This window comes from Notolepis coatsorum (assembly GCF_963971535.1).
Source record: "Notolepis coatsorum genome assembly, chromosome: 3".
NCBI classification, from domain to species: domain Eukaryota; kingdom Metazoa; phylum Chordata; class Actinopteri; order Aulopiformes; family Paralepididae; genus Notolepis; species Notolepis coatsorum.
Genome location: NC_140167.1, coordinates 45,151,627 through 45,210,763, shown reverse-complemented (window position 1 = coordinate 45,210,763; position 59,137 = coordinate 45,151,627). Strand labels below are relative to the sequence as shown.

Genomic DNA, 59,137 nt, shown 5'->3' with positions numbered 1-59,137 from the left:
GCTGCATCCCGAGGCCCCTAGGTGAACGTCAGGTGCCGTTCGTCGGGGGGGGATACTGTAACGTTCGGGAGACTATCATCCTTAGGATTGTATCCCACTGTCTACCTGGGTCACTCCTGTTGTTTTGGTTCACCTTGTATGTCACCACTGATTGCTGTCATCACTAATTGTCTGTCACACCTGGGTGCTGTCATTGGCTGTCAGACTGCTGTCACTTATTGACAGCGTGGAATGTTGAGTATGTGACCTATTTAACATTTGCTCTATTCCTTGTTCTTTGCTAGAGCTTCACCTAATCCTACGGACGTACCTACAGCTGGACAAGCACAGACCTATTGTCTTCTCCCTGTTTATAGTGTATGCTTTTCCCTGTTAATAAACAGTACAGCTGTTTTGGAATAGTAAAACATTCTCCATCTCGTTCTTCTTCTCGACAACTTGGAAGTCACTTACCCGTTCGTAACAGGTTGTGCTTCATCGTTGAGTAGAGGTACGAATCTGTTATCCAAAACATAACGAGGAGAAAATGTGCGCAAAATCTCTTTTGCTTGCTGTATTGACGATGGCTCCGGGAGCTCAGGAATTTGCGACCGCTCATGGCCGTGCCGGATATAGCTGTGTTGTGATCGTGGTATTCACTGACCTTTGGGAAGTATTTTGACATGTACATGGGTACCTTGGTCGTGTAGTGTATCTTGTAGACCAGGCCCATTGCAAGTTGCTGTACTCTGTCGTCTACTCTAAGCCATCCTAGGTTGTCAAAGTGGGCAGGGGTGAGGTGGGTTCTAGGAGTAAGGTCAAGCAGTAGTCTGACCAGTTTGTTTTGAGATGTTTGTAATTTTGTTTTTAGCGCCTTTGAGGTGCTTTGGTACCATGAGGTGCAAGCATAGTCGTAGTACCCTTGAATGAGTGCTCCTGCCAGAGTCTTCAGGGTATTCTTGTTTACCAGAGGGAGATCCGGTACAAGAATCGAGTTCGTTGGTTGACTTTTTTTATTACATTGGATGCCATTTTGTCACAGGAGAGATTAGCCTCTAGGTCGGATGGAACCCAGGTAGGTAATTTCATCTTTCCTTGTGACAATATTGTCACCCACTGTAACTGAGAAGCCGTCGGTCTTGCTGAGTTTGTTATTTGAACCGAAGAGAATGGACTCTGTTTTGCCCATGTGTAATGAATGTTATCAGCGAGCCATATGCAGATTTTGCCTAGTTCCGAGCTGAGGGTTTTTTCAACCTATAACTTGTTCTTGTCAAAGACCAGCAGGGCTGAGTCGTCCGCAAACAGGAACAAGTTGCAGTCACAAGCTGACGACATGTAATTTGCATAAATTAGGAACAGTAGCGGTCCTAGTATGCTTCCTTGTGGAACACCACAGCTCACTGTGAGGGGGGGGATAGGGTACCGTTTACCTCCACCATCTGTTCCCTCCCCTCAAGGTAGGATTGCATCGAGCTCACTGATAGACTATCAAAACCAATTGCTTTTAGCTTGTCAATCAGAATGGAGTGATTGACAGTGTCGAAGGCCTTTTGTAGGTCCAGCATGACCATGCCGCAGTATTTGCCCGCATCCACCTCTTGTTTGATGTGGTCGTTCAAATAGAGAAGGCATGTGTCAGTGGAGTGGGATGTTCTGAAGCCAGATTGGAATTCGTAGATTAGATTTCTTTCCGCTAGGTACTTTTCGACCTGTTCGTAGACTATTTTTTCCATTACTTTCGAGATGGAGGTGAGAATAGAAACAGGGCGGTAGTTGCCTGGGTCTAATTTGCTGCCCTTTTTGTGCAGAGGGGTCACCCTCGCATCTTTGAAGTCTTTGGGGACGTGTCCCTGTTTTATGGAGAGGTTTATTATGTGTGTGATGACTGGGGTGATGGCGGCTGCTGAGTCTCTGAGGAATTTGGAGGGGATGTTGTCATGGCCAGTGGCCTTGTTAGGTTGGAGGGCGCTCAGTTTTTTGAGTACCTCATCTGTTGTTACCATTTTCAGCTTGAAGTCGTCCTTGCGGACCCCTAGGTTTTTGTAGTAAGCTACTATGTGTTCTACCCCATAATGCCCTGAGTGGGAGGGTAGTTTGTTTACCAGTGTTGTGGCTATGTTTGTGAAGAAATTTTTTAAGTAATTGGCTACATCCAGCTTGTCTGTGAGGAGCGTGTTGTCCGTTTTTATGTTTATGTTTGAGAATCTGGTTTTAAGTGTTTTACTGCAGCCTAGTTGATTATTGAGTAATTTCCAAAGTTCACGTGGTTTGTTTTTGTTTTCCTCAGTTTTGTCAGTGATGAAATTCTTTTTTGCAGTTTTGATCATGGAGTTTATGTCGTTTCTTAGTCTGTTTCTTTCCAGTTTGAGTTCAGTCACGTGGGCTTGGAGTTCACTGCTCGTGCTTTTGGTAAGCTTTGCCTGACTTTTACGAAACTCAGAGCATTTTTTGTCTCTGGTTTTCATAGCGGCCAGTATTTCGGAGTGCATACACGGCTCAGCGCGATTTTAATAATCAATTGATTATTTTAGCACCCTGTGTCTACCAGAAAGCAATTGACAAACATTATACTGTCAATATCTCCAGGTTAGACACACCACAGGAGAGAGGAAAAGTAGAATTTATGGCTAAATAGTTTAGAACAAAAAAGACAATGGGGAAGTTAGCTTTTTTTTTTTTTTATATATATATATATATATATATATATATATATTCATGTGACCAAATGGTATATAGAGGCGATAGTGTTCAGGTGCTCTAGTTAGGTCGTAAAGTCAGATGCAAGGCTGTAGATTCAGCCAGATTATTCAACCTTTCTGTCTTGATGCAGGTGGTTTGAGTGATTGTTAGCAATCCCAGCACGTCAACATTATCATATTTCTGATGAGGCCTCATGATACTATCCGAATGTTGTAATGTTCCTTTTAACGGCTCAGTTTTCCGTTTCGGAAGCTCATGAATACTTAAATCTGGGTTCTTCATCCTGTTGGCAGACAATCCCACCCACAGGAGATTTGAGGTATTTTTCTGTCGTTTGCTAGCTGACCGACATGACAAGGAGGCACATAATACAAAGTCAATGGAGAGCGATGGAATGTTTTCCCCTCTCGTGTGGGCGGCACCTACTTGCATTCTGTAGCTTCCTTTCCTACTTTTAGATTTAGGTTCTGTCGTTTGGTTGCTTATGAAATATTTAGGATTTATATACATTATATACACTAATTTACACTATTTATATACTCAAACCATAGCATGCACCCCCTGAAAAGTGCAGTTTGCGTTAAGTGCTGGACAGCCTGATTATTTTCGCATGAGTTCATTTTTAATCGATTCAGCTAAAATGAATCGACTTTCGAGTTTTTGTGTGGGTTAGGTGTGAATGAGAAGTCTGCCTCGTTTCCGGGAATTCAACTCAAGCTAAAAAAAAAATCTATTTCCAAGCTTTCTGGTTTGGAACTCATGCGTGAGCCAGGGTTCCATTAGATCTGACCAGTATGGTGACTCTGTACGTAATACGTATACATATCAAACTTCAATCAATCAGTCAATCAAAACTTTATTTCAGGCGCAGGGTCCAGATAAAAGACAGGCAATAACATAGAATAAATTACACACAAAAGCACAATAGAATATTGTGAATTAAAAGATAATAAATATATATATATGTCTTACAAAGAGACAACTGTACCAATGCTTCCACAGCCGGGATTGGTAGCATGTATTAACCTTATTGTTTGATAAAACCTAGATGATTTAGTTTTCAGAGTCATTAAGCCGGCAAATACATTTATACATATTATTTCTTAAAACAGCTTGGAAAGTAGTATCTCCTGCAGCATAAACATCTGACTTGCACTACACCATCTAGATCTCTTAAGTAATATTCTCATGGCATCATTATAAGCTACTTGGAGTCTCTGTAAGCTTGCTTTTTTGTAGTTTGACCACAAGTGTGTAATATAGAGTGGTGGTGTACAATATGCTCTGAACAGAGACATCTTCACTCCATCTGTACACATACTAAACTTAACCGTGAGAATGTTTGCTTGTGCATACATCATGCAACATTGCCTGTAAATATCATCATCTGTCATCATTTGTTCTGTAATAAAACAGAAGTTCAACTTTATTTGTCCCTGAAGGGCAATTAGTTGTGCAGCATAAACTGCAACATAAAAACAAACATGAAATCACATTAGTAAGAGTAACACAAACTCAGCAACACTGCATCAATGAACTGATACTTTTTGCAAGGGTAAGGTTGACTGTCATACAAATAATCAACCATCTACATACTGTAACTTTTTCAGTGCATGTTTTTATTTACATTGTGACAACAGCCTATTTGTGAGCTCCCGCACAGACGTGATGGAATTCAAGTTCAAGTTTTTATTGATCACATAGGCAGGCTACACACTAGGCTAGGCTACATGGCACTGACATTCATTGTTCTTTTATGCTCTCGTATTATTGTTATCTAGCTATTGTCAAGAAAGGAAGTACATTATTTTCAATTGTGGGTTAGGAATATGGAATATGTATTCCGTCTCCATACATAAATTCCTGCACCAGAATGAAGTAAATTAAGTCTTTGTAACAAAAGGAAAATCCTGGTGGGGGACCCCCAGACCCCCCACTTAAAAGGTGGCCTGACTGGGGGCGGGCTATATTTCACACTATATTTCCCAGCCTGAATAATTTCCCCAGTCCGGCCCTGCTTATGTGAGTTGGCAATGGACAACAACATTGTGTCTCTGTGTGTGTGTGTGTGTGTGTGTGTGTGTGTGTGTGTGTGTGTGTGTGTGTGTGTGTGTGTGTGTGGGTGAGAGTGAGAGAGAGAATGAAGTACAATTGCTTGATGTGTGTGTGTGAGAGAGAGAGTGTTTGGATGAAATACTGTACAGTTGTTATTTTGTTCATAATGTTCTCATTTGCTGTGTGATAATGATGGTGCTATTCCCAAACCAGCGGGTGTGGTTACCAGTCTATGTTTCCGTTTGATCACACCGCCATTGTCTCTGTTGTTGTCGTCGCGTTGAATCTCCGGTGGCCAGTTTTGGCAAAAAGTGTTGTTAAACCCGTCTTTCAGGCCGGAGTTTAAGTCTATCAGTGACTGGCGATCATATTTCGTCCATGCCAGCATAGTTTCTATAAAAAAAAGTACAAAAAATAAACACAATAACAAAAAGTACGCACAATTGTCGCGGAGCTGACCAGATGGCGACTAGCCTTGACCGCACTATCATCCAAGTTTAAGAGCAGTCTTAAACTACCCCAAGTAGGTTGTACGGTAAAAGTAGGTTTGACGTTGGTGTTCATTGAACTATTGGCATTGGTGACACGTGACGAGCTGTTGTTTCAATAGCACCTTGTAATAGTATTTAAACTACTGTTTAAGCCTTTGGCTAAAAGAGGAATAGTTAAGCTATTTCCCCCCTCTCTCCCTCTCTCTCCCTCCCTCTCTCCCACTCCTCTCACCCTCCATCCCTCTATCTTCCTCTATCTTTCTTCTCCCCCCCCCTCTAGCTACCTATCCTCTCGCCCCCTCGTTTAAAGGTGTGATCTTACACTGAGTTTTCCGAAAAGCTCACACGTGCACGTGTAGAGCGAATGTTTGGTATTACAGTAAAGAGAAGTGTGAATATGTCGCTTATGATTTAAGTGAATATCTGAACAACCATTGATATTGAACCCAAGAGGCATATGTAAATGCTATTAAGTGAATATCTGAACAACCATTGATATTGAACCCAAAGGAGGAGTATGTGAAAATAATAGAAATTAATACTTTGGTAACTATTGACACTGAAGCAGACTAAGAAATGTGCAATTGATGATGTAAATATGATGATTTTTGCATAAATGAAGTTGAATTGAGTGTTTATGACAATAAAACTCTCAGAGGAGTCTTGGAGTTAAACTGAGCAACACGTGTCTTCATTCCTCTTGATCACTATCCTATACTTTCAGGGAGTGAATGCTGACCGGCTGCGAACATGATTTGTTCCGGTACCCAGTAGCCCATTGGGACCGGTAACATCAGCATGACCAACCTCTCATATACTGATGATCCTCCTCTACCATGTCAGCATGACCAACCTCTCCATATACTGATGATCCTCCTCTACCAGCATGACCAACCTCTATATACTGATGATCCTCCTCTACCAGCATGACCAACCTCTCTATATACTGATGATCCTCCTATAACCATGTCAGCATGACCAACCTCTCTATATACTGATGATCCTCCTCTACCATGTCAGCATGACCAACCTCTCATATACTGATGATCCTCCTCTACCATGTCAGCATGACCAACCTCTCTATATACTGATGATCCTCTACCAGCATGGCCAACCTCTATACTGATGATCCTCATCTACCATGTCAGCATGACCAACCTCTCATATACTGATGATCCTCCTCTACCATGTCAGCATGACCAACCTCTCTATATACTGATGATCCTCCTCTACCAGCATGACCAACCTCTCCATATACTGATGATCCTCCTCTACCATGTCAGCATGACCAACCTCTCTATATACTGATGATCCTCCTCTACCAGCATGACCAACCTCTCTATATACTGATGATTCTCCTCTACCATGTCAGCATGACCAACCTCTCTATATACTGATGATCCTCCTCTACCAGCATGACCAACCTCTCCATATACTGATGATCCTCCTCTACCATGTCAGCATGACCAACCTCTCTATATACTGATGATCCTCCTCTACCAGCATGACCAACCTCTCTATATACCGATGATCCTCCTCTACCATGGCAGCATGACCAACCTCTCTATATACTGATGAGTGATGATCCTCCTCTACCAGCATGACCAACCTCTATATACTGATGATCATCCTCTACCAGCATGACTAACTTCTCTATATACTGATGATCCTCCTCTACCAGCATGACCAACCTCTCCATATACTGATGATCCTCCTCTACCATGTCAGCATGACCAACCTCTCTATATACTGATGATCCTCCTCTACCAGCATGACCAACCTCTCTATATACTGATGATCCTCCTCTACCATGTCAGCATGACCAACCTCTCATATACTGATGACTCTCCTCTACCAGCATGACCAACCTCTATATATACTGATGATCCTCCTCTACCAGCATGACCAACCTCTCTATATACTGATGATCCTCCTCTACCAGCATGACCAACCTCTCTATATACTGATGATCCTCCTCTACCAGCATGACTAACCTCTCTATATACTGGTGATCCTCCTACCAGCATGACCAACCTTTCTATATACTGGTGATCCTCCTCTACCAGCATGACCAACCTCTCCATATACTGATGATCCTCCTCTACCATGTCAGCATGACCAACCTCTATCCTCCTCTACCATGTCAGCATGACCAACCTTTATATACTGGTGATCCTCCTCTACCATGTCAGCATGACCAACCTCTATATACTGATGATCCACCTCCACCATGCCAGCAGGATCAACCTCTCCATATACCTCGACCACGGCACTGGCATGCATCGCAAGCTGATAAATCTGTCTGAACTGGCTGAGTCTCTGGGCCCTGAGTACTGCAGCACTCTGCTGGGATACTATGTATTTTATGGAATTCAAGTTCAAGTTTTTATTGATCACATAGGCAGGCTACACACTAGGCTAGGCTACATGGCACTGACATTCATTGTTCTTGTATGCTCTCGTATTATTGTTATCTAGCTATTGTCAAGAAAGGAAGTACATTATTTTCAATTGTGGGTTAGGAATATGGGATATGTATTCCGTCTCCATACATAAATTCCTGCACCAGAATGAAGTAAATTAAGTCTTTGTAACAAAAAGAAAATCCTGGTGGGGGACCCCCAGACCCCCCACTTAAAAGGTGGCCTGACTGGGGGCGGGCTATATTTCACACTATATTTCCCAGCCTGAATAATTTCCCCAGTCCGGCCCTGCTTATGTGAGTTGGCAATGGACAACAACATTGTGTTTCTGTGTGTGTGTGTGTGTGTGTGTGTGTGTGTGTGTGTGTGGGTGGGTGAGAGTGAGAGAGAGAATGAAGTACAATTGCTTGATGTGTGTGTGTGTGAGAGAGAGAGTGTTTGGATGAAATACTGTACAGTTGTTATTTTGTTCATAATGTTCTCATTTGCTGTGTGATAATGATGGTGCTATTCTCAAACCAGGAGGTGTGGTTACCAGTCTATGTTTCCGTTTGATCACACCGCCATTGTCTCTGTTGTTGTCGTCGCGTTGAATCTCCGGTGGCCAGTTTTGGCAAAAAGTGTTGTTAAACCCGTCTTTCAGGCCGGAGTTTAAGTCTATCAGTGACTGGCGATCATATTTCGTCCATGCCAGCGTAGTTTCTATAAAAAAAAGTAAAAAAAAAAAAACAATAACTAAAAGTATGCACAATTGTCGCGGAGCTGACCAGATGGCGACTAGCCTTGACCGCACTATCATCCAAGTTTAAGAGCAGTCTTAAACTACCCCAAGTAGGTTGTACGGTAAAAGTAGGTTTGACGTTGGTGTTCATTGAACTATTGGCATTGGTGACACGTGACGACCTGTTGTTTCAATAGCACCTTGTAATAGTATTTAAACGACTGTTAAGCCTTTGGCTAAAAGAGGAATAGTTAAGCTATTTCCCCCCTCTCTCCCTCTCTCCCACTCCTCTCACCCTCCATCCCTCTATCTTTCTTCTCCCCCCCCCTCTAGCTACCTATCCTCTCGCCCCCTCGTTTAAAGGTGTGATCTTACACTGAGTTTTCCGAAAAGCTCACACGTGCACGTGTAGAGCGAATGTTTGGTATTACAGTAAAGAGAAGTGTGAATATGTCGCTTATGATTTAAGTGAATATCTGAACAACCATTGATATTGAACCCAAGAGGCATATGTAAATGATTTAAGTGAATATCTGAACAACCATTGATATTGAACCCAAAGGAGGAGTATGTGAAAATAATAGAAATGAATACTTTGGTAACTATTGACACTGAAGCAGACTAAGAAATGTGCAATTGATGATGTAAATATGATGATTTTTGCATAAATGAAGTTGAATTGAGAGTTTATGACAATAAAACTCTCAGAGGAGTCTTGGAGTTAAACTGAGCAACACGTGTCTTCATTCCTCTTGATCACTATCCTATACTTTCAGGGAGTGAATGCTGACCGGCTGCGAACATGATTTGTTCCGGTACCCAGTAGCCCATTGGGACCGGTAACATCAGCATGACCAACCTCTCATATACTGATGATCCTCCTCTACCATGTCAGCATGACCAACCTCTCCATATACTGATGATCCTCCTCTACCAGCAGGACCAACCTCTCCATATACTGATGATCCTCCTCTACCATGTCAGCATGACCAACCTCTCTATATACTGATGATCCTCCTCTACCATGTCAGCATGACCAACCTCTCTATATACTGATGATCCTCCTCTACCAGCATGACCAACCTCTCCATATACTGATGATCCTCCTGTACCAGCATGACCAACCTCTCTATATACTGATGATCCTCCGATAACCATGTCAGCATGACCAACCTCTCTATATACTGATGATCTTCCTCTACCATGTCAGCATGACCAACCTCTCATATACTGATGATCCTCCTCTACCATGTCAGCATGACCAACCTCTCAAATACTGATGATCCTCCTCTACCAGCATGGCCAACCTCTATACTGATGATCCTCATCTACCATGTCAGCATGACCAACCTCTCATATACTGATGATCCTCCTCTACCATGTCAGCATGACCAACCTCTCTATATACTGATGAGTGATGATCCTCCTCTACCAGCATGACCAACCTCTCCATATACTGATGATCCTCCTCTACCATGTCAGCATGACCAACCTCTCTATATACTGATGATCCTCCTCTACCAGCATGACCAACCTCTCTATATACTGATGATTCTCCTCTACCATGTCAGCATGACCAACCTCTCTATATACTGATGATCCTCCTCTACCAGCAGGACCAACCTCTCCATATACTGATGATCCTCCTCTACCATGTCAGCATGACCAACCTCTCTATATACTGATGATCCTCCTCTACCAGCATGACCAACCTCTCATATACTGATGATCCTCCTCTACCAGCATGACTAACCTCTATATACTGATGATCCTCCTCTACCAGCATGACCAACCTCTCCATATACTGATGATCCTCCTCTACCATGTCAGCATGACCAACCTCTCATATACTGATGACTCTCCTCTACCAGCATGACCAACCTCTATATATACTGATGATCCTCCTCTACCAGCATGACCAACCTCTCTATATACTGATGATCCTCCTCTACCAGCATGACCAACCTCTCTATATACTGATGATCCTCCTCTACCATGTCAGCATGACCAACCTCTCATATACTGATGACTCTCCTCTACCAGCATGACCAACCTCTATATACTGATGATCCTCCTCTACCAGCATGACCAACCTCTCTATATACTGATGATCCTCCTCTACCAGCATGACTAACCTCTCTATATACTGGTGATCCTCCTACCAGCATGACCAACCTTTCTATATACTGGTGATCCTCCTCTACCAGCATGACCAACCTCTCCATATACTGATGATCCTCCTCTACCATGTCAGCATGACCAACCTCTATCCTCCTCTACCATGTCAGCATGACCAACCTCTCTACTGATGATCCTCCTCTACCATGTCAGCATGACCAACCTCTATATACTGATGATCCACCTCTACCATGCCAGCAGGATCAACCTCTCCATATACCTCGACCACGGCACTGGCATGCATCGCAAGCTGATAAATGTGTCTGAACTGGCTGAGTCTCTGGGCCCTGAGTACTGCAGCACTCTGCTGGGATACTATGTATTTTCTGGGGAAGACTGTACCAGCGCCTTCAAAGGCAAGGGAAAGGTGAATCCCTTGAAGAAGTTGCAGAAGAACCCTAAGTTCCATAAGGCTTTCAGTCAGCTTGGTGCATTATGGCTGGTGACAGATGAGCTCCAACAGGAGATGGAGTCCTTCACTTGCATTATGTATGGCCATGGTCGGATGAAATCAGTTGATGCTGTGCGGGCCAAGATGTTGCAGAAAATGGTGGGTCTTGATAAAGTCCTGGATGCAAAATCCAAAGTAGACCTTGAACGCCTGCCTCCTCCCAAGGTCTGTCTCATCCCACATGTACAGCGAGCCAACTTCAGAGTTGCCTGCTACAAAAGAGCAGACCAGCCAATATTTGAGATGCCCAAACCCTATGATCAGGATATGGGCTGGGAGAAGATGATGGATGAACCTGTCTGGACGATTGGACCCATCCTCCCTCCTTCTCTTGTTGAGGTACTGGCCCAGAAAGCGGAGTCAGAAGAGCAAGAAGCTCTTAATAAGGAGGCAGATTATGCAAAACATAAAGTGGATGAGGAGGATGGAGAGTACAAGTGTGATGAGGATGGAGATTGGAGAGATATACTTTGACGATCTCTTTGATGATGATTAGTAGTAGTTTAGGTTTTAATGTTGTGCCAACAGAGAAGATGTACTGTAATAGTACTTTGTTTGAACCTTAACAAAACATATATCACTGGATTTCAAATTGTATAGGAAAATGTGTTAATTTGTCAAATTAGTCTTTTCACATTAGTCTTCCACTTTTGGCCTTGTTTACACAAAATCTACAATATTTAGGGCATAACAGCATGATACAATCTTTATTAACATTGTATTTCCAATATTAACCTCAAATTGATCTCATCTGATGGACTACATTTGAGTAAAGTGAGAAAATAGAGATGTGGTCTAAACATTTTCAGCTTTTTTCGCATTTTCTTGTCCTAAAATAGAATCAAGATGTGTTTGAATCTTAAAATTAACAATTCTGGGCAGTCAGGTGGCGTAGCGGAGATTGTGCTCGTCACCAATGCAAGAGGCTGCGGTCTCGACTCCCGGAGAGTCAGCATTGCCTTGGCTCAGGCTGATCGCTATACTAACTCGTTTGGCTGAGTTAGGGGGAGGGGAGCCGTGGGTGGGTCCTGGGCGTTGTGGACAGCGACCCCTACAGTTCGGTCGGGGCGCCTGCTCAGCGAAGGTAGGATCTGGTGAGAGGTAGTGCGGCCTCCCACACGTTACACTCTCCCAGTGAGAATCTGCGCGGCCAGGCTGGCTGCCGGCTGGCTGCACATGCATCGGAGGAAAGCATGTGACAGTCTCCGGCCTCTTGGACCAACAGTAGGGGAAAGTGCGCAACAACCAGGAAGGGGGTTGGGAATTGGCATAACGACTAACAGTGGGATGGGAGAAAAATCGGAAAAAGAAGGAGGGGGAAAAAAGATAATAATAATAAAAAAAAATTATTAATTCTACTGAATTCCTTGGGTCAATATTGTTTAAGGAAATGTTTTAATTTGTCTCTATATGTTTATAACTTCAAAATTTATGCTGTTTTCTTTTTCAGGTTTTTGTTCAGGATAGGTGTAATAAAGGGTTAAAAATAAACCCCATGGGACATTATTTCAACCTGTTACCTGTTCAAATCTTAAAATAGACACTTCAAGGATTAAGAAAAAACAGATGGCGAAAAAAAAAATCCAGACAATGCAGGTGGACCTATGTTTCCATCTAGACTATATGCTTCACATCCTTACAATTAACATACACATAGTTGCATCTCTAAGTAGATGAATATTACCTAAGGATTTGGCAGTATGAACATAATAGGCTACGATGTCTTCCTTTGTGAGTGTCGATACTATTTCCATTTCTAAATAGCACAGATAGATGTTAAACATGTATTGCCATAGTAACAGGTGATCAGTTGTTGCTGCCCTGTGCAGAATGCCCATACACCCCAATGAAGCATGTGCATCAGCTGTACCAATACAACGATCCAGCCATGATGTATAGTGTGCCAGGCCTCACTAATGTAAGTATAGCTATCATTAGGCAAAAGCTTTGTTTGACAATGTAAAATTATTATCTTGACATAACTGAGCCATGTGATTGTGGCAAATGAGTTCCTGTCGGAGATATCCGCATTAATATCCCCAATGACATATACACTAGAAGAAGTATTATCATTCATATCACCAATGACATAATTATACACTAGAAGTATTATCATTCATATCTCCAATAACATATACACTGACTAGAAGTATTATCATTCATATCCCCAATGACATAAACACTAGAAGTATTATCATGCATATCCCCAATGACATATACACTAGAATAAGTACAGTATTATCATTCATATCTCCAATGACATATACACTAGACGTATTATCATTCATATCCCCAATGACATACACACTAGAAATAGTATTATCATTCATATCCCCAATGACATAATTATACACTAGAAGTATTATCATTCATATCCCCAATGACATCTACACTAGAAGTATTATCATTCATACTGTATCCACAATGACATACACTAGAAGTATTATCATTCATATCCGCAATGATATACACTAGAAATATTATTCATATCCCCAATGACATATACATTAGAAGTATTATCATTCATATCCCCAATGACATATACAGTAGAATAAGTATTACCATTCATATCCCCAATGACATATACACTAGAAGTATCATCATTCATATCCCAAATGACATATACACTAGAAGTATTATCATTCATATCCCTGACATACACTAGAAGTATTATTATTCATATCCCCAATGACATATACACTAGAAGTATTATCATTCATATCCCCACCCCAATGACATACACTAGAAGTATTAGCATTCATATCAACAATAACATATACAGTACACTAGAACAAGTATTATCATTCATATCCCCAATGACATACACTAGAAGTATTATTCATATCTCCAATGACATACACTAGAAGTATATCATTCATATCCCCAATGACATATACACTAGAAGCATTGTCTTGAATGAAGGAATTGATTATGGCCAAGCCTACATATACTCATCATCTCGACAGCATTCGTAGGGTGTACACACATTTAGGATAATCAACTCTATTCATTATAACTTAAGTAAACTGTATTGGATAATGAATTCCTTTAATCATCGAGTAAACGTTATTGCAACACCAAGCCTAACCACATTTATCAGTGAGTAAAGCTTGGTATCCTACCTGACTATTCCCATGCCAAGGTCAGCTGTAGATTCCCCAACCCCATGGAAGTTATCATTGAGAGTTCAGCTTCTACAAGTCTTGCTTTGCTAAAAATGTCTCTTGCATGATTTGTTCATTCATATTTGTCCGGCACCAGTTTGCAAACTGTCCAGTATGTCCTCCATGATGCTATAACTGTCAAATGAAATGAATGTGTGCAAAAGATTTGTAAGATTGTGTAAAATAAATGATTTTTTGTATACGGTATACTCTGTATATCCTGCACAGCAGTCATTCTCTCCACCCCTGCAAATGTATATTGTTACCTTTTATGATCATTTGCCCTGCTGCACAATACCTCACACTTCCTTGTATTTTCCTTTTAATTGCAACTCCTAATTACTATATTCAATGAATGAATGAATTTCATATATGTAGTATGCATAATAATTAGGAATGCTTTGTTTTTGCACCAAGCCAAATTGTTTGTATATGGATATTTTTTCTCTTGGAAAATTAAAGTGATTGCGACACTTTAAATTGTGCTGTTGGGAGAGGAAGAAAGGAGATTTATTTTACATGAACACTCTTTAACTCTGCAGTGCATGTTTGTATGTGTGTGTGCATGTTAGGGGCAGTTTACCCAAAATTCAAACACACCCAGGGGGCTAGATCCACAAAGAATGGATTGCACGGAGCAAGTTGCACCCTTACTTACAATTCATTATGAATTGAAAATGGGGGACCCTGATGTAAACTAGACGAAAATCTTTCTCTGGTCTGCATCCCCATAACAATTGTGTGTATTGAGCCGTACTGTATTGTACCCATTCTGCAATCTGTTAATAAAACTTTCATTCAATCAATCAATCTGCATGGTGATTGATTGAATGAGTGCCATCTATCCATCCAGATAGTTTTGGAGATGTCTGCCGTCACTCCAATACAATGGAGCTGAATAGCACTCGGTTTGTGATGCTCAAACCATCAAATACAAATGTCACTTTCCAGAAGAAATGCCTTTATCCATAAATAATGACCTGGTTGTGAGCAGTTTGATGTAGGAGCAATTTTCTACACCTAATAATAATAATGAATGGGGTGTATACTTTGGTAGAAAATAATTCCTAAATTAAACTATTCACAAGGTCTTGAGTTTTTCCCAAATTTCCTTTTTTGGTGTTTCGAGCGGAGCGCCACAAATCGAGTGCCATTCAGCTCCTTCGTATTGGAATGGTGGCAGACATCTCCAGATCTAGGCAAATCACACTGAAACTATCTGGATGGATAGATAGCAAACCAGGACATTTTATATTGTTTGGAAGGGGGGGGGGGGGGGTGAACTGCGCCCTTAAGTTTTATATCTCCCTCACTTTATACGATTCAGACAGTGTTTCTTTTTGTATCCACTTTTTCTCCTATTTTCAATTTTTCTCCCATCCCAATTTCGTATAGCCAATTCTCCCCTCCCCTGTCTTGAACGTTGCTAGACTATGCCCCCCACTGGTCGGTTGTAGTGAGGATAGAAGCCTTGCATCACATGTCCCCTCCGGTACACGAGGCGGCAGCCTGTCGCATCTTTTCACCAGACAGCGCAGACTCTCAGTGGTGAGGTGTAACGCGTGGGAGGCTCACGCTGCCCCCGATACTTCCTGTCTCTGCTGTGCAGGCGTCACCCAACAGACCTGTAGGAGTCGCTGTCCACAACGTCCAATCCCCACCCATCGACTTTCCACCCGCTGACTCTGCCAAATGAGCCAGTACGACGGCCGGCACAAGTCGCCGGCAATGCTGAGACTGGGATTCGATACCGGAGTCTCTTGCATTGGTGACGAGCGCAATCTCTGCTACGCCACCCAGCCGCCTAGACCAGTGTTTCTTCAACTGTGGCTAGGGACCCAAAACAGGTCATGGCCTGTCTCCTGTAAATAGCATTAGCCTGGGCCTGTTAAGACCAATCGACCCATTAGACAAACTTTTTGTCAGAGGGAAGCAAGTTGTGATTGGAGGATCAATAAAAGAGGGCGAGGCCCAAGATCGGTCAATTTACTTGATTTTTAAAAAATTTCAAGAACCTGTGCCCTAGACAATAACCAAAAAGCCTGATGATAAGCTTAGCAATAAGAAACCATACAATAAGATACCATACAAAGTTCAAGTATTACAAAAGAATCTGGTTACATTTTATTGAACACTTTGTGGAAGACATGTAAATATTACAGATAGGCCTACTAGTGTTTAAAAAGGATGAAATAAATACAAACAGAACTTTAAATCCCATAGGGATATATAAAAACATTTTTCCTTAAAATTCATCATTTAACAAAAAAAGAAAAAAAGAAAATTCTGTACTAAGCATCATAAATACAAACATGTTTCTAAAATCTATGTTCTATAGATTACCTGGTTATTATAACTAACATACATAATTAAAATCCTCCAAGACATAATACGTACAAAATAGGCCATTTCATCATTAACTGTGACCAGAACTGTTAACCGTTGGGAATCTGATGCAATCTGATGCACTATCAACATACCAGCACTATCAACATGTGCTTCTGCAGCATGTTAGTTACTCAAATCCTTATCAACATACCATTCTGCAGCATGTTACTTCTCAAATCCTGAGTGAGAACAAGTTGAAAATAAAAAGAGGCTAGGATCCACTATAAAGCCACTTTTTAATGATGACTATGGGTCGCATCTCTTGTAGTTGCTTTAGCAAAAGGTCAGCACCGTCTGAAATGTTTTTGTCCATTACAATCTTAACGTTGCCAACTGACTTGACATAGAGGGGGTTTCTGAAGTCTACAATAATTTCACAGTCACTGAATTCATGGGGTGTTTTATTCTTGCCAGAGGTTTTCTGCTTATGAACGTGTTGCCTTTTGAATGGCAACTCAGCAGCACTGGATCCTTCGCTCAATTTCCGCTTGGAAGTGTGTGTCGACTCTGAGGTCTCCAGAAACGTAAGCAAAGAATCCTCTAGGCCTAAAGGCTTGAAAGAGCCTGGGGTGACCCCCTCCTCGCACGGCTCTGGAGCCGCAGGGGTACCAGGATTTGAGTTCTCCCTCGAACTGCTAACAGTCAAACGATTTCTAAGAGTCTGCATTCTTTCCGAACAGGCCGGTGTCGGATGCACAGGTTTTCTGGGACGGCCCATCCTCTTCCGTCCCTCGGTCTCTGTGGAAGCTTGGGATTCCGAGTTTTCTGGGGATTCCGAGTTATCTGGGGATTCCAAGTTATCTGGGGATTCCGAGTTATCTGGGAATTCCGAGTTATCTGGGAATTCCGAGTCATCTGGGAATTCCGAGTTATCTGGGAATTCCGAGTTATCTGGGGATTCCGGGTTTTCAACATTAGACAATTTGCCGTCGTCTTGGGCCATCGTGTCTGATGAGTCCTCCACCTGATCGTTGGACTTATAACCCTCCGTGTTGTTCTCTTCCGGATCAGTCTCTTCAGATGAGGAACTCGATGACATGCCCTCCGATTTGTTTGCATCTTTGAACCTAGAGCGTGAATACTTTTTACAGAATATGAACAGACTCCTCTGGTCTTCAATGTATCTCTCCGCGAGGCCATGCGTGGTGTAATGTTTGAAAATGTTCCTCTCGGCCCGTTCCACTGCGTCACAGCCTATAATCATGCAAGGGTATTGCAAGGAGGATTTCTTGGTGCACATGGCAGACGCCTCTTCGTGGGTTTTCAGGGTGGGCTTTCCGAAACTTGTCCAATGTTCAAGTGATTTTCCGTCTTTCTTCTTGGCGTTTTTCTTCTTCACTTTGAATTTGCTTTCAACACTCTCCTTCTCATTGATCGGCCCGATAAACAGCCCCGCCACTTTGGACCGTCTACCATCGCTGTTTTTAGGATCGTACACATATTCGTGCTTTTTAATCAGGTGACGGAGGAGGTTCGACTTTGTGGTGTACACACGGTCGCATGACTCAAACTCGCACCGGAAAGTCGTATCCACCGTCCCGCTCTCGGAGATGGCGATTTCCTTGTGAAAGTTCTTTATGTGCTCGATGTACATGTCCACGGAATCGAAGGGGAGGGAGCACTCCGACTGGTCACACTGGAAAGTCCCTACGTTCATGGTGGCCATCATGGCGGTCGCTTTATCGCGAGTGAACTTGTGTAGCAGAAGGTAATGCTGCACCAACCTAGTGATTCCCATGAATATCCGTGAACAGTCTTTCACTTGACAGCGGACCTCGTCGTCTGTGCCTATGCTCTCTTGTCCACTTGTCTCACATTTATCTTCAGCATCACTTTCCCTTTTGCTTTGGGGCAGGGCCGCCTGATGCATGGCCCTGTAATGGAGGATCAGGTTTTGCTGAATGGTGAAAGCAGCGGTGCATCCCTCGTGTACACAGCGATATGGTCTATAAGGACTGAAGGCATTGTCAGGGTCACACATTTTGAGTCCGAACTTTTTCTGAGGTTTTTCCCTCCTCGGGAGTTCATCCTTTGTTGGTGTATTTTTTGAACTGCTGGGTTTCTCTGAGGAGGACGAAACAGGCTGGCTGGATGCTGGTTCTGTCACACTGCTCAAAGATGACATCTCAGATTTTCCTTGTTGCTCTGACATTGTGTCAACCAAACCATGTTTATCCTTCAATTCCAGACAGTGGTTTACTTGAGCGTTTCCGTGTTCTGGATGTTCTTCAGGCATAGACGGTGATGCCAGTTCACAGAGGGACCTGTCGCTCAAATAGTTTTGAGGTGATGGCAGCTTTGTAACAGTTGATATTTGATATGTAGAGCTGTCATCTACCCCATCTCCCGCTGTGTCGACATCAGAAGCCCTTTCCTCGTCATCCGTTTGATATTCAATTGCGATGTCGTGAGGTTCCTGTTTTATGGCAGGTAATGCAATTGAGGATCTGGTCATACGGCTAGTATTTGCCTCAGTCATTGCGCGAGTGCTATACAACGCATTATCTTTCTGAAGTCTGAACACACGCCTATTACGAGCATTGATTTTTAGCTTCTGCATTTCCGGCTTGGATAATCGGTGGACTTTCTCATAATGAATTCTCAAGCCTGTAGTTCTGGTAAAGGTTTTAGGGCAAATCTGACAAGGGTATGGAGACAATTTGACTGGGGTTCTCTTCAGCTCCTCTATCATCTCATTGGAGAAATCGTGCATTCTGCTCAGGTGTTTGAATAATGCTTCTTTCGTCATGAACGAATACTCACAATCATCCTGTTCACACTTAAAAGGTTTGCAGAGCAGAGACCTTTCCCTTTTCTCTTTTCTCTTACTTTTCTCACAGTCAGAGATAGCATCATTATTATGACTGGTGTTTTGCTCCAAGGAAATACTTTTCAGCATCTTCTCCTGTGCAGCCTCAATCAAATCCAGCCTTTGAAAGGCTTTTGAAATTTCCATTAGGTGATCCTCTTGATATGGTCCAGTGACAGCTGCATTAGCCACCCCTGCAGCCTTCTCTGGCAAATTGCAATTTGACACAGATGCATAAGCGGCTTGGTTTTCAGTCCGACCAGAGTAAGAATCAGCTGAAATCATTGTATGCTGGGGTTCCTGCTTCATCACGAACCCTGTCAGGGTGGGCAAGTTGGTTTCCTGCGAGAAATCACCATTTGACACGTTAAACATTGCCCCGTTAGGATCAAGGACAGGGTCATTGAGAAAGTCGAGGAATGACATCGGCAGATCAGCGGTCAGGTCAATTTCATCTACCGGCTTGCACTGCGAGCGTTTGGACAGGTGACCTCCGAGAGATTTGGTGCTCGAGAACTCTCTGAAGCATCTCCTGCAAATTACTTTGCCATCCTTTATGATGGCCGGCCATTTGGTCCTCTTGCTCAGCCTGTTGCGTTTTCCTTTCTGGGTCTCCGCCTCTCCATTCTTCTCACTTGGTGGGTTAGGCTCGCATTCCGCGTGAACGCTGTCCTCATCGTTAGGTAAGTCGGTGGGAGCGACACTGTGCGGACTGAGTATGCCATCCACAGAGCTGTCCATTTGATCATAAGCAGGTGCCACATCATCCGTTTTGGTGATTTCTGCTTTTACAGCAACCTGGGCTTCTGGGCTCAGGCATTTCATCACGTCATCCACCGGTGATCTTTCAGTAAGACTAGTCGATGCACTCTCACCATATGGAGTATGGTAACTTCCTTCAGGAAGGCTTCCAACCATTGACATGCTGCTGCCATTACCCACTTGGCCTGGCATACTGGCACTGCTTTTTCGGACTATACGAGTCCCGTGTCCACCGACTTCTGGATTCATTAGTCCATACTGATGTCCTCCGTTGTGCATTTGTCCCCCGTTGTCAAGCATCAGAGAACTGGACACGTACTGAGACATCAAACTGGAATCTGAGGGACCACGTGACATTGCGCCACCATGTACAGCTGCCTCTCTGTCTCTCTCTGATGGGGGAGAGGTTATGGTTTGATACGAGTCTGACTGCCAGGGAGGGAAGGTCCTGGGAGGATAGTCATTCATTTGAAAGGCATCTGGATAGCAGTTGTTCATGGGGGGTGAGGACCACGCCTGGGACATGTCTGACTGCAACAGTCCCGCAGAATTGGCTGGGCTTCCCCATGACGGGTATAACGTGGGGTTCACCATTGGAGTGATAGGCACTGGATCCATGGAGCCAGGATAACATGGAGCAGGTGAGTCTGAACATCCCACTGGATAATCCATCTGCTGTATCCCAGTTTTATTGCATAGTGGTGACAACTGATTTGATGGCCTGTTCCTTTGGTTCTGCAAGTGACTGGGCGAAGGTTTCCTCATAGTCGAGATCTTTTTCGCTGTAATCTTGGCCACTTTGCTGTATTTTTTTGCCAGTTTCCAGTCCTCGAAAATTTCAGGGTGCTGTTTCTTAACGTGCCTGGAGAGACTTTTGTTTGTGCTGTACGCACGTGTACATTCCTTGAAGGGGCAGCCATGCAAGTTATCATCGTTGGCAGGTCCAGCGGGGGAGCTAGATGGATACCCTTGTAGGGAATAAGGGTCTTCCGTCTTGATCTGTGATGGAGGAATAATCTGTGGTGATGCTTCCTGAAATGCACAACCTAGTCCATTATCAGGTTCTTGTCTCAACTGACCTTCCACAGGAGTAGTCGCGGTAGGAGCAGGACATACTGGAGGATTCTCACTTTGTGCAGCCGCATTATGTTGCTGGGGCGGAACCTCGGGTGCTGGTTTCATATTTTCTGATGCTGGTGTGTTGTTTGTCAGTGGAGTATAACAAGCCTCTGGGTCTTTTGCTGCAGAGTTTGCCACAGAATTGAGCATGCTTTCAATTGAATGTTTCACTCTCACAGGCCCGGGTCCCTTAGGAACCGGTGGGGATCTAGATGACGGGGATCTAGATGGCGGTGTGCTTGGCATCAATGCTTCCTTCATGTATGCCTCTGTATTAATCCGCTCAAGGCGAACAACAGCAGAACATTCCCCCTTCCTGGGGGTGCTCTGGGACAAGGGTTGACCTTTAGGGGAAGTGGTGGGGCTCTCATTTGCAGGACAAGCAGGAGGGTTCTCGTTTGTAGGACAAGCAGCAGGGTTCTCGTTTGTAGGGCAAGTGGGAGGGTTCTCTTTTGTAGCGCAAGCAGGAGGGTTCTCTTTTGTAGGGCAAGCAGGAGGGTTCTCATTTGTAGGGCAAGCAGGAGGGTTCTCTTTTGTAGGGCAAGCAGGAGGGTTCTCTTTTGTAGGGCAAGCAGGAGGGTTCTCGTTTGAGGTGACCACATTTTTTACTGTGTCATTTGTACCATGATTCTCCTGGTGCAACATAAACTGGGGTTGTGAGTAGAAGATCTTCCCACAGTTATCCACTTGGCAGGTGTATGTGAGGTAATGCTGGGCCTCATGATCATACAACAGGTAGGCCTCGCTGAAAATGTTCCCGCAATTAGGAAACATACACTGTGCCCTAAATTCTGAATGTGTTTTCCTATGCATGAGCAGTTCAGAATTGGAGTTGAAGTTGGCCATGCAATCCAGTTGTATGCAGATGTATGGCTTGGCGCCACAGTGCATTTGCAAATGGTCGTTCAGATGTTTGACGTTAACAAACTGCCGTCTGCAATACTGGCACACCACCTTCTGCTTTTGTATCTCTAGAAAGCGTATCGCTTCCTCGTCATCTTTGTGGGATCTTACATGAGCCATTAGGTTACGGAAAAACTTGAAAGCCTTCGAACAGTTTCTAACGGGACAGAAACAATCTTGGCTGATTTGCGTATCGGGTGTAGCTTGTTCCAATTTAACAGGTCTAATGTTGACCGGTGTGGATGTATCGGCGCCGGTATGGTTGCCGTTGGGAGACTCGATTTTAACCGAGCTGATGTTCATCTTGAAGTTTTTCAACGGGCTTTTCGGGGACTGGAGTGGCTTGTTAACCTTCTTAGCAGCTTTCATTGCGGCGAGTCTCTCTTTGCAAGACTGCTTTACATGGGATGCTACATGTGGCTCTAGAACATCCTTGCTTTCGAAACTGTCGGCACAAATTGGACACAGGTACACGCCGTCTTTAAAATGCTTCTGAGCGTGACGAACGATCCTATGCCCTAGGAACTCCTTGTCGCACAAAACACAATACTGCATGTAAGCTCGCCAATTTCTGAATCTAGCGGACACAAATCCTTGCTCCCTCAGTTTCTTAGCCTCTCTGTTTTTCTCCCTTTCATCGGTGATTTCATTCAGTTCATTCGTAGTGTTTAGCAGGAAGTCTTCGAGGTCTTTGTACTCGGGTGGCTTCTCCAGAGCGCCTTCCTCATCCTGTTCATCAGTGTCATTTAGCGTGTCGATAGACGACACGATAGCTGCCTCCTCACCCATCAATGCCAAGCAGTGGCGCTTCAAAGTTCTCCAGTCCCAGAACTCTGGGTCAAAAGGCCACTGTGTCTTCAAGGCCAGCAGTAACTCGCAACGTAACGAATTGGGCACGGGCGGACTCTCCTCCTCCCCGGGCTTTTGATCTGGTTCGTTGTACAACGACTCCACGGCGTAGTACGCGTCAACGGTAGGCTGGAGGAGGAACTCGGTCAGTTGGCATGCGCGCTTAACCTCTAGATCGGTCGGCAAGAGGCAGTAAATGGTTTTGCAAATGGTCGACTTGCTGTCCGTGTGGTCGCTGGAGGTCATTTTCAGAGCCTGGATGCACATTTCAGCGCAAACTGGAAGCCCCACCTCTCCTACCTGAGGAAATAGTAAAAACATGATGTGAATGACGAGGACAGAAAACAGACAAAACATCCTTTTGTGTGTCAATGTTGCTGTGATTTGTGTGCAAACGGAGTGGTTTGTTAAACTTTTGTAGAATGTGTGATTTTGAGAGTTGTTTAAAAGTCTTTAAAAAAGATAAATCTATATGTATTTATTACCTCATTCTGTATCACTTTGATGAGGAAGAGAACGTGGCACACACTACTGGAGAGAAGAGCCATCTTTTTACTCTGGCAAAGAAATGCGTCATTTGACGACTCCAAGCGCATCAGAAGCTTACTCCAGAACAGTGTAAGTTCCCTGTGTAAAGAAAGAAAGAGATAAAAACCCAAACAATGAACATCTGAGATATAAAGAAAATAATAATAATAGATTGAAAACAGAGACGACTATTGTATAATATTTGAACCCGTTTATAGTTATGATAGCCTGTGAACACGTTTCACTAGTCAGTCAGTAATGGCAGAGTTACAGAACACTGCCTTGACATCATGTGGATCATGTAATGAGTCCACAGTGCAACGTTCTTCCACCGTCAGAGGCTGACTGACTAGTGCAATGGTATGGTGTTACCAAGACAATAATAATAATGGATTGGATTTATATAGCGCTCTTCTCTGACTGACTGTTGCTCTGACTCAGAGCGCTTCACAGAGTCCATTATTCGTTCATACACAGTCATACCGGTGGTGGTAAGCTACAATTGCAGCCAGAGCTGCCCTGAGGCAGACTCACGGAAGCGTGGCGAATAATCAACGCCTACGGCCCCTCCGACCACCACCAACATTCATTCACATGCATACACATTCATACGAGGCAAGTAGGTTAAGTGTCTTGCCCAAGGACACAACGGCAATGGGATGGACATGGGCTTGAGCGGGATTCGAACCACCAACCCTTCGATCATTGGACTCCCCGCTCTACCCCTGAGCCACGCCGCCCCACAAGAGGGTAATGGCAAGAAGGTCTCCACATTAAAGCCCTTATAGATGATCTTCCACCCTACATCAATTCATTACTGGACTGGAACTCTGGATAATACTCGCTCTGGTGATTGTCCCCAGAGTTTGCACTGAATTAAAAATATCTGCTTTTAGCTTATGTGGCCCGATACATGGAGTGATTTGTGAAGCACTTTAAAACTCAGTTTAAAGCTATAACAGCCAACCATTTCACCTCAGTCTGTAGTTTTCATTCATTTAAATAGTTTAATTGATTGCCTTTTCTGTTTCTACATTGGTTTTGTATTATGTACTGTACCACTCGACATCATTGTAAATGAGAGCTTGCTTCTTTTGAGATTAAATAAAGATTGAATGAATGAATTACAGCTGGCTGCCTCTGACCGCGGAAGAACGATGTTCTGTGCGCGTTGCATTGTGGACATCTCACATGATGTAAAGGCAGCTTTATGAAACTCTGCCATTCACCCCACTCTGCCCCTAGTGGCAGATCAACGGCATGACACTTTATGTGAGAGCAGTTCCAAATGATGTAACAATGCTTCACATCTATAACACTGTGTATCCTTGTTTAAAATGATGGCATCAGTTTGGTGGGACACAACTGTCACATCAAAGGGTTGTTAATAAAAAAACAAGTCAATGGATTGTGAAGCATGGAGATCAATGTGGAAATCTAGCAGAATTCTTCTACAAAATTGGTAATAAATGTGAATTGAAATTATTCAAAATGTGCTTTCATATTTTTTTATTGCTGTATAAATATAACATCTTGGTATAAGGTGTAAATAACGTAGTTATTGCTGACTGAATCATTAGTTGCTTTAGTATACCTTTTACACGTCTACAAAATGTAATCAAATGAATTGAAACGTGGTCAAAATGTAGAATTACACGACTCTGCACCAAATCTTTCTCCAAATAAATCAAAACAAAGCGCTGTTGGGTTGAATCATTAACACCCCTGGTCATTACACCCCTGATCATTACACCCCTGATCACTATACCCCTAATCATTACACCCCTGATCATTACACCCCTGATCATTACACCCCTGATCATTAATCAACTTGAAACGTTTGTCAATAAAACAAGTCGGAACGGTTGAGGAAACAACAGGTTGGCGTCACTCACCAGGCACAATAAACATCTCCTTGGAGAAGCTGTCGCTTCAGGAAGGCAGAGCATAAACAGAAGGCTCCTTTCTCGTCTCCCTCGGACTCCAGGTTACAGATCATCTCCAGAGCGTCTTTACAGTCTACTGATGTAATCTATCAGAGAGAGAGAGAGAGAGAGAGAGAGAGAGGGAGAGAGTCTCAGAGAAACGACACAAATTCACAGAAAGGGTTGTCTGTTGTAAACTACTTCATCATTATCACAGGGGCCATCTAACGTCCTTCCAAGGCAGCCTCTGGGTGGGTTTGTTTTGCTGGTTTGGTGGGTCTGCATTTTAAACTGCTGAAGAACATCCACTTCTGGGTCTCCCATTTAACCTACAGTCTAACATGCGTTTGTTGATCCAAATAAAATGTAATTGTTCACATTCTGTTTTAAACCAAATCCTTCATGATCAGCTACTGGAACGCAAACAACAAGTGTCTCGCATTTTTGTGTTTGTGCAGTAATTACCTGATGGGAGTTTCAATTGACCTATCTCAAACACCGCCCTCTTTTCTTCCTATCCTCCAATCACAACTGCAGATTTCCTCTGACAAATTTTATTTAGGGGTGATTTTGATGGCGGAGCAATTGGGAAGAGGTGTTGGAAGGGGTGCATACAGCCTCAATTATTAGCCCAACAAGCCTTGTTCAGTTTAACCTCTTAAGCCTGACGGGTCCGGTACCGGTCCCAAAATAATAATAATAATAATAATTATTATCTCCATCCCCCGAACCAGACTACGGACGTTCGGGGACAGAGCTTTCAGTGTGGCAGCTCCCACCCTCTGGAACTCCCTCCCCGCAGAACTCAGCACCGCCCCAACTCTGGACTCATTTAAAAAACTGCTCAAAACGGCGGCTACGTGGCGTAGTGGGCAAGGCGCTCGCCACGGATGACGGAGACGCTGGGCTTGCCTGTTCGAGCCCAGCGCTCCACATTGCTTTCAGTTTAGCTGGTCGTTCATACTAATACACATTGGCCGTATTAGGGGGTGGGAAACTGATGGGTGGGGATCGGGCGTTGTGGACAGCGACTCCTACAGGTCGGTTGGTGCGCCTGCGCAGTAGAATCAGGAAGTGTCGGGGGCAGCGTGAGCCTCCCACGCGTTACTCCTCGCCACTGAGAGATCAAGCTGCGCAGGTGAAAAGATGCGACTGCTGTTACCTCAAGTACCGGAGGGGACTTGTGCTATGTATGACTTAGTCCACATTGCAGCCGGCTTGTGGGAGGCAAGAAACAGCGTTCGTGACAGGGGAGGGTTGAATTGGATGATACGAAATTGGGATGGGAGGAAAATATAGAAAATGGGAGGAAAAAGTGGATTAAAAAAAAAAAAAAACTGCTCAAAACCCACCTCTTCAACCTGGCCTTCAACCCCTAACTTTCTCACTTTATATGTATATGTTAGGGCGGCTACGTGGCGTAGTGGGCAAGGCACTCGCCACGAAATGCTGGAGACGCTGGGCTCGTCAGTTCGAGCCCAGCGCTCCACATTTGCTTTCAGTTTAGCTGGTCGTCCGTACTAATACACATTGGCCGTATTAGTGGGTGGGAAACTGATGGGTGGGGATCGGGCGTTGTGGACAGCGACTCCTACAGGTCGGTTGGTGCGCCTGCGCAGTAGAATCAGGAAGTGTCGGGGGCAGCGTGAGCCTCCCACGCGTTACTCCTCGCCACTGAGAGATCGAGCTGCGCAGGTGAAAAGATGCGACTGCTGTTACCTCAAGTACCGGAGGGGACTTGTGCTATGTATGACTTAGTCCACATTGCAGCCGGCTTGTGGGAGGCAAGAAACAGCGTCCGTGACAGGGGAGGGTTGAATTGGATGATACGAAATTGGGATGGGAGAAAATATAGAAAATGGGAGCAAAAAGTGGATCAAAAAAAAAATATGTATATGTTGTGTCTGTCCACTATGTTTGTCAATTTGTTATCCCCCCCCCCCCCCCCCCTTGTAAAGCGACCTTGGGTCCTCTGAAAGGCGCTATATGAAACGAAGTTATTATCATTATTAAAATGACATCACGTCATAAATCAATCTGTCTAGACTGTATGACATGTTTGTTTTTTTCCCCCAAATGTATCCAACAGTAAACAATAACATCCTAACCATGTCACAACAGCAGTCATAGTGTATATTTCCAGCAATACGTTTGTTTACCAATAGGTTAAAGTGTTGTTAACTCATTCTGCACCGACCACGTAATATTACGCGTTTGCTCGCCAACCATTACCACATTGTGCGCCAACAACAAGTATACTCGTTATTGCCCGCCAATCGTTGTTCGATTAAACTCGTTTTTGGGATCAATATTTCATTTTTTCGCCATGGCATTCATAATTAATCCAGCCTCCCTCCGGGGATGCAGCTGGACCCTGTCTTATATTGCAAAGCCTCAATACCGCCCCGTGGTGGATTTCGGGCGAGTTACACTCCACGCCAAACCGGAAGTGGTGCTCGGTGAATCAGGGAAATTCCTCCGGCAGAGATATATTGTAACGTGGGTTTAGATACACACTTGAGTGCATTGGATCGCTTTTGAAACGCAAGAATCAATATGATTGCCGTTTATTGCGTCATACAAACGGAAAATGGATCTAGCAGATCGACGTCAAATAATTGGAATATTTTCCCCGCAGTCTCATCGGCGAACGGTAAGAGGAATCTAACGTTATTTTCAGCTCGATTGTTTATTTATTTCACTGCAATCCACCCGATCAACGTATCAACCCATACTAAAAAAAAGCAGTTACTGACAATCAAGGAATTATAAACCCCCCCCCCCCCTTTCCTTCACGCATGATGAAGCATAATGTATACCGATAATATACATTTTAATTTTTTAATATTGCGTGTATAGGAACAAAACGCCAATCATTCACGAGGGTACTAACACGACAATGTATGAATGGAAAAATATAACGTTCCCACATCCGATAGATACCCGATGTTGAATGAGCCATAGTAATGTCGATATAGCTATAATATTTAAAAAGTTATAGCCCTGCAAAGAAGGTGAGCCACTCCATAGGCTTACAGCGCTGGCAGAGAGGGCACAAAGATGGGCACAATGCCTGGCAGACAATGTGTTAAGCGCCAAACACGTAATATTCTATACACTCTCACAGACCTGGGTGTTATCATTGAAACTCATTCGGAGACCTTGAGGGTGCAATGCCGGCCGAATACGGCTAGGTGGCAGTATCGCCTACCCTTTGAAACCTTATTTCACACTGTGTGTTATATATATATATTTTTTTTTGATCCACTTTTTCTCCCATTTTCTATATTTTCTCCCATCCCAATTTCGTATCATCCAATTCAACCCTCCCCTGTCACGAACGCCGTTTCTTGCCTCCCACAAGCCGGCTGCAATGTGGACTAAGTCATACATAGCACAAGTCCCCTCCGGTACTTGAGGTAACAGCAGTCTTTTCACCTGCGCAGCTCGATCTCTCAGTGGCGAGGAGTAACGCGTGGGAGGCTCACGCTGCCCCCGACACTTCCTGATTCTACTGCGCAGGCGCACCAACCGACCTGTAGGAGTCGCTGTCCACAACGCCCGATCCCCACCCATCAGTTTCCCACCTCCTAATACGGCCAATGTGTATTAGTATGAACGACCAGCTAAACTGAAAGCAATGTGGAGCGCTGGGCTCGAACAGGCAAGCCCAGCGTCTCCGTCATTCGTGGCGAGCGCCTTGCCCACTACGCCACATAGCCGCCCCATGTGTGTTATATTTTATATGGTCCGGGCGGAGAATTTGGACCCAGGCAAGTGAAACGCTTAATTCAAGCAACTTGGAACGCGTTCAGCACACTTTGTGCATACTCTGTTCCATTTCATGTCAGGGACCCGATGGACATCAATACTGGAAATCACGATCAGACAATTGGAATATTCATTTTGGGATACCTCCTAGCAAAGGTAAGGACTATATGACATCAATCCTACTTTGATCCTACAATGATTTCACATCGATCGCAACGATCAACGTATGTAGTATTGAAAACGTATGCCGTTGCTGACGATCAGAGCATCACAAAACGACCCCCCCCCCTTTGATGCCTTCATGATGAAACATATCGGTAATACCCATTATATACCTTCGATTTGGAAATAGTATCGTATCCAGGCGAGCAACGTGAACCACTTTCGCAAAATGCACATAGCGCTCCATAACTCAGCTTCCAGGAATTAGCCCGGATCACTCTGAAACTATACAATATTCACCACGGGATAACACGTGAACGTATACATGAAGAAATTAACTCTTTTTTACATATTGGACTACAAATAGTGCCCGTCAAATGAGCCGGACTATTTTCTCCATAGCTATAATATAGATTATACAATGGCATGCAAATTTCTTGATTCTGATTGGCTGAAACAGTCAAGTTAGACGTTGTTATTTCATATAACACACTCCACGTGACCCCAGATCCCTCCCACAACCGAATTACTTTTCTTTTCTGTCTGAATGAATCCGCCATAGATAGACAAATGGAAGTATGAATAGCCTTTGAACGAATCCTCCAAAAAAGAACCAGTCAACTGGAATATGTTAGTTCGTTACACATATGTTGGATTATGTAATTGGTTTGTCATGACCCATTGTGAAACAAAAGAAAAATCGCGGACTTTAAAAAAAAAAAAAAAATGGCCGTTGATCTTTTTTTTTGTCAGACCATTGGATTTGATTGATTGATTGAACATTTTATTAACAGATTGCAGAATGGGTACAATACAGTACGGCTCAATACACACAATTGTTAAGGGGATGCAGACCAGAGAAACTTTCGTCTTGTTTACATCAGGGTCCCCCATTTTCAATTCATCATAACATATATGACATACATGACATACAGATAGACAGACATATCAGATTTACAAATACAGTAGTTTGTGATACAAAAAGAGTCTAAAAAATAGAGTATATACATTTGACGAAGAAACTGTACATTGGAGGTGGTTTGGTGGGTGGGTAGGTGGGGTGGGGGTAACTGTACATTGGATTATCGACGAAACCTTACTTGGTCGCAAGAGGGTCTCGTGTATTATTGGGTTAGGACATTTACTGTACATTGGAAGGGGTTGGGTTAGGACATTTACAGGGGCCAGTTTTGAATTGCAGTCTCCCGTAGGTGCTCTTTGAGAGTGGTTTTGAAAGTGGGTAGTGATTCACATTCCTTTACAGCTGTGGGTAGGGCGTTCCACATTGATGTGGCATAATTGTGAAACGTGTTTAGTCCCTTGTTTGAGCCGAATCTGGGTTTAACATGGTTTGTGGAGCTCCCTCTGGTGTCTACTAGTCGGATCTACTATTGGATCTACTTTCTCTGTGGATGGTTGTGAATAAATCTCAATTATGCTTCAATTACTGTGTTTATTGTAAGGTTGGGTGAATTGGGCCATTGTATAAAAGCATTACATCACTTGAAGTTGCGTGTTCTACTCATTAGATCACGCCTAGGGGGGTCTAACGACCCTCCGCTGCGCGTCGGGCCTAACAACCACCCCTTGGCATGATCTAATGAGTATAACACACTCCTGCGTGTGATGTATGTAATGCTTAAATATACAATAGATCCGCAAAGATCGTGAAATGTCGTGAAAATAGGCAATGGAAAGCTGGCGCTAGAGAGCAGAGATGGGCGCTGGCTATGGCGTTGAATGAGTTAATGAAATACGAGTTGCGGAATTGTATTCAATATATCGCAAATTTAAACGGGAAATAAATCCGAGCGGCCATTTTTCTGTAGTCATTATGATGAAGGAAAGACGGGGCTTTCAATGAGTGTTTTTCTTAGGGTTCTCCAGCTTTCTGGAAGCAAATGACCTCCTGATTATTATTTTTTATTTCTCTGGATTATATACCACAAAACTGAATGTTATTGGCATAGTTTGGAGCGCAGTTAGTTTGTCTCCCTTCTGTGAACATTTAGCAACCATCCGTGTTGAAATCCGTTTCAAAATGGCGGAGCTGTCTCAAATAAAAAGCTGACTGTAAATACAGTAGATTTCATTCTCGGTTCTTCATGCACGCCTGGTGATACTAAATCCAAATTGAACTCCGTCATTGGAACGAGTAGATTTGGCCCGATCCATAGATGTGCAACATCGCTATAATAAGGTAATTTATAGGCCTGCTATTCTATATTCTATAATAATATTTCAAATAGCATGAGTCCGGATGGCAGATTTCAGTATTGTATCTACAAAACATTCTGTTTAATCATCTTCTATTTATTAATTTCCTTAGATTTATCATAATTAATATTCTCCTTTGTTTCATCACAATTTAAGCAAGCCTAGTAATAGACACACTATTTCTGACTGGGAATACATTCCCTGAGGTCCATAGATGTCCCTAGATACCAAGAACATGCAAATGGACCTTGTAGAAGTAGAGCAATCTTCCATTTACTTAGGTATGTATTTTTAGGCGGGTTTTCAGAAAATAGGGCTCAGAATTGAACCCTTTGGGTGCCGTTCACGAGAATTCTCGTTTCTGTGGCCCAGCGGTTGAGTGCCGGAAACGAAGATTCTCGTTTCTGGGTGGTTTTTCCTTTTTTTCTATTTGAATATCCTATTCAATGTCACAGAGCTGTATTTTGCCTGGAAAAGGCATATTGGGACTCTGAAGGTACAGTACCGGCCAGCTCCTGGTAGTGGCGCCGTCTCGAGAATGCAGTAAACCCTGTTGCAGACCGGGTGTCACACTGAAAATGCTCCGGGCGGACTTTTTTGTTAGCCTGAAGCGAGGGCTTCACCTGATCGCATGGAATACTTTTTGGGACGCCGGATTCATTATGCTGTATAGGGTTATGGCATGTGCCAAATGGACATAGGATCTACCAGATGGCGATCAAATAATTGGAAAATTCTTTTTGGAATCCAACCGGCCAAAGGTAAGAGCAATTTGACATGAATTTCAGCTTGATCATGCAAGGATTTCATAGCCATCCCCCAAATCAGTGTATGTTGTGGTAATAACAAATGCTGTTATTGGCAATCAATTAATCAGAAACGCCCCCCCTTTCATGCATTCATGATGGAACATAATACCGATCATATGCATTTGGATTTTTAACTGTATCGTGTGTAGGGACGAAACGCCAATGGATTTAACGTTATTAGCGTCACGCCTTATAAATAGCCTCACAGGAATTATCCCAGATCATTCCGATATAACACTCATATTCACCACGGTATAAAACGGGAACGTATCAATGGAAAAATAATTTCTTTTTTGCATCTTGAACGGAAGGTTCTTACTGTCGATTGACAATGATATTTTGTGAAGATACATATGTATATGGTATATACCTTTGATTTGGAAGTATTTGGGGTTTCAGGCGAGCAACCCGAACGACGCACAGTGAAAGTTTGTAATGGAAAGCTGGCCTGACAACAGCGGGCCCCGTCTAATGGCTGGCACTGGATGTGTTAAGAGGTTAATGTGCTAAAGCGCATACGTCCCGGCATGCCCATGTGCGGAACGCACAAAGTCACGGCACTTTGCGAGCGTCTAGCGGCTCGGGCTGCCTTTTTCGGCGAACATATAAATTACCGTTCGAAAGATCCATTTGTTGCCATTCGAACGCCACCTCACTCGACCAAATCCGTGCCTCGGTTCTCAAGTTACATGACGATATGTCAGGCAAGCGTCTTTTTACGCGCGCGTCAGATGACCACCCTGGACTCCCGTCACTCCAGAACTGCCAATCATCCGCTAATGGTGAAAATGTGTGTGGTCAGTGTTGTAGCCAATGAGAGTACCTTTCCAATGATACCCCATGTGGGGGATGCGAAAACCAGAAGTCAAATCACACTTGAGAATGAATGGCCGTGGATGAGGAAATGGATTTGGAAGAGCTTTTTTCTTCTTTTCTTTTTTACAGTTTACCCGGATCTCTCTCAAAGACCTATTTCTGAACGGATTTCTATCAAATTTGGACCTGTACTACAGCTCATACCCATTTTTTATATATATTTTTTTTTTATATTGCAACCACTACAGAAAAATGTGAATACACAAGTTCAACTCAAGTTCAGACCTCTGTTACTCTATTTCATTAGCACTAAAAGTGATTTTCCTTTTTTGCATTAGTAACTTCAGAATGTTATCTTTCAAAAGACACCAGGCTCATGCATGTGCTATATAAAGCTAAGCCACTTTTCTGGGTGCCTAGGTTAAAGGAACACGCCAATATTTGGGGAAATTACCTTATCGTCTTTTCTAGAGAGACAAGAAGATAGATACCTTCCTCTCTGTGCATTCAGTAGAAAGCTATCTGGCTGCATGTTAGCTTAGCACAATAAATGGAAGCGGACATGACCGGTTAGCCTTCGGGAGAGGTGTTAGTTGGACAATGCCTAGGCTAACCGGTCATGTCCGCTTCCATTCATTGTGTTAAGCTAGGCTAACATGCAGCCAGATAGCTTTCTACTAAACGCACACAGAGAGGAAACTGGTATCCATCTTCTTGTCTCTCTCTGGAGAAGACGATAAGCAAATCTCCTAAAATATTGGCGTGTTCTTTTAACACTTTCTGCAAGTATAGTCGGGTCTGCCTACGTTGGAATTGCAATGACGAATCTCGCCAGGTGGCAGTATCGCCTACTTTTTGAACTGGGATAGTTTAGTTTAGAGAAGTGTCTGTACTGATCCCTGTCTGTCCTGACTCGGGAGGAGTTCTTGCAGAGCAATCGCTCAGAGATTTTCTCGCCTCAAACCTACCGTTTCCCATATACACGAGTAATCGCAATCGCCGATGGGATCACTGGGATTATTCTTTTTGGAGTACCTTCTGGCTAAGGTAAGTACCGAACCTGAAACATGTTTCTGTACCGATCACAGTGTCGTATTTTACCGGACCTAAACCATGCTTTTGGTAACGATCGCATTTTCGGGGTAAGACTACCCCCCCCCCCCCCCCCCCCCCCCCTTGATGATGATTTTGTGAAGATACATATGTATATGGTATATACCTTTGATTTGGAAGTATTTGGGGTTTCAGGCGAGCAACCCGAACGATTTGGGCATATTGCATATAACGCGGCATATCTCGCAATCTATGAAAAAATACCATTATTTTGGAAAGGGCCGATGTTTAGCGTGTAATAGCGGACAAACTACAGTATGTAGAAATTAACTGGTTAGTCAGTGATGGACTATGAACAATGCCTGTCAAATGAGCCATACTATTGTCTCCATAGCTATAATACAGAACACACGATGGGTCCGCAAAACATCGCTAAAATGGTCAATGGCGCCATTGAGTAAAGATGGGAAAAGAGCGTGGCGCTCAATGAGTTAAGGTTAATGCATCGCCTGCATTAAAAAAATAAAAATGAAAAGAATCCCTAAAATTGTACTAAATGTAGATCAATCTCATTAAAAACACTTATCAGATGTCAGATGAAATATAAATTCTGCCAGATACTATGATAGCTATTTTTGGCATAAGAGGGATAATGAGAATCTTTCTGGAACTGGACTCCAAATAACAACATTTGTTACGTTGCTGGCACGGAGACCGATCCTTCTTCAATGGGTCTCCTCATCCACCGAGCTGGACTCAGTGGCTAAAAGAGGTGATGCAGAATCTTAAGCTTGAGACTCAAAGTACAGGGATCCTCAGATACGTTTGGGAAGGTATGGGGTCAATTTGTAGAGTATTTGTAGAAGAGACTGGATGCCCCACAGATCTGAAAATTGAGGCAGCTGCCAGTTTGTGTTTTTATTTATTGTTTTGACATTTCGGTTTAATGTCTTTAGATTTGTTTAAAACCTATAACTGCGTTGAGCACAGGTAACTAAGGAGCAGATTTTTGCGTGATATCAACTCACCTCTTCCATCAGCTGCTCTTGGGTTTTCGTCATACAGATGCAAACCAGGTAGGTCTGTTTGAAGTTCCCTTTTCCTTCAAATCCCGGATATTCTGAGCACATCTTTGCGAGGACAGCGGCCTTCTCCACGCTGTCCACTTTGATAAGGTGCTTTATTCGCATGTTGAGCAGCGTGGAACCTTCCAACGCTAAGAATTCGTGAACTGAGAAGTAGAGAAGAGACAAAAAAAACAATGTGATCCACAATTAATACATTAGTATCAGTACTAGAGACATTTCAATGATTGACCAAAGCAACAGTTGCGATTGGTAGGGTTGGGTACCAAACTCCAGATGAGGTCAGATGAGTTTGATAGTATATACTGAGGATGGCCAGATAATGTTGATATTTAAACACATAATAATACACAAGCAATGTATACATGATCATGCAATGTAAAAAATTGGTTGTAGGAATGGTTTGGGGTTAGGGAGGTCGGGAGGGTTTTTTAGTTTGTGTGGTGTGATAACAATGTTGAAGTTGAGAAGTTTGGACTTGGTTTAGTTTTACAACTGAAATAAAATGTCTGTTATTACAGAGAGAGTAAAGTACCGGGGGGAAAAGGGTGTCGGTTCAAATGTGAACGGTACCCAGCGCTGGTGATTTGGAGGATCAAGAAAAGAGGGGGGGGCTTGAGATAGGTACATTTTACAACTACATGTGTATAATTCACTGAGCAAACAAAACAAACAATAACACAAAGACAAGTACCTCGCTCGGTTTCGGGCGCTTCATTGGACAGGATGCCGCTGAGGGTGATGTTGGACCACACGCCGTCCTCCTGGGCCACGACTGAGAGCATGCCGAGCTGTGTGCTCCCGCTCTCCTGCACCAGGCTGTGTGCCAACTGTAAAGGAAGTGAAGTCGTTTGATTTCCTTTAAAAGAATGCTAAGACTTGTTTAGTCTGCTGCTCGAATGCAGCCAAGTGTATCGCATGCCAAGACTCGGCACAGAGAGTCTGAGATACTTGTTAAGAGTCTCGGACATTCAATGAAACAATGACGTTTGCCTTTGTTCAAACTGAAAATGAATGTGGAAATTATTTCGACATTATTTTCTATTATTTTTACACCCCCATTGATTCTTATGGGGAGAGGTGCAGTTCAGTACAGTATCATATTTCCTACATGAAACTGCTCACAACAAGGTCTGTGGATTATCGAGTAACTGGAAAGATCTCTGGAAAGAGACATTGCTGTTAGTACATTCAGCTCCATTGTATTGTAGTGACGGGAGACATTTCTGGAAGGATATATAGCACTCCGGGTAAAGGGGAATTTCTTATTTGAACTACCCCTTTTGCATCCAATTCAAATGCAAAGCTGCTATGGCAAGAACCCCATTAGTCCCAGAGCAATAACATCATTGTATATCATCAATGCTAAACTAAAGCACTCCAGTCCACAAGCGGCGCTGAGGATACTGACCTTCATTGAGGACTGGAAGTCCTCCCATAAGGCAGCAGGGACATGCTGGGGCAGTAGAAGCAACAGCTCCACGCAGCTCCTGTGAAGTCAACACACAGTCATTCATCAAGGCACAATTCAGGTCAAGGATGGGCACACAACAGACCTACATTTGTAACGATTCAAGAGAGAGAGAGAGAAAGCGAATATAGGAAACGCACTGATCTGGGGTCAGTGACCAGGAACACCTGTCTTCATAACCATATTTTTTTTTTTTATCTACTTTTATTTTTCTCCCATCCCAATTCAGTCGTTATGCCAAGTCGCCCCCCCCCCCCCCCCCCCCCCCCTCCGGGTTGTTGCGTGCATTTGCCCCCCACTTGCCGGTCTAGGGAGGGTTGAAGCCTATCACATGTCTCCTCCGATACATGTGGAGGCAGCCAGCCGCTTCTTTTCACCTGACAGCGAGGACTCTCATTGGGTGAGTGTAACGTGTGGGAGGATCACACTACCTCACCCAGATCTCTTCCTCGCTGAGCAGGTGCCCCGACCGACCTGTAGGAGTCGCTGTTTACAACGACCAGGACCCACCCCACCGGCTTCCCACCCGCTGACACTGCCAATAGACCTGTCTCAAACCCTGCCCCTTTTCTTGATCCTCCAATCACAGCTGTCGCTTACCTCTGACTTCCTCGTACAAACAGTTTCCTCATGTTACTCTCCGGCGAGGCATCTGAAGAGACCCAAGTTGATCGCAGACCCTCAGAACAGCGTGGATTATGTATTTCCAGTACCCAACGCTGAATCAATAAACGCGATCGATATTTGGAATGGACATCAGGAATTGGAATAATCTTCTTGGATAACATCTGATCTCAGGTAAGCAATTTATTTTACCAGTCTTGGGGTAATCGGATCTGTTTTGACCTATATATCAACGTGTCCCATATGTGTGTGTGTGGCTGTGAGTGTGTGCTCGCTGATCAGGAAATGAGAATATATTTTTCAGATCGCTTCTATAGCGTCCAAAAGTACACATATACTATCGATAATCTAGCATTTATTTGAAAACGATTCATAAATAGGCCGAAAAATAACAACGTTTTTTGTGTATGCCAGAATATTCCAGTAAAGGGGCGATTATCACGGAATCTATATATTTTCCTGAAAAACGAGGGCTTTTCAAAATGCTATAAAACGGAAATGAACCGATTAAAAAAACAATCCGTCTCGACAATGTTGACTGCAAACAAGTCATTGATAAACGACACATAGCCATAATTTAAGACGGAGATTATGCGTTTAGAGCGCTATCATTGAAGTGGGTGGTGGCATCCAACGATAAATAGTGCACGCCACGATGGCAATCAAAGTGTTAACCGCTAGCGGCCAATAACGAGTAGCGCAGAAAGTGTTCATGGATGTTTTGCTGGCGGCTAACGGAGATGTAAAAAAAAAATTTAAAACACACCGATGTCCTTACATAAGACACCAAAAATAGACACTGGTCCTCACTAGAGAATCCTACATTATGCACACATGCCATCTAAAAACATGTCTAATAAGAACATCATTTATATATATGTTTCCTATTCTAACACAAAATCGAGATCACTTCATCTGTTAAAACAGAAGAGTATGTTGTTGGTAGGATGAGAACGAGAGAAGGTGCCTCAAAATCAGTTCTCACTTACGCTCCGCAAAAGGCATAAGACGCTTCTGAATTTAAGGGACATTTATCAGACACTTAAGAAAATGCTCATTCCACAAACATCATCGTAGTTAGGGCTGGGCATTGTCTGAAAATATTTGATACCGGTGCCAATACAGAGACCTGGGATTCGATAGATACCAAACTCGATAGTATTGAAGCAATTCGATCGATTGCCATGAAAGTATCGGATTTCAATACCCAGCTTTAAGGCATAACAAAAATATTGTTTGGTTCCTGTTGGTTGTCAGTTAAGGCCATGGGTAGGTAGGGAATTTATTAAATTTTTTCCCATGGCAACTATGGATAATAATAATAATAATAATAATAATAATAATAATAATAATAATAATAATAATAATAATAATAATAATAATAATAATAATAATAATAATAATAATAATAATAATAATAATGGCTTGGATTTATATAGCGCTCTTCATGACACCCAGAGCGCTTCACAGAGTCCATTATTCGTTCATACACAGTCATCCCGGTGGTGGTAAGCTACAATTGCAGCCAGAGCTGCCCTGAGGCAGACTCACGGATAGGGAATTTCTTTATTTAATTCAAATGTTCACAACAACATGGATGCATGTACTCTGCCAGCATGTTTAATATCCATAATACTAAAGGTTTGACTAAGATTTGTATGAAACTTATATATGTGCAATTTTTTTTTAATATATATTTTTTTTAACTCATAAAATAAATTGGGTCGTAGTATCTTATATAGGTGCTACTCACTAGGGGTGGGACGATACATCGATCCAGATCGATACATCGATGTAATTATCAACGATCGAATCGGATCGATGCAATGTAATAAGATCGATTCATATCGATACTTTATTTTGAAAATCCTGTGGCGAGTCTCATATCCGCCCAAGAACAACAGCAGTAGCTCCGTGTGTGTAGATGTTACAGCTCTGTGTGTAGACGTTACAGCATAGCATTCTCCCTTTCTGTGTGTGTGTGTGTGTGTAGACGTTACAGCATAGCATTCTCCCTTTCTGTGTGTGTGTGTGTGTGTAGACGTTACAGCATAGCATTCTCCCTTTCTGTGTGTGTGTGTAGACGTTACAGCATAGCATTCTCCCTTTCTGTGTGTGTTTGTAGACGTTACAGCATAGCATTCTCCCTTTCTGTGTGTGTGTGTGTGTGTGTCTCGCTTTGGAAAGACCAGAATGAGGTCAGAGGAGTTTGATGTTTTTGTTATTTAAACAATATAATACATAATAAATGTAGGCCTATACATGATCATGCAACATCAACAAATTGTTATAGGCACGGTTTGGGAGAGGGAGGTAGGGAGGGGTTTTAGGCTGTGAGTTTTGAGTTCCAAAAAATGGAGCTTAAAGTTTACTGTAAAGCTCAATATATAAAAACGTGGCACTTTACAGTGAACAGGAGGTCTATTTGTATTAAAAACAATAGATTGATTTTCCTTTGATGTCTGGAAGAGCTCAAAAATACAAATGTCAAAATGATATTTTCGTTACCTTTTTTTTGTTGATCTAAATGTGACTGATTGTGTTAAATGGGCATATGATATCATCTCATATTATCGATTGCAGGCACCTGAATCTAATCGTATCTCGTATTGTATCGTGAGAGACTTTGTGATATCGACAAATATCGTATCGTTGTCCAAAGAATCGATATCGTATCGTATCGTGATGAAACTGGTGATTCCCACCCCTACTACTCACAGTGCTAACTTTTCAAGTAGGAGTGGCACATCTGCACATTCGGAGGAGAGACAGGAGGTGGCCTTAGCAAAGCTGAGTATGGCCACAGTGTACACCTCCAGCAAAGGCAGTGGGTCTTCATCAGGCTTCCAACGCCCAGCATGCTCCACAAGGACCTACAAATAAACACAATAAAACACCACAGTTAAGCTAAGGGATACACCGACCAATAAAACAATAATACATCTTCAGTTATGGATGATAACCTATATTTACCAATATCTATATGATATAACGTTTCAAAAGCAAAGTAATCCAGTTGGATTGTTCAAATAAAATTTTGTTTCACTCATAAGTGGAAAAATACATTGGATGGATACTGTAAAATGGGGAGGGGGGGGGGGGGGGGGGGGGTCCTGTTTTTATTTCTGTTTCTGAAGTCCAATACATTTGAAATGCTGTTATGCGCATGCAAGTACACAAACTCAAAAATACACACGTCTGTGCAGCCTGACAGAGAAATAATCATCATCACTTGTTCACATCTGCCCACCCAGTTCTGCTCATCAGACCGATGGCGATACATAGAATAAATCACTATCATTATCAGCTGATACATGTTCAGCAATATATATCTGCCCAGTTTTACTCACTAGACCAATTAATAAAAATTCAGAAATCACAGATATTAGCCAATATCTGCATCCCTAGTTAGGCTACTCCATCAATTCATTCATTTTAACAGGTCTACTATGCAAAGAAGAGTTTGCTCAGAAAAAAGTTCAACTGACCTATCTCAAACCCCATCCCCACCCTATTTTATTGATCCTCCAATCACAAACTTCAGTTGTGATTGGAGGATCATGAAAAGAGGGCGGGGCTTGAGATTGGTCAGTTGAACTTATTTCGGAGCAAACTCTGCTTTGAGATTATTTTTTTTTATTATTTATTTTTCTTTAAATCATCCTTACTCTTGAGGTGAGTAAAATATGGCTAGTATATGGTTGCTGCGAATGCTAGCAGGAATTACGGTTGCTACCGCTGCCTAAGGTTTGCAAATAGTGAATAATGTAATCTACTGTTAGCTAGCGCTGTTTGCAAACCAACCAATCAGAATTGAGTTTAACACAAAGCTTAGGTAGCTATCCAATGTACTGTCACTGACAATCTGTCAGCAGCAGATTCAAGTAGCAAGTTGTGTAGTACTTCATCCCCAGTGCCCACCCTGAATTTTTTTTTATCTATGAATATCTTTGCTACAAAAACACTGAACTGGGTAATCCATTTGTGTATATTGTCATAATTATTCGTCCACTGACCTCGGTGTTGCCATAGGAAAGGATTTTGAGATTGCCAAACTAAGTGCAATACCGGCCTCATCCTGCCAGATGGCAGTGTCGCCCACCCTTTGAAACCTTATATCTAACTCTGTGTTACACTCGAATGTCTCCGGGCATTATATTTAGACAGAGCCAAGTAGGTCGCTTCATCCGACCAATTCGAAACGCATCTGGCACACTCGATCCATACATTTTGCCAAATTATGTTTGGATGGACACCAATACTGGAAATCGCGATCAGACAATTGGAATATTCTTTTTGGAATACCCCCGACCACAGGTAAGGACTATCTGACATCAATTTCAGCTTGATCCAACAATGTTTTAATATCGATCCAGCTGATCGGCTTCTGTAGTGTTCAACACAAATGCTGTTACTGCCTGGCCATCAAAGCATAAAAAAACGCCCCCCCCCCCCCCCCCCCCCCCTTTCATGCATTCATGATGAAACATAATACCTATTATATACATTTGATTGGAAATAGTAGCGTGTCCAGGCAAGAAACGCCAACGCTTATAGTATAATTCACGTTGCGCCCCATAAATAGCTTCCCAGGAATTATCCCGGATCACGTATGCACCACGTATGCGAACGTATGCATGAAAAAATTATCTCTTTTTGCATCTTGGACGAAAGAAAATCACTGTCAAATAGGGCTGGGCGATATGGCCTAAATATGATATCACGATATTTTCTGACCTTTCGGCGATACACGATACGCATCACGATGTTTTTCTTTTTTTCCCCAAACAATTCATTATGAGGCTTACCAAGACAGTATTTGAGTTTGCAAGCTAACATTAAAGACAAAATAAAATACCCATGCATTTAGCATTTTTATATTATATATTAGATTTAGATTATTGGATTATTAGATTATATATTGCATATATTTAGCAATGAGATATTATATGATTTAGATATGAAATATGATGAATTGAAAATGGGGGACCCTGATGTAAACAAGACGAAAGTCTTTCTCTGGTCTGCATCCTCCAGTCCACTGTTGACTGTTGTTGTATTGAGCTGTACTGTATTGTACCCATGCTGCAATCTGTTAATAACGTTTTCATTCATTCAGTCGGCAAACAGAATAATTTTGATTGACAGTCGCGTCTGCCAATTACGTCACATCGCTTGCACCCGCCCTGCTGTTCTTAGCACCAATCGGCAAGCGCGTATTCATTTTTTACTTCCGCCATTGGAGAGCTCAATGACAACAACAATGGCAGCGGTAGCTCGCCGCGGCCGACGTTTAGCTTTTAGCTCCACAGAATGACTAAACGACTGGAGGCATAATGATTTTACTGCAACGGATGTTATAATAAAAGCCTTTCCATACATCTGTCTGATTGAAAACGTTATTAACAGACCGCAGAATGGGCACAACTGAGTCAGCACGGGCTGAGATATGAACGACTAATGCTTGCTATATCTAGGTCGACCTCGGTCGTTGCTATGTAAATACGCTGAAAGTGTAACTATATAACGTTAATGCCACAAAACGAATGCCTTTGTTATCATAAGTAGTAACTTTTGATGCAGTAGTGTGTGTGTGGGGCGGCGCTGTTCAAAAGTGTCAACGTGTGGACCAGATTGACGCGACACAAGCCTCTTGGGCAAAACATCACGATATCCACGATACGTTTAAAAAGTGTATCGTTAATTAACTGTACCCGATATTTATATAATATCGTCATATCGCCCAGCCCTACTGTCAAATAACCATAGTATTGTCCCCATAGTGACGCAGTAAAGAATATGTTATGGGAACGTGGCACGTTAGCCACAAGGGCCAGAATAATCCCTGGCGCTAATTGAGTTAAGGAACATGCCAACATTTGTTTGCCAATACCAATTTCCTCTCTGTGCGTTCAAGTTCAAGTTCAAGTTCTTTAATAGTTGTCATACAGAAGTACAGAATACTTTCATACAAAATGCTTCTTACTGTTACGCTCCAGAGACTGTGCTAGACAAGATAGTATCAAATAACATAATAACATAATATAGCATGAATTTAGAAGAAGAAAATGAGGTCACAGTGTTCGGTATAGACATATGTACAATGTTCTGAGTTACCATATAATATACAATACACAATACTATGCAGTGTACTAATGTACAGTACTATCTAGTGCAAAGCAGAAATGGGATGAGGTACAATTTTAGGTACAATTTACAGTAAGGTGTACGAGTTGTAGTGCAATCCTTCATCCATAAATATAAAGTGTGGGGAGTGGGTGCTACAGTGTGTTTGTTTAAAGTGGGTGTGTGCTATAAAGTGTGTGGAGTGGGTGCTACAGTGTGTTTGTTTAAAGTGAGTGTGTGCGTGTGGATGTGTGTGCTATGTGTGTTTGGTGGTTGTTGTTGTGTAGTGTTCATTCATTGTTCGTTTAGCAGCCTGATGGCCTGGGGATAGAAGCTACTTCTGAGTCTTTCTGTGCTCGCCTTGAGACTCCTGTATCGCTTGCCTGACGGCAGCAGTTCAAAGAGGCAGTTGTTCGGGTGGCTCGAGTCCTTAATAATTCTCTTAGCCTTCCCCTTGCAACGCTTGTAGTAAATGTTCTGGAGGGTGGGGAGCCCCCCTCCAATTGTGCGTTCGGCTGAACGTGTCACTCTTTGTAGTCTGCTTTGGTCTTTTGCAGTGCTATTCCCAAACCAGGAGGTGATGTTGCCAGTCAAGATGCTCTCTATTGTACATGAGTAGAAGTTCTTAAGGATCTTCTGGCTGACTTGGAACTTCCTTAGGCGCCTGAGGAAGTAGAGGCGTTGTCGTGCCTTCTTCACCACACTGTTAATGTGTGTGGTCCATGTCAAGTCCTCGGATATGTAGGCTCCGAGGTACTTGAAGCTGTTGACTCTCTCAACCGGTGCCCCGTCGATGCTGAGGGGGCTGTAGTCCTTGACCCCCGACCTCCTGAAGTCCACAATCATCTCCTTTGTTTTGCTGACGTTCAGGGAGAGGCTGTTTTCCTGGCACCATCCCGCCAGGACCTTGACCTCTTCCAGGTAGGCCCTCTCGTCGTTGGCAGAGATCAGGCCCACCACCACTGTGTCGTCAGCAAATTTGACGATTGTATTGCTACTCCGCTGAGCCACACAGTCGTGTGTGTACAGGGAGTAGAGGAGGGGACTCAGAACACAGCCCTGGGGGGCCCCTATGTTGAGGGTGATGGATGAGGAGGTGCAGTTGCCTGCTCTCACCACCTGGGGTCTGCCAGTCAGGAAGTCCAAGACCCACTGGCAGAGGTCATAGCCCAAGCCCAGGTCCCTGAGCTTGGCTATGAGTATGGAGGGGACTATGGTATTGAATGCCGAGCTGTAGTCGATGAATAGCATTCTCACATAGTTCCCCTGCCTCTTGTCCAGGTGTGATGCTGCTGTGTGCAGCACATGGGATATGGCGTCCTCCGTGGACCTGTTGGGGCGGTATGCAAATTGCAGGGGGTCCATGTTGATGGGGAGGGAGGAGCAGATGTAGCCCTTTACTAGCTTCTCGAAGCACTTCATGGCTATGGAGGTGAGAGCTACAGGGCGGTAGTCGTTGAGGCAAGCAGGCTTGGATTTTTTGGGTACAGGGATAATAGTGGACTTCTTCAGGCAGGTGGGGATGACAGCCTGTTCTAAGGACAGGTTAAATATGTCAGTGAATACTGGGGCCAGTTGGTCGGCACAGACTTTTAGGACGCGGCCGGGGATGCCGTCTGGACCTGCTGCCTTCCTGATATTCACTTTTTTAAAGGTCCGCCTCACCTCATGCTCTGTTACCCTGAACACTGCGCCTCCATCAGCAGCCGACCCCCCCCCCCCCCATTGCCGAGGCTTGTGAGCTGGTGTTGTTATTACCAGCATCAAACCTCGCATAGAAGGTATTGAGGTCATTTGCTAAGGAGATGTCACTGTTCAGTTTGAGGGAGGCGCCTTTGTAGTCTGTCATCGTTTTGAGCCCCTGCCACATAGCTCTAGAGTCAGCTTGTTCAAACTGGAGTTCAATTTTATCCCTGTAGCGTCGTTTGGCCTCTGACACAGTCCTCCTTACGTTGTATCGCGCCACCTTGTGGTCATTCATGTTGCCTGCCTCTAGGCCGTCGTTGTATGCTTTGGTGCGCTCTCTCAGAGCTTCACGGACGGATTTGTCTACCCAGGGTTTTTGATTTGGGTAAACTTTCATTTTGGTAGTGGGGATTGTTTCTTTCACCCTAGTACAAACATAGTCCAGCACTGTCTCCGTGTAGGCATTAATGTTATCTGTGTCGCGGAACACATTCCAGTCTGTGTTGTGAAACACTGACCGGATCGTATCCTCTGACGTCACATCCCATTTCTGCACCTCTCGCGAGACTACGGGAGTACTTTTAATTTTCTGTCTGTACTTCGGTGTAAGAAAAATTGATGCGTGATCTGACTTACCGAAGCCACTATCAGAATGAGCCTTGTAGCCACCTTTAAATTGCGTGTAACAGTGATCTAGGATGTTACCGCCTCTGGTGTTGCAAGTCACATGCTGATAGAAGTCGGGCAATACCTTTCTCAGATTGGCGCTATTGAAATCTCCCAGAACTAAAATGGCGGCGTTAACATTCGCCTCTTGGATTCTGTTTACCTCGTCGTGTAGTCTGGAGAGCGCAACCTTGTTGCTGGCTTCAGCTTGCGGTGGAATATACACTCCGACCAGGACGATCGCCGTTAACTCCCTCGGGAGGAAGAAAGGACGACACTTGATGGTTATATATTCCAGTTCTGGGGAGCAGTGGTTGGATAGTTCCTTCACGTTCGTTGGGTCACTCCAATTTTTGTTAAACATGAAGGCAATACCCCCTCCACGTTGTTTACCGGACTCTGATGATGACCGATCCTTTCTATGGATAAAGAAGTGATCCGCTGGTTGAATCGCGTGATCTGGAACCTCCGGCGTCAGCCATGTTTCGGTGAAGCAAAGGACATTGCAGTCCCTAACGTCTCTTTGATATTGAATCCTTGCTCGGATGTCATCCAGTTTATTGTCTATTGATTGTACATTGGCTAGCAATATACTGGGAAGTGGTGTACGATGGCGTCTGGATCTCAGCCTGTTTCGGATCCCAGCCCTCTTTCCTCGTCGTCTTTTCCTGGGCTCTGGGAACAAAGGGTCTGGTCCTAATCTCCGGAGGATTTCTTCAGGCCATTGATGTGGTTCGGAAAGCTGATCCAGCGAGTAATCCAGTTGGTAAGTTTCCCGTAATCCAATGTCTATGAGTGACTGACGGTCATATACATTAAATGCACCAACAGTTGGTACGCACAAAACTCTAAAAACTATAAATATTAACAAAAGTAAACACAGTCTCGACGGAGCGAACAGAGAGGCAGCCGAACGGGGCGGCGCCATCATCACTATAAAGCTATTCAGCTGCACACTAGCCTAGCTTAACACAATTAATGGAAGCGGATGCGTAGCGGCTAGCCTAGCTAAAACTCTGGGAGAGGGGTTAGTTGGCCAACATAATAAGATTCAAGCACAGTGATTTCCAGTTATCACATTTTTTAAATCTGCCCGTCACTGTCCTGTAGCAATGATAGATAGTCAACTGTCTTTATCTCAAAGAGCCCAATTCATACTCTTCAAAGATGTTGTGTGTCCTTGGGCTGCTGAACAAACATGCTATTTATGTAGCCAACTACATTTGAGTTTCCAGTTTTCAGCTACTTTTGGTTGTGGTAAAAGTTAGATACATGTCTCACTTAAATTTCACCATTCATTTTCAAGCTTTTCACTCAGAGAAGTGAAGTAGACCATTTCATTTTTCCAAAGTATTGTAAAACTGAAGTGCTGTCACTTTAGCCTCCTACAGCAATTATCGGCATTACCAGGTGCAATTTCTATTGATTTAACCAAGGCTTTTTCTAAACTTTGGCCATTCCCCTGGCTCTTTTATGTGTTTATCACATTTATACTGGTCAAGGATGACCGACAGAAACAGGCTGAAAGGGTTCAGATGGGGGGGGAAGACACTCTGGGAAAGGCACGGCTGCAGTCGGGATTCGAACTCGCTAAGCCCCAGATCCGTGACGAGCACGGTTGTCCACGGCGCTGAAATAGCGCTTGCGGTACGTGGTGAACTACTGGAGCTCCCCTAACCAAGGCTTTTTAATTGTTTGACCACCATCATCTTCTTGATAAACTTTATGCTATTGGTGCTTTTCAACAGGCATTATTTAGCTTTAATTCTTATCTTCATAACTGTCATCAGTGTTTATTTTCATCACAAATCAATCACAGTATTTAACTGTTGAAAAGGATATACCACAAGGATCTATTTTAGGACCTTTTCTCCATTATTAATTATCTTGCATAAAAGTGTTCTAATTGCTTTGTTCAGTTATATGCAGATGACGCGGTTATATACACATCCGATTCCACTCTGCAATTAAAATGTTCCTTTGTAAAAATGTTAGATATATTATTATTATTAAAAAAACTTATCTTTTTTCCTCCTTTTTCCGTTTTTCTCCCCTCCCAATGTTAGTCGTTATGCCAATTCCGAATCCCCCTCCCGCGTGTATGCCTTCTACGACGGAACTGCGTTTCCGCGTTCGAGTTTTGCGCTCTGATTGGCCAGGTCATGTGACATGTGCGTGCGCCAATCGTGGGACAGCAAGTTCTGCGCCTATTTCCGGGTCTAACAGCCTGCAAACTACCTGGCGTTCTATCGCCATGCTCTAAGACAAACTCTAACCTTAACCAACTTCGAAAGAGTGCCTAAGCTTAACCGTCGGAATCAGGGCAGGCGTTCTATCGCCATGCTCTAAGACAAACTCTAACCTTAACCAACTTCGAACGAGCGCCTAAGCTTAACCAGTGTAGAAACTTGCGGTCCCACGATTGGGCGTACATGTCACATGACCAGAAATGACCTGGCCAATCAGAAACGCAGTTCTGTTGTAGACGGCATTCAGGCTTCCTGGTCGCTGCGCACTCTACCCCCTACAGTCGGTCTGGGAGGGGGGAGACTATCACATGCTTCCTCTGACACATGTGTACCCAGCCCACCACTTCTTTTCACCTGGCAGCGCGGACTCTCACCGAGAGAGTGTAACGTGTGGAAGGTCACACTACCTCCCTTAGATCCTTCCCTCGCTGTGCAGGCGCCCCGACCGAACTGTAGGAGTCGCTGTCCACATAGACCCAGACCCACCCACCGGCTTCCCTCCCGCTGACTCTGCCAAACGATCCAGTATGATGGCCGGCCAATCCGGAAGCAACGCTGACAGCTGGATTCGATACCAGTGTCTCTTGCGTTGGTGACGAGCGCATTGTCCACTGCGCCACCCAGCTGCCCGATATATTATTTTTTAAATAACAATCTCATAAAACAAGCAGAAGTCTTGTAGTATGTTGTTTGGTACTAGATATAATCTTAATGATTCATCTACTGAGTTGGCTATACATTTTTACTGATGGTCTCAACTTAATAAAGTTGATATACATTTAAATACTTGGGACTTTGGATTGATTGTGAATAAAATGTTAGGCCTCAAGAGATGTAGGCCTAGTAGGTGTGGTTTGGGATGGTGGGAGTGGGAGAGCCCTTACATGTATGTCATAATGTGTGTATGTCCTTTTAGATGTTACTATGTTGATTATTTTGTATTGTTGGATTGCTAAATTAATTATTATTATTATTAAGTATGTTTCGTTTTTTTGTATGTTTAAATGTTAGTTAACTTCCATGTTTTGTGCCCGAGGACCCCCTTGAAAACGAGATGGCACATCTCAAGGGGTTTATCCTCCAAAATTAAACTTTTAAATAAAAAATGTAGTTGAACCATTAGGATTGAAATTACACTAAATTGTATTTTCTTTAGTGTAGAGAAAATAAACACAAAACTAGTATCCTTTGTACATTCTGATAAACACAAAACTACTATAATTTTTACATTATGATAAACACAAAGGTTGGGTTTTTCTACCATAGACAAGAAAATATGACCCTAGCTAATAGGGCTGAGATGTGAAGAACACCGCCCAATATAGCCTACCATTTTGGCATCAATAATGGCTATACGGCATTGCACAGTATGAGAAGTTCAAAGAGCATTCAAATAGGATCTGAAGACATCTATTAGCTCATAGAGCATTTATTTTATTTTCAAGAGAAATACATAATTGCACGGTCTGGTTTTATTTAGAGAATCAAATGGCATGTAATAATTATTTAAAAAATGGTTTGCATCATGAAATGTGTTCAACATAGTAAGTTGTTGGAGAAGCGGTGTTGCATTTCAAGCACTGGAGCTGGTATGGATATAGAGACCTATCTTCAGCAATATCCAGCTGCAGCCTATTTTATACGGTCCGTCAAGTAATATCTACTGTTCTTTTTACCTGTACTTTTGAGTTAGCCTAATAATATTGTAATTCTATTATTCGGCTATAAAACATTTTGATGCAGATGGCTCTGAATTTATCATTTTTAACTATAAGATAGGAATGAAATATGAATAGGCCAATTATTAGGCTAATAAAAAATGCTCACAAAAGATAGAAAGCACTAGTAACCTAAAGCTATTGAGAATAAATCCTCTCCCTCCTCTTCTAATATCTCAATCATTGATCCAAAGGAAGCCATCATTACCCCCATAACCTAATCTAAAGACATAATTGAATAGATCCATTCATTCTTAATAACCTTTGCTGCATTACATCCTCATAACACAAATCGTCAACTTAAAGACAAAAAAAACGAATAGCATCCAGTGTCGTAAACATTTCTTGTTGGATACGTTGCCTAATAAATACAATCACTCAATACAATTAAAGTGAAGAGAAAACATGATCATTTCATTAGTGTTATTATTATTTCATCTTATATCGCCTATATATGGGTCATCTGGGGTGCTGGATTTTTTTTTTAAGTAAGTAACACATACAGTATGATATAGTCTGGCCTACGTGGTCAAAATAACGAAATGTGTCTAACGTTTCTGACACACTTTCCCTTTTCGATCACTCTCTCTCTCCCACTCGGCTGCAAACACCGAGGCTTGTTTATCATCTTATAGCTAGTTAGATCACCTACATGTGTAGTTTCTCTCCGGTGATGTGGGTCGCTTGATTAATTAGTGCATGAGGCCTCGGCTACCACCTTGTAAAAATCATTGATCTCTCCGCACAATGAGGCAGCTGAACAAAAGTACCCCATTTTATCCAGCTCACTCAAATCCAGCGAGTAGAGATGGAATGTTGTGGGACTCGGATCATGACATTTTCTTGGAACAAGTATGGGTAAATAATTAAATGCATTTCAATGCAACCATCCACTAAAATCTAGCTAGCTGTCCATTTGTGCAGCACAGCATGATCACTGGACAGGGGCTCCCTCCTGCATACCACTGTGCTAGCTGCAACATTCATCTTTAGCAGCAAGCTGGCCTGGAAAATACGAGTAATGCATTCACAGTGCGCATACCCCGAGGCGAACGCTTCTCCGAACAAAAGTCAGAGTTTGGTAATACTTGTGTTTTTGGTGATGAATATAACTGATAATGTGCTTAAAATCAAGGGGAAGTTTTTTTTCCATCTTGAAACGCCAGGCAGCTAGCTAGCAGCTAGCTACTTAGCTACATTGTTGTAGCAAAACGTACACGCGCATCCTCGGCCAGGAAGCGAGAGGGGCTGCAGGCTGCTGCTGTGATGAGGAGCAGGAGGAAAACATGCTTACCTGGCAGAACTCCTGGCAGAAATGCAAAGAGGCTTCCGACACCGATCCTGAGCTTTCTGTTAGTGTTGTGGTCAAATCCTGGAACCGTTCTCGGAGCGCCTCGATAGCTCTCCGTGTGTCATATTCCTTCTCTGTCTCTCCCTCCGCCATCTTCACAACAATCACGACCGCGTACGCACAGATGTTACGCTGCCAGACGCGCACACGCACGGACACGCAAGGAGGGGGAGGGGAGCGCAGTGAATGTGTTGCTCTACATTCTCTAATGTCAACAAAGCATCAATGACCTTACAATGACACATTACACCCAGCTAGAGCTGGGAGAGGAGGGCAGTGTAGTATGATTTAATTTCTGAATTCGATGAACTTCACGTAGAAAAAAATGCTGGCTGCTAGAATGGCTGGGAAATAACCTAGCAAGAGAGTTTATAATAATAATGAGGCCTTATAGGCCAATCGATCACTCACTCACACAAACAAACACACAACATATAATGCAATTTGAAGATGGGGGACCCTGATGTAAACATAACAAAAGTCTTTCTCTGGTCTGCATCCCCTTAACAATTGTATGTATTGAGCTGTACTGTACTGTACCCATTCTGCAATCTGTTAATAAAGTTTTCAATCAATCAAGAGACTGTCATGAAAAGGGAGAGACGGTGTGCACATGATTCATTTGAATGGCTTTTCAATTTTCAAATCCTTTATGTATCAATCAACATAGTAATGATGTATTTGCATATCACAGACATATGGCCAAAGACACAGAAAATAATAATTATGTCAACTGTTGATCACAACGATTTTATCAATACAAGAATGGGGGACCCTGATGTAAACAAGACGAAAGTCTTTCTCTGGTCTGCATCCCCTTAACAATTGTATGTATTGAGCTGTACTGTACTGTACCCATTCTGCAATCTGTTAATAAACTTTTCAATCAATCAATCAATCAATCAAGAATATTTATCTTTAAATATATGAGAGCTTATGCACATTATGACAGTTACAATTGGTTGCCAAGCTGAAGAGTGATGGGCAGCTTATTGCTTATGATGAATGCAGGTGCTGCAGTGACATGCTGTATGGTTCCTCACTGCTGTGCCATCCACTGGGATCTGAAAAAGGGATGCATGGGGCTGAAAATATTCACTATATATATATATATATATATATATGATTTGAAATGTATAAGTTACAGAAAATAAAAGAGGGAATATTAAGATATCCATTTAGTCATCATTCTAAAGTCACTATAATAATAATAATTGCAGTAAACAATAGTAATAAAGCATTATAAAATAAATAGTGGTCTAAAATAAGCTTTCAACAAAATAAATCTTGCCACTCAAACCAAATTTTTGCCGAGTGTCCAGCCAAATTTAGCTAAGTGCAGTACATAATCTGCTAACCAACCAGCGACTTTTATTTAGTCTGTAAACGATAGGGAATGGCTTTAGAAACATAGCTTTAGGTGCCAATTTATCCAGGATAGTTTGTGGGCCATTTTAAAGTCGACCTTTATAATGAGTTGAAGTACTGTACAAATAATTTCCAAGTAAAAAATACTTTTAAAGACAGAACAATGAGAACATATGAACAGCAGGTATACATTTCTCTGTATCTGATTTTATTTATTATTTAGTTTTTTTCTCTTTTCCATGCATCTGAGGCTCGTGACGCAGGTTTATTTTTTTTGTTTGTTTTGTTTGTTTGTTTATTGGTATCTACTAGCAATATTATTATTATTATTATTATTATTGTTATTATTATTACCGTTATTATTATTCATGGTCATATTATCATTATTATTATTATTGTTATCATAATTATGGTAATGATTATTATTATATGGTATGAAGCTGTAAGGTGCACTTGAGCTGACCATTATGTTAAAATAAATATGAAGTTTGGAAAGGGGCAGGAAACATATGTTTTCTTCATCCTGCTCCTTTTCGGCCATGCGTGTATCATGTAAAAACAAATGTACGAAACAAAATAAAATTAGTGAATGAATGAATAATTCACATTATGTTCTTCCTGTGCCCCAAGACAGTTCATTCAGTATTTACGAACACGCACCGGTCTCTCCTAAAGTTCATGTGTGTGATACTGATCATATAAGCGATATAAGTGATAATAAGTTTGTGTGAGCTCTTACATCCAAATTATGTTTATATTCTATATTGCTACTAGTGTCATGAGAATCAAGTGGACAATCTGGGAGTACTGGGGGGGGGGGGGGGGGGGGGTGTATTTTCCAAATATGGGTGACTTTCTATTTGCAAAGTTGTAGATCAAAGATAGCTGTATATGTGTACAACATTGCATGTCTAGTGGATTTACAGTGTTTGAGTTATGGCTTTTCAAAATTTGACATTTTGACCTTTAATTATAGCACCATCATCAGGCCAATGGGTGTGATATTTGTTGTGATGCAGTGGAACATGAATATCTATAATTGTGGAAAATTCCATGTCTATATCATGTACTATGTACTAACATTTTCTTTTAAGTTTTGGGATGGACTGACAAACCGACAGCCAGACAGATGGATTTATATACTGCTTGGTTGCTGCTATATTTTCATTCTCTTGTTGACTGACTGAGCTCTTGATGCAAGGACTAACACTAGACAACAGGTAAATATGAGTTCTAAACCATATTTGCTGTATTTGGGAGCTGTAGTAGGTTTGTTAATGGCAACGTTTGCAAGCATTGGAGTAAATGGCATATTTCCATCAAACTCTTTCAGAATGTAGGCCTACGTGAATGTAAATCTAATTGATATGGTCAAAACACACAGCTCTAAATCATTACCTGTACCTGTACTTACTTCAGTGCTGTATTGGGCCACACAGCATGTTGCCTCTGAGGTGATGTTCTTTGGGATGGTCATGGTCTTCTTGGACTTCAGAGGTGTTGGGTAGGCTCTGGAGAAGCAGCAGCCCATGCACTGGTAGATTGGCTTCTGCTCCCTCGAGAAGAGACTGTTCTTTCGCAGCGTGCATTCCCCACAGCGCTCTGGGAAGTAACAACAGGAGCGTTAGAACTATAGCATTTAGAACAATGGGACAAATATTGAGTGATGTTGCACAAAAGGATGAGATCTAAGTTGATCATGTTTTTTTATTTTATTTTTTATTTCTTTACTCCACGTGTTTCTGCACAGTTTACAAAGCTAATCACTAAATAATCACAGCTCACAGTTAGCAGAATCCATAGAATGTGGACACTTATAATGCTCCCCGATTGTATTTCACCATAGCCAGGGTGACCAGTACTGTACATAGTGTACCTTTGTTTCAAAGTAATAGAAGTAGGCTGCAGGCATGTGCACAAGTAGAAGTAGGGTACAAAGGAGGCTTGAGCCCCTGCCCCCCACTATATAGAAAGTGCCTTATTAAAAAGTGTTTATTAATGTTTTTTGTTGTTGTTATTGTTGTTATTTTTTTTGCACATATTCTAGTTTACCATCATCTACAATCTTAAAATGAGGCAGGATATCCATCAAAGTTGAGGAAAAAGCAAAAAGTCAAGGACCCGTGACTATACTTTGGATGTGCGTGAGTCTTTTCTACTAAGGATATCCATCAAAAACATGTATCCTATTTTAAAAAGAAGAAATAGAGTCATTCCTATAGGTACTTAAAGGGGCACGTCACCAAAAAACAATGCTGATTTATTTTGCACATAATCTCACACACATCCAAACTTCCTAAACAGTTTTCACACACATTAATTTAGTTTTAGAGTAATGTCATCGGGGACATTGAATCCTTGTGTTGTGTTAATTGCTCAATGAAATGATGGGAGCAGTCCCTATAAAGATGTGTGTGAGGAAATAAATCAACCCTTAAATTTGTATTTGTGCCCCCCCCCCCCCCCCACAAAAGCTTAGGTGCTTACTCTAAATACTTACCGTTTGAGGTATCACTATTGGCATACGAGTCCACAATGTAGAGGAGAAATGACAGGAGGAGAAGAGACGGTCCACTTGATCTGACTGAGCCCATCATGGTTGCAGCAATAACTGTGACAAGCAACAGAGAGGAGAAAACATGTTCAATGTCAGTGGAATGAAAAAAGAAAATCTGTGAAGTCATAGCATAGAGTAGAGGAGGAAGACGTTTTAAGATAATACTATATTGAGAGAAGGAATCACCTCTTCTCTGTGCCTCTGCGCTGTAAACTGTAAAGCCTTTTGCATGTGGACCACTACTGCTTCCATTGCCTTTTTATACCATCTTTCTCAGTCTACGTTCCTTCTGCTGGGATTAGACGAAAACCCTATCTACCGTATCAATGATCTCATTGACTCATTGGCCACTGGGTTATCTTCCTCTTCCTCATAATCCTTTGACTGCTAAAATTACTTGTGCACACACACACACACACACACACACACACACACACACACACACAAGGTCGGAAAATCAAAACACACTCATGTGTCTAATCCCTAGGACCAGATAAACTCGATGGCACACACACACACACAGAGACAAGGTCGTCGAATGAAATGGACGTTGTTCCTCTTATTAAAACGAATGAGAGACACTGTAATCCTCTGGGTCAGGGCTTCGTGACATGCATATGTGTATGTCAATGGAAGCTTATCCTAAATAGAAAACACAATACCAAATTTCCATCCATCCAGAGATACTAATTTAGAATTTGTTTGTATATATTCATGCAATCACATTACTGAGTCACATTACCCAGTAAAAGTATTGCTCTGTACATCACCTTAGTTTTAGGGATTTATAACATAGGCCTGAGGCTGAGTTACATGCATGGCGGTATTTGTATTGATACAATTATATATACTTACTTACTTACGCCCTTTACCCCATTTGGGGCATAGGCCGTCAACAAGGGTTCTCCATGCATCCCGATCCTGAGCCAACCTCTCAAGCTGGCCCCAGGTGTGTCCCATCTTCTTGGCATCATCTTCCAAGTCTCTGCGCCAGGTGTTCCGTGGTCGGCCTCAATGGTAGGCCGACAATTATATATACAATATAAAATATACAATTATTACATTTATTCAACTATACTCCTTTCTTCATTATAAAACTCACATTGCTTCAGAGGATGGATGAATGGATGGATATTTCCTTTTTATCAAATTGTGTCAGTCTGTCCTCCAAAATATGAAGGATGTATATGAATTCAGATTCAGAGTTTTATTTGCCACGAAGCAATTCAATCATACAGTTTTCATATACAAAATCATAAATAACGTTCTACCATGGGCAAAAGGAGCAGGAATAATAATAATTCTTATAGTTACCTGGCCCCTATTCCTAAACTAAACAAGTATTACTTGATGGTCGGCGTACAACCTAATTTACACAAAATAATAATTCATACCATTATTCAAAGAAAAAAACAATCCACAGATTAAACAAGAATTCTTTTTTAAATAATAATAATAAACAAGAAAATAAAATATCTCACTATTCAGATTCACATTTGAATTTCATACTGACTAAATATTCTTTTTTATAATTCTTTTTGAATTGACAAACACTATTACATCCCTTAAGCTCGCTATGGAGAGAATTCCACAACTTTATTCCAATAACTGAAGGATTGATTGATTGAAAACTTTATTAACAGATTGCAGAATGGGTACAATACAGTACAGCTCAATACACACAATTATTAAGGAGATGCAGACCAGAGAAAGTATTTTGTCTTGTTTACATCAGGGTCCCCCATTTTCAATTAATCATAACATTTATGACATAACACGACATACAGATAAACAGTACTGTTACATCCAGACATTTATGACATACAAGATCTACAAATATACAGTACTGTTTAAGAGACAGAGTTTCTAAAAGAGAGTATATACATTTGAGGGGGAAGAAACTGTACATTGAAACTGTACAACTGTCTGCATCCCCTTAACAATTGTGTGTGTTGAGCCGTACTGTATTGTACCCATTCTGCAATCCGTTAATAAAGTTTTCAATCAATCAATCGATCAATCAATCAATCAATCAAACACATCCTTTACTACTTACTTTAACAAAAATACTCTTGGACATCTTTTTTTTTAACATGTGATGTGAGATTTCCATGTTAGTTTATCATCCATAATTACACCAAGAAAACGAAATTCAGTAACTCTCTCAATATCAACTCCATCTATGGACAATACTACACGGTGGTGTAGTGGTTAACACTGTCGCCTCACAGCAAGAAGGTCCAGGGTTCGATTCCCGCTTGGGGACCAGGTTTCCATGATGCCAGGTACTCAGGTGGGGTATTTCCCAGGCCTTTCTGTGTGGAGTTTGCATGTTCTCCCTGTGCTCGCAAGGGTTTCCCCCCCGATAAGATAAACCCAATGGAAAAACATGCACAACAACAGATCGCTAACGCTGTGGTGTCCTTGACGAAGACGGGCAGGAGCACTTGGATTGGTCCCCGGGGCGCGGCTCACGTTGACGCCCTATCTGCTTCCGGCTGCCCATGGGGGGAAGGACGACGGGATGGGTCAAGTGCAGAGACTCAATCGCATCGGCGACTGAGAAAAAGACAATGCATGTGTGTGTGTGTATCCCGGTGTGTGTGTGCCGCTCCAATTGCATGTCCAGTTCGCTGCATGCCGAATAAAGACCCCCTAAAGAGGTCCTGCATTATTATTATTATAATCTTGTTTTCTATTGCCAAAAATCATAATTTTTTTTCTTTCAGAATCTTCGGTTTCCTTCATCTTTCTGTTAACCAGAATACCTGATTGATTGATTGATTGAAAAGTTTATTAACAGATTGCAGAATGGGTACAGTACAGTACAGCTCAACCTACCTCTTGTGGCCTTGGTTGTGCTGGTGACAAAGCCTTGATAAGACTACTGTGGAACTCAATAACCACAGAGGAAAGCACATTAAATTAAAATTAGCTTTAAGGGCTTTTTGGCTTAGACGATGAGGCTTGTTCTATTCCACTCCAACTTGTAAGTTGTACTTGTGAAAACCAATTGTAAAAACGATTTACTGTTAACTCATTCTAATTGCTGAGTTTAACGTAGCTAATTGATTCTGTGCAATGCCATACTAACAGTAATACTTAGGCCACTTAACATTGTCTGACTCCAATTCAGCAAACACTTGTCAATGTAATACAAAGGATACCGCACAGTTTCTTCTGTACAAATCTATGTTCATTAACAAAATGTCACCCTCACTGTATCAAAGTATTTCATGTGAGAGATACAATATCACAGTTTTTTTTTTTATATTTTTTTTTTGGCATTTTATTGCTTTATTGGACAGGCCCGGCAGAGAGGAAGGATGGGAGAATATATGGGGGGAGGACATGCGGCAAAGGTCGCCGGGTCATAGTCGAACCCGGGACAGCCGCGTTGCACTGCAGCGCAGTTACATGGTGCACCACCCTGGCGCCCCTACAATATCACTGGTTAACTATAATTACTTACTTACTTACTTAGGCCTTTTATTCCTTTCGGAACATAGGCCATTGATGAAAAGTTTCCACCCCTGTCTGTCTTGAGCCATCCTCTCCAGCTGTTTCCACGTCAGTCCCCTCGTCTTGAGGTCCTGCTCAGTGTCTCTTCTCCAGGTGTTTTTGGGTCTTCCTCTGCCTCGCTTGCCTTGTGGGTTCCAGGTTAATGCCTGTTTAGTTATTGCGGTTTTGTGTCTTTGAAGTGTGTGCCCAATCCAGCTCCATTTTCTCCTGGTCAGCTGGACCTCCACTGATTATTGCTTGCTGCATTCCCACAGCTTGATGTTGGTGATTGTGTTTGGCCAGGCAACTACCGCCCTGTTTCTATTCTTACATCCATCTCGAAAGTCATGGAAAAAATAGTATAGGAACAGGTCGAAAAGTACTTTGCGGGAAAAAAATCTAATTTACGAATTCCAATCTGGCTTCAGAACATTCCACTCCACTGACACATGCCTTCTA

At 42.5% G+C, this 59,137-nt stretch overlaps 2 protein-coding genes across 2 annotated transcripts; both read right to left on the bottom strand.

Moving 5' to 3' along the window:
• Positions 1-16,335: 16,335 nt before the first annotated feature.
• znf292a (zinc finger protein 292a) lies at positions 16,336-51,345 on the bottom strand (the record flags this gene model as incomplete). The annotated part of the gene is made up of 8 exons (XM_084310863.1): positions 16,336-23,295; positions 23,481-23,622; positions 25,419-25,555; positions 35,305-35,507; positions 36,056-36,191; positions 36,773-36,851; positions 40,175-40,329; positions 51,196-51,345. The coding sequence occupies 8 exons, from the start codon at positions 51,343-51,345 to the stop codon at positions 16,765-16,767; spliced, it is 7,533 nt and encodes a 2,510-aa protein (XP_084166989.1). The 3' UTR covers positions 16,336-16,764.
• Positions 51,346-51,823: 478 nt separating this feature from the next.
• Positions 51,824-55,214, bottom strand: cga (glycoprotein hormones, alpha polypeptide; the record flags this gene model as incomplete). The annotated part of the gene is made up of 3 exons (XM_084311189.1): positions 51,824-51,835; positions 54,035-54,222; positions 55,121-55,214. 3 exons carry the CDS (start codon positions 55,212-55,214, stop codon positions 51,824-51,826), a joined length of 294 nt encoding a protein of 97 aa, XP_084167315.1.
• Between the last annotated feature and the right edge of the window lie 3,923 nt (positions 55,215-59,137).